The sequence below is a fragment of the Eschscholzia californica genome, unplaced genomic scaffold (assembly GCF_041429995.1).
Source record: "Eschscholzia californica isolate CP2 unplaced genomic scaffold, dmEscCali1.0.p SCAF_3, whole genome shotgun sequence".
NCBI classification, from domain to species: domain Eukaryota; kingdom Viridiplantae; phylum Streptophyta; class Magnoliopsida; order Ranunculales; family Papaveraceae; genus Eschscholzia; species Eschscholzia californica.
The window spans coordinates 23206438-23277390 of NW_028238420.1; the positions used below are offsets into that span (position 1 = coordinate 23206438).

Below are 70953 nucleotides of genomic sequence, written 5' to 3' on the forward strand. Positions count from 1 at the left end.
AACCATTTAGACGCGTAGGCCTCTGCCAAGGGCTACTGATGGGTCATGAAAATGTCTCATCTGAGTCGTTTAATTTAGCCGAGCTAGTTCGTTTCGAGTCTTTATTATAATAAAATGGTTGGTTTTCTTGATTAGGTGTCTTTTCTAGAGTTAGGTGTGAAAACGGATAAAAATGAGAAAAAGATACATGAAGGGTATTTTGGTCATTTGGAGTCGAGCATAGTCTGGTAATTTTGCAAGGTCTGTGCATGAGTGAAAAGTAGAGTCCGATACGAGCTCGTAGGAGAAAACGGAAGTCAATTCGGAGTCCGGAAGAGTGAGATATGCATAGTCAAAGTTGGAATCAAACAATGTAGACTGGTGGGACACTTTCGGGTAATTTTCTGGCTGGTGGGATTAAAATGAATGACGTGGCAAAATCTAAAGGAAGGTGTATCTTAGTACGGTATACCCGCTGAACATTGAAGTTCCATCCCAATTCACAAACGGACAGAAAGACACGTGGTCCTTCTTTCCCACTTTTAAGTCCCCGAATTTACCCGTTAGCCCCTCCTTTTTGTGCCACTCAAATTTCAGCCTATAACTAATTGACAAGTGACCATCTTTTCACCACAACTCCCGCAAAATATTCCAGATTTGCCCCCCAATTATACTAGTTGATTCCTTAGCCAATGCTTATCAATTTCTTGAGTAGAAAGCAACCCTAACTTCCTATTTTAACCCTCTTCCTCCCATTTTTTCCCAATTAACTCCTAAAACTCTAGCCATCAACCCATCTATAAATAAATCTCTACCTCTCTCATTTCTTGAGAAGTGGCTTAGAAATTAGAGAAGGAAGCCTTTTGAGAGGTAGAAATGAGTAAGTGGGCCGGCCATAGAAAGCCCATGGTGGGCTGTTCTGGCCGGCAACACTTAAGGGATTATCAAAATACCCCAAAAGGGTATTTTGGTAATTCTCTTTTCTGTGACCCAAAAATAGAAAACCTAATCTAAATGGGATTCTAATTAAGGTTGGTCTATATATTGGGTCAGTTGAGAACAGAAAAGGTGTGGATTTTTCTCTAGAAGAAAAATATACAGCTCTCTCTCTCTCTCGATATACAACTAGTGGAGAGAGAGAGGACTATAGAGAAAAAGTTCCCGTTCTATCAATCTAGTCAAGAAGAAGAGTTCTTCTCAACCTTCTAGTAAGTCCTAGCAGTCTGAAAGGAAGGGAGATCAAGTCTATTCACTCGGTGTCTCAAGTAGAGGAGCTACAATTGGAGCTCTCGATCTTCACATGCGATTGGAATGGTTCGAGGGAAAAACGCGTTAAGGTATTTATCCCTCTTCTAGTTCATTGATTAGTTTATGCATATGATCCTGGGAAATCTAGTGTTAACATATGATGTTTGAGATTCCGCTTAGAACACTAGATAGTGTATAGGATACACAAAACCCTTCATAGTCGGCTTGAGGTGCCGCCTGCATGTGTCCTGGTTTACTGTTCCGGAGCTGTTGAGTGAAGGATTGGCTGGTTAAGCATGTCTCCTGCTTCGGTGGTCCTTCTAGCCCGCTCTTCGGGATTCGACTTTGTCTGCCTTGAAGTAATTGGTCTTCGAAGTGGTATGGTTACAGACAACTCCGTGATTTTTTCTTGCAATAATTGATTCTCGGCTCTGACTAGGATGTTCTCCTCCTCCAAGACTCTGAATCGTTGTTTGTTCTCTTGCATCTGAGCTGTTAGCGTTGTAAGTAGGGATGCTAAGTCGAGTTGAGTATTGGTCATCTCTTGTCCCATCGAGGTAAGCTCAATAATTAGTTGCCATGCCCCTCCTTCTAGCGCCAAATTGTGAGGGTAAGAAATCGCGAGTCAATACGTAAATAGGACAGGGCCGTTGACCGAAAATCAAACCTTCATATGTTTAATAATTTTGCGGGCACCGACGACGTCTTTGAGCTTAACCTCTGAAAAAAAGACTAAACACACGTGACCGTAAGATCTTAGGGGACACCAGGACGGTGCTGGCCTAAGGGGTCTCTGACAGTCAAGTTAGTAAGCTTGACAAAGTATGAATAATAAACAAGAGATTGAGCTATCGAATATGATATTTGAGCAAGACGATCGTTGGGAGAAAAAGCGATGTTGGCTTAATTCTCTGACCGTCGAGTGAAATAAAGTGCTTGCACCCCTTATTCGTATGAAGGGAGAAACGATCAGTCGCCTTCCTTGAACAGGTGGTCGTTAGGAGATAGAAAGATCACTTGTCTTGCTTGATCAAGTGGTTGTTTGGAGAGAGAAAGTTCACTCGTCTTCCTTGATCAAGTGGTCATCTGGAGAGAGAAAGTTCACTCGTCTTCCTTGATCAAGTGGTCGTCTGGAGAGAGAAAGTTCACTCGTCAGCTGCTTGATCAAGTGGTCGCCAGGAGGGAGAATGATCACTCGTCTTCCTTGATCAGGTGGTAGTAGTAGTCGTTGGTCGCTTGCTAAAGGTTTGGGTGATCGATGTGGGTGAGAAAATACGCGGTTAGTTGATTGCAGGTGAATTTGGATCTCGGGTGTTGTTATCCGCAGTTGGAAGCCTTAGTCGATGAACGGATGACCTTTATATAGTGTTTCGGGGTCAATTGTCACCTAGTGGTGGGTTGTCGTCTTCAATGTGGTAAGGCACAGAGCTGCCACCATTAATATGGATACTGTAACTGATGATGCACAAAATGTCCGGACGTTGACTAACGTCTGAAAAGTCAAGATCAGACCTGAAGTCTCTTAGATCGACTCGGCTTAAGGCAGCAGGACAGCTAAATACCTGATGGTCCACCACATTTTCCCCTAACTGGGAGGTCGGCCGGAAGAAACCAGCTTTGCACAAAACGCCCTTGACATGGATAGATCAGCCCTGGGTCTCAAAAGGAAAAAAAGGGTCTCCACAGGTTCGGCCCATATCTTACGCCCAGAACTGGGGAGATATCAGCGTTGCGCGACCTAAATACTTAATCCCAAACTTTCTAGAAAGATCTCAGTCGATCGCACATCTTGAAGTGTTTAAGCCCGATTGAACTCCACGTATCTAAAGGAGGAAACTTCTCCTTTATAGTCTATCACTCCGGCAAGATATATACAAAGTATCCTAGAATTTAGGAACTTTCGTTTATCAAAGATCCGGGATAGACTCGAAGAGAAACCCTAGATACGCTAAAGAGGAAATTTCCCTTACGGTTTGACGGCAACCGGCTCACCACCGCCAATAATTACAGTCGGCCTAACTCGCCTATAAAAGGCCCCCCGCATCGTCCTTCACAAGACACGATCTCTTCAACCTGAAAGATCACCCAATACTAAGAGTTCCCATAACTCGCCCCCCGAAAGGATCGATCAATATTCATTCTTTTACTGCAAAGAGCACCCTGACTGTCTTGAGCGTCTGAGCGGTTTTCGAACCCTTTGCAGGTTTTCCCCCCTCGGGAACTGGCGAACAGGAAGCAAGGAGCAAGGAGCAAGGAACTGGAGTAAGGAGCGAGGAGCTGGAGTAAGGACCTGGACCAGAGAAGCAAATCAGAAAACCAGGGCTGAACAGAGGAATCTCTCCTCTCACAACAGAATATACCATCATAACGGAGGCTGTCATGCATCAACTCCCTTTTTCATGCTGATTTAACGGGAGGCCAATTTTCGACATCAGCATTTGGCGCTAGAAGGAGGGCATCTCTCCAGCAAATCTTCAGATTCGGTAACCCGAACCTCATTCAATACCTTTTTTTAGAACTAACCACTTCATACGATCTATCAGAAAGAATGATGTTAGAACTCGAAGCGGTCGCCAACTCAGCGGCGGAGTCGCCTCCTCTGAAAGAGCGGACACCCGGAGCCGAAGCAGTGGCGGAAAAAAGAATCAAGGAGGAAGAAGAAAAAATAGCAGACCTGACGGTGCCCGTGAAGATCGGAAAAAAGGCCAACGAGGTAACATACGTTGGGAGCACCCTGAACGAAAGCGATAGGGCGGTGCTGGCCACCTTTCCAAGGGTACATCGCCACATCTTTGCTTTCGGAACCGATGAGGTACCCGGGATAGATCCCGGGATCATCGCTCACAATCTAAACATTAGAGAACGCAGCAAGCCCGTGAAGAAAAGAAAAGGAACTTTTTGGCAGACAAGCAGGCCGAGATAGCCAAGTAAGTCGAGAAACTCCTGGCATCAGGAGTGATAAGGGAGGCTAGATATCTGGAATGGTTACCAACGTGGTCTTGGTAAAAAAGAAGAACGATACGTGGAGAATGTGTATAGACTTCACCGACCTAAACAAAGCCTGCCCAAAGGACAACTTCCCGCTGCCAACCATAAATCAGCTGGTAGACTCCACGGCTGATCACGAACTGTTAAGCTTCATGGACGCCTTTGCAGGATACCATCAGATCGCTATGCACTGGGCAGATCAAGAGAACACCGCGTTCCTAACGGATCGAGGGTTATAATGTTATCAACAGATGCCCTTCGGTCTCAAAAACGCCGGAGCCACATACCAGCGTTTAGTCAACTAAATATTTGGAGATCAGCTCGGGAAAACGGTCGAATGCTACGTAGACGATATGATCGTGAAAAGCATAGCTCGGAAAGACCTAATACCCAACCTCAAGGTCGCATTCGACAGACTCCAGGCCTACAACATGAAACTAAACCCCGAAAAATGCGCGTTTGGAGTAACGTTGGGAAAATTCCTATGGGGTCATTGTAAGCCACAGAGGAATAGAAGCCAATCCCGCCAAGATCATGACCCTAAAGGACATGGCCAACCCATAGAGTCGGAAGGACGTTCAGCGACTAACGGGAAGGTTGGCATCACTCTCCAGATTTTTCAGCAAAATGGGGGCTAGGGCCCTGCCTTTCTTCAAAACTCTTCGAAAAATACCCGACTTCATTTGGACGGATGGGGCGCAGAATGCGTCTCAAGAGCTAAAGACACATCTTATGAAGTTATCGTTGTTGGTCAGCCCAAGCCCGGGAGACGAACTCATTGTTTATCTTGCAACCTCCGGAGAGGCGATCTCAGCAGTAGTGACCAAAACGGTAGAAGGAGTGATGCACCCTGTGTACTTCGTGAGCAAAGTGCTAAGTGGGGGAGAGCTAAATTACCCAACCAAAGAAAAGTTGGCTTATGCACTTATTCTGGCCGCTAAAAAGTTGCGTCCCTATTTCCAGGCTCATACCATGGTTGTACAAACAGATCAACCACTCAGAAACGTAATGCAGAAAATAGACCTCTCCGGGCGTTTAACAAAATGGGCAGTAGAGTTGAGTGAATTCGACATCAGGTACGAACCCGAACCGCGATAAAAGGCCAAGCATTGGCAGACTTTGTAACAGAATGTTCCATCGCGGCAACTAGTATTGGACCAGAACAGATCTGGACTCTCTTCGTAGACGGAGCTTTGAGCGAGGCCACAAAAGGAGCAGGAGCAGTGCTGATCGGCCCTGTGGAGGAAAAGACCTTTCAGACTACCTTATTTAGGTTCACGGTAACGAATAATGAAGACGAGTACGAAGCTCTACTGGCGGGGGGGTCAAGCTAGCTCTAAAAGCCAGGGCAGTCGGCATTCGAGTGTACAGCGATTCCCAGCTGGTAGTCAACCACATCAACGACGACTATGAAGCAAAAGGAACCGACATGATTAAGTATTTAAAAAAGGTAAGAGAACTGATCCGGCACTTTGGGAAGTTCACCATCACCAGGATACCCCAAGAAGAGAATACTCTGGCCGACGCGCTATAAAAAATGGTCAACGGTCAAACCACGATCCCCGGGGTAATATTTCACACACTGGAGGAGAGAAGCATTGACGAAGCACGGGAAGTTATGGCAATCAGAATAACCCAAGGGGATACATGGATGAAGCCATACGTCGAATATCTACTGACCCATAAACTACCTGAAAACGCCAGCGAAGCCAGAAAAATACGCAGGAACGCCGCAAGGTATACCCTGCTAGGAGGACTGTTATACCGAAAATCCTTGATTCACCCTCTGCGGCGCTGCCTAGCAAAAGACGAACAGGAATATGTCATGAAGGAGATGCACGGAGGAGCAGCTGGAAACCACGCAGTCCCAAGAACTTTGAATAGACAGCTTACCTTGACCGGGTTTTATTGGCCAGGGATGTTAGAAGATTGCATAAATCATACCAGGCATTGCACGCCATGCCAGGTGTACGCTAACGATTATCGCTTGCACCCCACAGAGCTGACACCTATCGTGAGCCCTTGCCCTTTCGCGCAATGGGGAATCGACTTGGTGGGACCATTCCCGACTGGCACAGGAGGAAAAAAAGATGTTGCTAGTCATGGTAGATTACTTCACCAAATGGGTGGAGGCAGTGGCACTAACCAAGACTCGCACACAAGAGATTGTTAGTATATTGTGGACGAACATAATAACCAGGTTTGGAGTCCGAAGGATCCTGGTCATGGACAACGGACCTCAATTCAACAACGACACCATTTTCCAACCAGGGGAGTCTGATGCATCTACATTAAGCTAGAGCACCAGTGCTGAATCAGCCAGAGCTGGAGCAAACAGAGCTCGAATCCGCAGACAAGCCAACCAGCGGGTTGAGCTTTACCTTGTTGAAGTTGGACCAACGAAGCAATGATTAAATATGGGTTTAAAGAGGATTATCGAAGACTTGAAGAGTCATTTCCGTTTTTATGCATCTACATTAAGTTTAGTCTTTTATTTCTACATTCATGCATTCAAACTAGGCTATTTCCAATGTATCTAGTTCCTATGCATGTAGATTAGCTTTTATGACTCCTATTAATGTATTCTCCTCTATATAATAAGGCTTATTATTAATGGAAAAATAAGAAAACAAAATTGAGAAATTGTAGAGTCTTTTGTGACTTTAGATCTGTTTAGATCATTCCCTTTATCCTCTGGTTTTGGAAGAGCCATTGGTGGTGGATTTCGAGCATCTTTATCATCTGGTGGTGGAAACTTTATCCAGGTATGGTGCTAGCTCATCCGGTTTCTTTATCACTTTGTGGTGGCAACTTTATCAAAGTGTGGTGATCCGGATCTTCCTAGTTACTTGTTACGATCTTACCTTCACTCATTACTCACGCTTCCGGCGAAACGCATCAGTAATAAAATCACCACAGATCAACTGATGTGGCACGAAAATGTCACATTTGGAGAGCCTAACTTAGACTTATTAGTCCTTTTCGAGTGTTATCAATAATATTTTATGTTTTTTTCATGTTAGGTACTTATTTTGGAGTTAAGCGTGTGATTCGGAATAAAAGGAGCGAATTATCACTATCATTTCATGTGCCTAAAACGAGATAAAATGACTTTCAAGCAAATCAAATTACAAGTGGAGGCAATGTCGAGTCCGACGTTGAAAACGGAAGTCAATTCCGAGTTCGGACGGGGAAGTTATGAAAGAAAGAGGTCCGAGGGTATTTTAGTCCTTTGGGACAATTTGAAGATGTCGAGACAAGGATAGAAACACCTCTTGGTTTCTAAACCAAGCCCAACGCCCACACAAGCCCAAAGAAGAATGACAAGGAGGAATTATATGAGCACCCTCTCTTTATGGATAGAGTCAACAAAGTGATGCACCCGAAAAGGTTGCACACCCAAGCGGAGGTATCAAGTAGTAATCCGATAAAGCCGGGATCGACCCAAGGATAGGAAGGTAGTTTGGATATCGAAAGGGTCTCGTTCGCCGGTTTAGATATCACCAACTAACTTGGACTAGAAAGGAAAAGAATATAGATAAACGGGGGGATTTTGAATTGAATGAGAAACAAAACAAGAAAACTAAACTAAACAATATAAGTAAAACAGGCGAGAGAGATTCGAGAGAAGTGTCGGAGGACCAAGAGTCGGGAGGCAACAAGAGTCGGGAGACAAATAAGTGAGAGAGGTGTCGAACCGAGAATCCGATAATGATAAACCTACGACTACGTGTAGTCCGATCTAATGTTTCAAGGCATAATCGATGTTCGACTCCTAAAGTAGATGTCTCTAAGTACTACGTATATCCGGAGATCATACTTAGTCAAACAAACGTCATAATCGGTTGATCCCGAGTCAACGAAAGTGTTGTCTAGTCGCCTGACTATGTGAAGTGCATGACAAGACACATGGAATTATGACTTAGACTACGATCGATATCGTATACGTCGTTTCATCTATTAATTATGCGAAGTGCTTGACGAGACACATGAAAATACGATCAAAACGACAATCGAAATAAATGAACATCAATTTATAATCAAAACATCAAATCATATTAAACATAATCACGAATTCATCACATTTCATCTCATATAATCGACACACTAAAGTTAGCTAAATATGGTGATTGAATAAGAAATGGAAAGAAAATGATAAGAGAATCCCCCTTTTTCGATGTGGCTCGAGGCTAAGATTGTCGGAAAATATGAGTTTTTAGTTGCAGTCGATCTCCCCTTAGCAATTTTTTGGGTTCCTCATAGCGACCACCATCATCTTCTCCATTTAGAACACAACCTCCATTAAAGTTAACCCTAGCTTTCTCTCTCTAGAAATTTGTAACTCAAAATCAAATCAAACCATGTGGGAAGCTAGCCAAGATGATGGGGGAGTAAAAGCCCTAAGGTTTCCGGCCAAGAAAGTGGCCGGAACACACTAGAAAATCCGGCCAAAAATAAATCCGGCCAAGAAAGCTCATTCCCGGACCTTGTGCATCCGGCCCTTGCATGTGCACTGCCCCTGAATGCGTCCCGAGCCTGCAGCCGCATCCATGAAGCATGAAGTCCAAGCTACTCCGGCAAAAAACTAGCAGCGGTTGCTGCTGTCCCTAGCAGATCTGCTGCTGTCCCGAGTGTCCCCAGGTGCAGCCGCGACTTGCTGCTTCTGGTTGCTTCCCGAGCAGTTCCCGAGCAACTGCTAGTGCTGCAGCCCGAGCTGCTGCTCGGCCGGCCAAAGCTAGGTCGGCCTAGTGTGCTGGTCGGACTATGCTTTGGCCGGATCATCCTTCTTCTCTCTTGTCTTTCTCTTCAAACCCTCTCTTTCAAGCTCTCTCTCTAGCAACCAAGAACACAACCCTAGCCACCCTTTCTCTCTCTTCTTTCTTGCCTCCTTTCCCAGGCTAGAAGATGATGATTAGTATCCTAAACTACTAAAACCCTAGGTCAAGACTTAGTCAATTCATTTAGACTTTGTTGACTTGGATCCATAAAGAGGGTGCCTCCAAGATTCTTCCTTGTTTTGTTCTTCTTCTTTTCTTTTGTGGGCTTTGGGCTTGAACTTGGTTTTGATCTAGAAATCAAGCGGTGCCTTCAAGAAAAGACCTTGGCTTCTATCTTTCACAACTTCCTCTTCCGAACTCGGAATTGACTTCCGTTTTCACCGTCAGACTTGTCATTGCCTCCACTTGTTCATTTGATTTGCTTGAAATCTTTTCCTATCTTTTTCGGCACATGAAGGATAATGATAATTCGTTCTCTTTATTACAAATTACGTGTTTAACTCCAAAAATGATACCTAACAAGAAAAACACATAAAATATTATTGATAACACTCGAAAATGACTAATTAGTCTAAGTTAGGCTCTCCAAATGTGACATTTTCATGTCACATCACAAAGTCTAAATGAATTGACTAAGTCAAGGGACTCCAGAGTTTTAGTAGTTTAGGCTACTATTCATCATCTTCTATCTTGGAAAAGAGGTTTTGGGTGGAGAGAGATTAAGGAGGCTAGGGTTTGTGAGTGTTATTGAGTTTGAGAGTTTGAGCTAGAGAGAGAGCAAGAGGAAGGAGTAGCCGGCCTTAGCTTGGCCGGCCAAGCTAGGCCGGCCAAGCTAGGCCGGCACTACAAGAGCTCGGGTAAGGCAGCCATGGCACGGGTTCTTCACGAACCAGCAGCTCCAGGCACGGAACAACAGCAGCTCCGGTCGCTCATCAGCTCGGAACGCCATCTTCTAGCAGCTGCTCGGGTGTTCTTCAGCTCTGGACGTGCAAGGGGTAGCGGCTCACGGCTCGGGACAGTGGCCTTTTCGCCGGGACAACACATTTTTGACCGGATTTCTTCATATCTTGGTCGGACTTTTAAAGAGCTTTCCGATCACTATCTTGGTCCAGAACCTTAGGGCTTTTGTTGCCCTCATCCTTGGCTAGCTTCTCATGTGGTTTGATTTGATTTTGGGTTAGAAATTGCTAGAGAGAGAAAGCTAGGGTTTAGCTTTAATGGAGGTTTGTGATAAATGGAGAAGATGATGGCGGTCGCTATGGGGAACCCATAATTTGCTAAGGGGAGATTGGCTGCACTTTAAAGACTTATATTTTCCGACGATCTTAGCCTCGAACCACATCGAAAAAGGGGGATTCTCTCCTCATTTTCTTTCCATTTCTTATTCATTCACCATGTTTAGCTAACTTTAGTGTGTCGATTATATGAGATGAAATATGATGAATTCGTTATTATATTTAATATGATTTGATGTTCTGATTATAAATTAATGTTCATTTATTTCGATTCTCGTTTTGATCGTATTTTCATGCGTCTTGTCAAGCACTTCGCATAGTTAATAGACGAAACGAAGTATTCGATATCGATTGTAGTCTAAGTCATAATTTCATGTGTCTTGTGATGCACTTCACATAGTTAGGCGACTAGACAACACTTTCGTTGACTCGGGATTAACCGATTATGACGTTTGTTTGACTAGGTATGATCTCTGGATATACGTAGTGCTTATGGACATCACCTTAGGAGTCGAATATCGATTATACTTTGGAACATTAGATCGAACCATACATAGTTGTAGATTTATCATTATGGATTCCCGGACTTCGACACATTACTCTTGTATTCGGATACTCTTGAAGCATGATTTGACTGTGATGAATGACTTATTATTTGTTTACATGTGAGTTTAATTGACTTCGTCTAGTTATATAAACTAGAAGCCTTGATCTTAATCGTCTATTGACACAAAGTTTGATAATGCGTACTTAGTTTGATAATGCTTACTTAGTTTGATAATGCGTACTTAGTTTGATAATCGATACTTACTAACTTTTGATCGATTATACTTAGTTTGACGTATTATATTTATTAGTGTCATACTTGTTCATTTGCAATTCATTAGATAGTGTGTATAAGTTTGATAGTCGATGCTTAGTGACGTTTGATCGATTATGCTTAGTTAGACACATGATGCTTAGGATTGTCAATATGGGTGAAGTTAAGTACATTTTCATGCGAGTAGATACTTAGTGTTTGTTACTTTCAATCTTGTGGATCGAAGTATCCCTCTCGATCGATGATTGCCCGAATCCAGTCTTGCCGTCTCCCGACTCTTGTTCCTCCGACTTTTCTCTCGAATCTCTTTCGCCCGTTTACTTATATTATTTAGTAGCTTAACTTGTTATCTTTCTTCGTTTCTTATTCGATCAAACCCCCATTTATCCTTGTTCTTTTTCGTTTTGGTCTAAGTTAGCTTTTAATATCTAGATCGAGGGATAAGACCCTTCGATATCCAAACTACCTTCTTATCCTTAGATCGATCCCGGCTTTGCCGGATTATTACTTGATACCTCCACTTGGGTATGCAACCTTTTTGGGTGCATCAAGTTTTTGGCGCCGCTGTCGGGGATAGGTTTAGTAGTTAGGATATCGTTTGTTGTTTTATTCATTAGTTTAGTGTTATTTTCTTCTTAGACGTCTTCATTTTATTTTGTACTTTCTTAATTTCATTTTTTTTAGGTACCGTTTTATAGAAAAGAGCCAAAAGTGACATAAAGGCGAAGGAAAACGAAGGAATCGAGAAGCTTAAGAAGAAAGGCGAACGAAACGAGAGGAGCACTCGATAGTATCGCATTCTATATCTTCTTTTTTACTTGTGTGATTGTTTAGTTCTTTAAGTGTTAGTTCCCATTTTGTGATTGTGTGTTAGTATCCTTGTACATTGTGAGATCATGGTAAATTGGTCATTTGATGAGAATGACCTTATGCTAACCCTTTCCAACACTAGTCGACCATCTACAAGTCATCAAGACTACTCAAATTTATAAAGGAATGTTCCGACTAGTGATAGGAATTGGCGAGTTGAGCCTGACCGACCTAGGATGACCATGTGATGCAGGCGCATACGGGTCAAGGCCGCAAACCCACGCGCCCTTGCCCTAGTCGGCCACGTTAGTGGTCCTAGTTAGTTTAGGATTAGGAAATTACCTTATGTTGGTATTTCTATTATTTAGGAGTTTCTATGTTTTAAGTATCTTTAATATTTAGGAATCCTAGTTTGAGTCTATCTAGGAAAGTCTATTATCCTATAAAAGGAGGTCTAGTCTATTGTGGTCCTAGTTAGTTTAGGATTAGGAAATTACCTTATGTTGGTATTTCTATTATTTAGGAGTTTCTATGTTTTAAGTATCTTTAATATTTAGGAATCCTAGTTTGAGTCTATCTAGGAAAGTCTATTATCCTATAAAAGGAGGTCTAGTCTATTTTGATATTCATATTGAAGAGAAAACCCCCTTGAAGTTTAATAAAGTTTAGTTTATTTACAGTTATTTATCGTTCTTCGTTTACTTTATTTACCGTCTTTATATTTCCGCTGCGACTACATCAAGTGGTATTCAGAGCCATATATTTTTATTTTTTTAATCATTTACAATGGTTAACACGACTATTCCTCTTGAATGTTGGAAAAATTTTCCACGTTTATGTTGGGATCCCATTCGAGATACAACTCAATATTACATTGATCGTAAAGATGAAAGAAAAATTCATCAAGTTTTTAAAATCCCTCTATTCGACGGTCAATTCCATATAAATTTCTGGATTCACCACATGGAAGATTAGTTCCGAAATCAAGCAGTTCATGATAACGATAAGGTTTTTTTGGATGAGCAACATATGTCCGAAAGAATCTATGAACAATTCAATGTACTGCAATGGAGACTTATTGATCATGGAACATCGATCATTGATGATTAGGATACATTGGTAAGTATTTTCAGGTATGATTTTCTTCCTTTGGATGAATACCTATCTTATATAGAAGCTCAAACCCAATCGAACAAATTATTATCCGAAATTCCTTCAACTACCATGATCGATACTGTTGAAGAAGATTTTCTTGATAAAATAAATACTAGTTTTTCAATGACAGAGAAATACAAGTTCAGTGAGATGAATAAAGAGGAAGAAATTCAATCGAATAACACAAGCTCGGACAAATTATTTGCTCCGTATTTAATTCCGTGAGAAGAATTGGTTGTTTCAAATCATAAAAATTTCCGCATCAATTATGTTCCACACCACCTCCGTACTCTTATTATGCACCACCACCGTATTCACCACCTCTAATACCATCCTATTCAACACCACCGCCACCACAACCGACTTCTGTCGAAACGGTTCAATCACTACTACCCGATTTACCTAAGATTCAACATATGTGTGACGACCTCAGAACAATAATACGTCAACCATCTTCATCGCCTATTTTACCATTCCATCAGGAACAAGAAATAGAAAAAGAAGATTATGAGGAAGTTGAAGAAGATGTTCAAGAAGCAGTTGTGATTAATGATTCGATTGATACGGCTACGATGACTAATGATATGAATCGATCAGCTAGTGTCTTTAGTAAAGAAGATGAAGCTGGTGAGATGAAAGAAGAAGACGTCATTATCAAAAACAACCACCACAACAACAATCCCATTATTCCAAGAGAGAGAAAACATAACCCACTTCCTCTATCAAATCTCCATCTGCCAAACTCCCTTGAAACTGAGGAAGATAAAGATGAATCTTCCCCAGCAATAGAAGAAGATAATTTTGATTTTATTTGGGATCCAGGAGCTTTGACAGTTTCGACTCCCATGATCAAACAAACCTTCATTCATTATCACGGGAGAAACCTATTTCGGATTCAAATAATAGTAGTACCCCATGGTCTTCAAATAAACGATCACAACTTGATAATGCTACTATTTCTACGAGGTTTAAAGGCAAAATTTCACAAGATAACAGGTATTGGGAGCTCAACTATATGCAGATAATCAACTAACTTGGCTTGAGACGTTAGCAGATAATGAAGAATTTCGTTATGATCCTTCATCGAGTGATCATAACACAAAGATTGAAGATCATTCCACTTGCGTTGTTGACTTTGAATTAGCTTTTGTATTTCATATTTATCCTAATGAAATCTTCTATAGTAGACAATTTAAATTCAATCAAATTCATCATGAAAGTAATCTATCAACATCATCGTCGTCTGAAGATTACTGGATGAAGACGAAATGTTTCCTGCTTAAAGATCTGATTACTAACACTGATGCCAATGATAGTTATGTTTTGTTATCTTCTCCATCAACAATTTCTTCATCACAGTATATTACTAAGAAGTCAATTGTAAATTCAGTGGAGAGGGGGGAAAAATCAACTGAAACTATTACAGAGATGCCTACATACAAAGTAATTGGCAGAGAATCATCATCATCTTCAATGGCTTCATCACATGAAAGTCTTTACTTGAGAAACAGGGCATTAATGAAAGGAGGTGGATGGAGCTTCACCTTACCACACGGGAGGCCAAACATGGGAATATTAATTGGTGTCTCTAACGTGTTCGATAAAATGCTCCTTAGAAAAATCAATGGGATACTTGCTACATTAACCGAAAAGAGTAACGTGAAGAAAAAGAAAAGTATCTCACCACCAGTTCACTTTTTAGCTTCCGGTGAACACGAAATCTTGATGTATTGGAAGATGATTTTGGAGGTCCAATTTTTCAAAGAGGATATTTTGGTATGTGCAATCTTCTTCATCCCACTAAAAGATGACGGACGATGTCACAATTTGTTGGATGTTTCTTCATTACTGTGGATTTTACGAATCTCGTCGTGTCAAGGGGTCCGGATTATATTGGGTTCGTTAGTCCATCATTGTCTTCTACGGATTGTCTGCAAATTTCGTTCGAAGTGGGAATTACGGATCGCCATGGCGGAATTCAGAGTATATGGGTGGCTCACATTGTTTCCTTCATCGAAACGGTTCGGGACGAACCTTCTGGGGAAAGGGGAGCTGATGCAGGCGCATACGGGTCAAGGCCGCAAATCCACGCGCCCTTGCCCTAGTCGGCCACCACTACAAAAATCGGGAATACTGCCGACGCCAGGAAACCGTCGGTAAGCCGACATTCTCGTCGGCAGAAGTATTTGCCGACGAGCAGGAAACGGTCGGCAGAAAGGGCGTCGGGAAGTAACCCCGCGACGAACGTCTCGACGGAAACAGTGCGTCGGTAGATATTTTGCCGAGGTTTTTGTTAACTCTATTTCCGTCGGCGGTAAGAAAATTAATTTCCCGGGAATCTCATTTCCCGCGAATTTATTGCCCCATGCCGACGGCTTGGATTTAAAAAAACCGTCGGCAACTATTTGTTTGGCCGACGGTTTAATTTCCGTCGGCAGTATATAACAATTTTTTTTTTAAAATCTGTTTTTTATACCCGTTGCTGCACCCGTTAATTCATAAAGTGCAGCAACATAATGAACAATAACCTGCATAACTATCAAAATTTGTAATACACATCTAAGAACAAGCCATTGTTTTCATAACACATATTGTCTAACAAAAAGAAAACCATGAAAGGTTTGAAAACTTAAAATTGCGAAAGATTTCAAAACACACATTGTCTAACATCAAGAATCAACAACTATCTTATCATTTCTTCTTCTATGAAACACCAAAGACCTGCACAAAGAAGCAATCGAGCAATTAGCAGAGATGCCCATTTCATAAGACTCATAAATCCATCCAATAAAACCAAAAAACTAACTAATCCATCTCTAGATTCATTCCTGCTTGAAATTTCTGGACATTTATTCAGTAGAGCTAAAGACTATGGCTTTCTTATCCATCTCTAGATTCATTCCTGCTTTAAATTTCGTGTCATGTTTAGTTCATCTCTTTAGTTCTGCATTTGAATAAATATTATGATAGAAATACAGTAGAAGTCCCCCGCTGAACTCTGAGACACAAGTACCCTAATATTAGGGTCAACATGAGGTTATGGTTGTTTTGATAGCCTTCATTTGTGTGGAAATAGGCCTGTTCTTTTATTTCGACAGATATCGAAAATCACATAATAAACTGTCACAAAAATCGCGTTATGAAAATCAAATAGTAAACTATGACAAAAAGTGTGGTTCTAAGTATTTCTATGAACTACACGGAATCACTTCCACCAGATTCATGGAAATCACGTTATGAAAATCAAATAGTAAACTATGACAAAAAGTGTGGTTCTAAGCATTTCTATGAACTACACGGAATCACTTGTTCCAGATTCATGGAAATCGCGTTATGAAAATCAAATAGTAAACTGCATAAAGTATTTACCTTAAACAAAAGTAATCCAAGCTAAATTTGAGATGAAGTTTTGCCTACTGCCCCTGTTCCAACTAAAATACAAAGAAACCATCAAAATAAGTTTAAACGACGACATACAAAGCTAACATATGTGAGAAGAATGAGTTAATTTACCTGTGATGACGAACCAACACCCTGTGATCGCATGAGATTCATGAACTCTGTCATTTGTGCTTTTAGACAAATACGGAACATTAGAATTCGTACGGTTTTCGAATACAACGAATAATAATGATAAAAAAGCATAAAGTTCTCAAATTACAATTAAACAACTAAATCATATTTTTTCGAATAAAAAGAAACAACTAATCGAAATAATTCTGAAGTAAATCTTGAAGTTCTCAAATTACAATTAAACAACTAAATCATATTGTTCTCGAATAAAAAGAAATAACTAAACAAAAGAGTCATCATCCTCTTGGTCATCATCGCCGTCTTCCTCACTTTCAGCCTCATTATGTACGTACTCTTCCTCCTCATCCACCTCCTCCTCTTCCTCCTCTTCCTCCTCTTCTTCCTCCTCCTCCTCCTCCTCCTCATCTTTGTCTTCGTTGTCTTCAATTTCTTCATTGTCTTTGTCATCATTCATCGTACCATTGTGCACGCCCTCATTGATTTCATCTTCATTATCACAAACATTTGTATGCTCAAGAATTAACTCACTATCAAGTGGCATGTTATCATTTTTATTGTCATTCAAGTCGTAAGTATCTCTGGGTCTATTTTTTACCACAACATGCCAATTGAGTTCAATCGGATCTTGAACATAAAACACTTGGCTGACTTGAGATGCCAACACATAAGGATCTTCATTTTGGGTTGACAACAAGCGAGAGAAGTTAACAAGTGTAAAACCAAATTGATCCACCTTTAAACCTTTGTTTTTATTGACGTCAACCCAGTCACACTTGAATAATACAAATCGACGATCTCGTGGATATGTAATTTCAAGTATGTCAGTTACACGCCCATAATGTGTTAAGACGGCATCAACTGGATTTGAATCTTTTGCACTTGAGAAAAAGGTTTGACTCGCGTCAAGAGCCACACCACTGTTTTGCGTCGTCTTCCCCATTTCTTTTGCAATAGTGTTGAAATTGTATCCGTTAATTGTATAACCCTTGAATCGTAGAACACGTGGAAGTGGACCAGCAGCAAGGATGTCGAGTTCTTCGGGATATGACTGTTTAGCTCCCTTTAATTTTTGAAGATGATCCTTAAACCACTGAGCGAATTCCTCTACGTGTTTTCTTTGAATTGCAAGGGGACTCAACTTTTTGTATTGGATCGCTACGAATTCTTTGTGAATGCTGCAAATGGAATAAAAATTTTACCATCTTGACCATCTTAGAAATTTACATAAACGGAATATTGTTTCTAAATCAGACTTACTCGATGAATTTGTAAAAAATGCTGAGTTTTTTCCAGTTATCCGGCATAACATTTGCTTGTTTCGTAACTCTTCTTCTTTTTCTACAACCAACATCACCACTCAAACTCTCCTCAAATTTTTTACCAAATACATGTGGCAAGTCTCTTAGCTTTTGCAAGATATCAGTGCCAAACAGAGGGTTTGGAGGTGGTCTTCGTTCAATAGTTCCATCAAATTCCTTTTTCATCTTACGAAACCTATGATTCGAAGGTAGAAACCGCCTATGACCCATATAACATGTCTTCCGCCAATTAGACAAATATCTATGACATGTTTGCTCACGACATGTTGAGCATGCCATTTTACCTTTAGTACTCCAACCTGATAGCATGGCAAGTCCCGGATAATCACTTATGGTCCACAATAAACCCGCATGCATTCTGAATATTTCATTTTGAGAAGCATCATAAGTGTCTACCCTTTCTTCCCACAATTCTTTGAGTTCATCGATCAACGGCCTCAAATACACGTCTATGTCATTTCCAGGACTATGAGGTCTGGGTATAAGCAATGAAAGTATCATATGAGGTTGTTTCATGCACAACCACGGTGGTAAATTGTAAGGAACAAGTACCACCGGCCACGTGCTGTGTGAAATGCTCATTGTTCGGAAGGGATTGAAGCCATCACTTGCCAAACCCAACCTCACATTTCTTGGATCTGCAGCAAAGGTCGGATTCTTAACATCGAAATCTTTCCAAGCTTCAGAATCTGCAGGATGCCTTAACACCCCATCTTTTTCGCGAACTTCATCATGCCATCTCATATCTGTTGTAGTGTTTGATGACATGTACAATCTTTGCAATCTTGGTTTCAAGGGGAAGTGGCGAAGAATCTTTGCAGGTTTCTTTTTATTTTCATCCTTATAGCGAGACTCACCGCACCTAGTACACTTCTCAAGCCCAGAATTTTCTTTGTAGTACAACATACAATCGTTCGGACACGCATCGATTTTAACATAGTTCAATCCCAAATCTTTTAGCAACTTTTTGCACTGGGCTACGTTGAGGAAAAAACGCGACCTGATATTCAGAGTTGGTCCTAGACTGGTAGGATAAGTGCGACAAGCCATATTTTGCCATACACTATTATGCCCATTATGCAACAATCCTATAACTTCCATAAGGGATAAAATATGCATATGATACCAAACTTTATGTAACTCAGTTTGCGTTCGAGGCATATGACACTATGAACATTTCTACTTTTGGTCTCTCTCTCTCTTATTCTTAGATCAGATTTGATTTGCATAACAGATACTCCGTATTATTCTCCACCCACTTTCATAATTTAAGATTTCATCACTCTGTCAACAAGGTGCTCTCCCTCACAAACTGGAATTTCTCATGATGAACCAAAATTCTTCTCTTCCTAAATCATCTAGCACTACAAAATCCTAGAAAACTAAATCATCTAGCAACGTGGGTACATCAATTAAATCACAAAAGGATCACTATCTAACAAAATTAATCTTGGTAGAAAATCAATTGATAAAGGAACATATAACAGACCTCAAATTAATTAACAAAAGATGAAGACATGTATATATATATAGAGAGAGAGGGAGAGAGGGGTAGAGATAGAGTAATATCATAGCTGCTGCTGTCCAAAACTTGATGAAGATGCGGGTGCATATAATAAGAGTGGGTAGAATGTAAAAATTAGCTATTCTAGTATAATGAATTGAATTCAGTTGAATGTAAAAATTCCCAACTTATTAAAAAAGGCCATACCTTGATTAAGAGAAGAAATTGGGGATAACAATGATAAGCTATAAACCCTAAATCATCTAGCACTACAAAACCCTAGAAAATTGTCAAATTGAATAAACCACTAGAAAACCCTAGAATTCAGGAAAATCCTAGTTAACTATTCAAACACAAATCTCTGGAGAGAGAGAGAAAGATCGAGTTAGAGAGAGAGGGAGACATAGTTAGATAGAGAGATAGAGTTACCAAGAGAGGGAGAGAGAACTTACCGGGTTGTGTTTGTTGTTGGTGAATTAGATAGAGAGACAGAGCTAGGGTTTTCGAAATGAATCGAATTCGCAAGGGAGAAAGAGAGAAGATTAGAAACGGAGAGGGAGAAAAAAGAAAGCTAGGTAAGGGCTGTTTGGGTCTAGCGACCAAATAATAAAACCCGTCGGCCATATAAAATTTCGCGGAAATTATTTCTGCCAAATAAATTTCGCTCCAAAACTATAGCGACGAAATAAAGTAAAACGGTCGACGGATACAAATACCACCGACGCCGCAAAAGTATTCCGTCGGTAGTATATTTTCGCAAAAATTCCCCCCCCCCCACTCGAATTTTTTCCGCCAAAATAAATAAATCCGCGCCAACACCATACCGACGGAATGGAAAAAGTCGTCGCCAATTACCACCGCCGACGGATTCTTAACATCGTCGACAATGCGGTCAGAAAATGAAAATCCCGGACATTCACCGGGTGTGGCTTATGCCGACGGTTTTATACGAAACCATCGGCAGATCATGACTACAGCCGACAAAAACGGATGCAACCGTCGGCTATATCTTTTATAACCGACGTTGCACAATAAACTGTCGGGAACAGGCGTCGGCAATAAACTATTTTTTTGTAGTGCACGTTAGTGGTCCTAGTTAGTTTAGGATTAGGAAATTACTTTATGTTGGTATTTCTATTATTTAGGAGTTTCTATGTTTTAAATATCTTTAATATTTAGGAATCCCAGTTTGAGTCTATCTAGGAAAGTCTATTATCCTATAAAAGGAGGTCTAGTCTATTTTGATATTCATATTGTAGAGAAAAACCCCTTGAAGTTTAATAAAGTTTAGTTTATTTACAGTTATTTATCGTTCTTCGTTTACTTTATTTACCGTCTTTATATTTCCGCTGCGACTACATTACCATGGGTGAATATCGACGGATGTATGAAGTCGGTCAGACTCGTCATGAATATGCTTTTAGGGATTATAAGCATGAGGGTAATCAACCCCGTAAGAGTCTTCGAGACTATCGACAAGAATTTGGGATGACAACACCTTCATGTATGGATTTCTCATTTGATGATAACCGTAGTTCTATTAGTATTGATCGACCACGTTGAAGTCTTCGTGACTATCGACAAGCATTTATGAACGGTTCACTTAGTGATGACAATTACTGACTCGATGATTCCACTCAAAGAGTCGAGTCTATGTATATACATGAACATAGTGAAGAAAGGACCTTGAAGACCATTAACCCGGTTTGTGCTATTTGTGCGAGCTTAGACCATTTGACCGAGTATTGTGCCATGATCCGTGTTCCGCGAGAGTCTTCGTCTAGTTATACTCATGTGCCTTATTACGAGGAGATGTCTGAAGACACTCTCCAAGCAATTTTAGAGTACCAAACCAGATTCAATCGAGATATAAAAGAGATCACGGAATGGATTCTCAATATTTTTGATAGAATTGAGTCGGAGCCTATCATCGACGAGGAAGGGGTTTGCGCACCCCAAACTCAAGAGGAGACTATGAATGATGGTGAGAGTAATACACCTGACTCTAGTCTTAAGTTAAATGTCAAAGAAGCTCCTGATAGACCTTTTGAGATGGAATTGACCGATGACCCTAATTGCTCACTCCCTCGACCATTGTCATCTCACCATGATCAGACTACATTAGATGTAATGTTCAGGATGATAGCTCTATGAGTAAGTTTGGGGATCACACGTTATTGAACTTTCCAATTTTTAGCACTTGGTGATTACTTGGATGAGTTATGTAGAATGGAAGGTGTTATGCCTAACTTTGAGGCCCCCGATGCCTTTAAGGATGTCGATAACATAGTAGTTGAAGAGATAGCGGATAGCTTGTTCGATTATTTACCTAAGGAACTTATGGACCTTGACTTGGTCCCCGAGCCTATTGCCTTACCCTTTGAGTCTAGTTCGACCTTCCACGTGATCTCAGACTCGGTTGTTGACCCCTTTTGGGACACTTCGGACGTCTTCCCTAGCATGTCTAGGGACTTAGTGGATGTTTTATCCACTAAGCTTGAGTTTGACTTTTTGCCTTCAACTGACCTCCTCTCCCTTCACTTATATGTAGACCCTTTTGATGACTTTTTAGTCGTCGCCCCTAGCGTTTATGCTAACTTAGTGGATCGTGCATCCACTAAGTTTGGGGATGGTTTCTTTTCGCTTTTCGTCTCACTTGCACGTTATAGGTTGTACATAGTTGTGAGACGATTACCATGTGTATATAGCTTTCTTTGGGTTGACCCCCAAATCTTCCGTCTTTTGCTATATGATCGTTAGCCGATTAAGGTGACCTTTGATGTTTGTGGGTAGCATCTCTGGAAACCCTCCGCGAGACATAACTCGTGTTCTTGTGTGAAAACAAGAGAATCAAAGGCTAATTGCATAGCTCAATGTAATCGTGTATACCCGCGTTAGTGGTAGATTTGTATATGGTCATGTCTTTTATGTGCTTCATTCTCATTATATTTTTGGATATTTAGGAGCATTTCTTATATGTTTTACTTCTAAGGCGTGGTTTGTTCCAAGTTTGGGGATGGCGCGAGCTTGGTATCAACTTGGAACCTCTTTATACGTGAGTCTTGGTAGTATCATCCTTTATCTCCTTCGGTTATGGTAATATCTCTCTCCTCTTCTCTTTAAATTGATGTGCCTCTTTGTCTTTTGGTGAGTGTATGCTTAGAACATTGAGGACAATGTTAGTTTTAAGTTTGGGGATGCGGGATATAACCATAACCAATGCATGACCATGGCTTTCAAAGACAAAAGGGTTCAAATTAGCCAAAATTTAAAAACTTTTGAACATTTTGAGTACATTTGCATGTGATTATAGTGATAGTTTTAAGAATGTTGATGCATATGTGTCGAGTTGATGAGTTTTGTGATTGTTAATGGTCTTTGCATGAAAGTCGAGTCTTTGAGTGTTTGTGTTATACTATGGGAGTAACATCTTAGTGAAGAAGAAACATCTCTAAGAGACCTATAGTAGTCATTAGTGGAGGCTTAACCCATGTGAGAGCTCAAAACCTAAATTGTCCTTCGAGTGTATTCTTCCGCACTAACTCCGAGTAGAATGAAGAGCTACTCAACCTCGTAACTTATAAAAGAGCTCATTTGATCTCGTGTGGTCAACTTTCTTAGCCACTAGGAGTGACATTAGGATAGCGAATTAACCTTGCCCTTGTAGTCCAAGAAACCCAATAAGAGTGTCAACTAGAGGAAGGCGGATACTCCATCATCTTATATCCCGAGAATGAAGACATGAGAAGAAAAGAATGAAGAATGTCAAAGCAAGTATGAAATGGAAAAAGTTGATTGCAAGAATATAGTATTGTGTGAGTTATGTTTGTTTTATGTGATCTTGTGTTATGAATAAAAGAAAAAAAATGAAAAAAAATGAATGAAAAAAAAGACTAAAAGAAAAAAAATGAATGATGAATAAAGGTGTTCATGTTATGTTTGAGCATGCTAGCTCTTTTGTGTGAGTGATGTGATTGTATATATGCGTATTTGTGTGTATGTTCATCGAGCAAGAAACAATTGTGGAAGTGTTTGAGAGGTTCTATCATAAAGAAGTCGACATTCTCGGGAATCTTCCATCGTCATCCATCTCTAGTATCCGCTAAACTTTAGACTAATTAGTCCTTTTCAAGTGTTATCAATAATATTTTATGTGTTTTTCATGTTAGGTACTTATTTTTGAGTTAAGCGTGTGATTCGAAATAAAAGGAGCAAATTACCACTATCATTTCATGTGCCCAAAACGAGAGAAAATGACTTCAAGCTAATCAAATTACAAGTGGAGGCAATGACGAGTCCGACGGTGAAAACGGAAGTCAATTCCGAGTTTGGACGGGAAGTTATGAAAGAAAGAAGTCCGAGGATATTTTAGTCCTTTGTGACAATTTGAAGATATAGAGACAAGGATGGAAGCACCTCTTGGTTTCTAAACCAAGTCCAAAGCCCACACGAGCCCAAAGAAGAATGACAAGGAGGAATTATATGAGCACCTTCTCTTTATTGATTGGAGTCAACAAAGTCTAAATGAATTGACTAAGTCAAGGGACTCTAGGGTTTTAGTAGTTTAGGCTACTATTCATCATCTTCTATCTTGGAAAAGAGGTTTTGGGAGGAGAGAGATTAGGAAGGATAGGGTTTGCGAGTGTTCTTGAGTTAGAGAGTTTGAGCTAGAGAAAGAGCAAGAGCAAGGCCGGCACTACAAGAGCTCGGGTAAGGCAGCCGTGGGAGCTTCCACAGTAGCAGCACGGACCCAACGAAATCAGCAACTCCGAAAGTAGCTCTAGGCACGGGTTCTTCACGAACCAGCAGCTCCAGGCACGGAACGACAGCTGCTCTGGTCGCTCATCAGCTCGGGACGCCATCTTCTAGCAGCTGCTCGGGTGTTCTTCAGCTCGGGACGTGCAAGGGGTAGCTGCTCACGGCTCGGGAGAGTGGCCTTTTCGCCGGGACAACACATTTTGGCCGGATTCCATGGATTTTGACCGGATTTCATCATATCTTGGACGGACTTTTAAAGAGCTTTCCGATCACTATCTTGGTCCGAAACCTTAGGGCTTTTGTTCCCCTCATCCGTGGCTAGCTTCTCATGTGGTTTGATTTGATTTTGGGTTAGAAATTGCTAGAGAGAGAAGGCTAGGGTTTAGCTTTAATGGAGGTTTGTGATAAATGGAGAAGATGATGGTGGTCGCCTATGGGGAACCCAGAATTTGCTAAGGGGAGATCGACTGCACTTTAAAGACTCATATTTTCCGACGATCTTAGCCTCGAACCACATCGAAAAAGGGGGATTCTCTCATCATTTTCTTTCCATTTCATATTCATTCACCATGTTTAGCTAACTTTAGTGTGTCGATTATATAAAATGAAATGTGATGAATTCGTGATTATGTTTAATATGATTTGATGTTCTAATTATAAATTGATGTTCATTTATTTCGATTCTCGTTTTGATCGTATTTTCATGCGTCTTGTCAAGCACTTCGCATAGTTAATAGACGAAACGAAGTATTCGATATCGATTGTAGTCTAAGTCATAATTTCATGTGTCTTGTGATGCACTTCACATAGTTAGGCGACTAGGCAACACTTTCGTTGACTCGGGATTAACCGATAATGACGTTTGTTTGACTAGGTATGATCTCCGGATATACGTAGTGCTTATGGACATCACCTTAGGAGTTGAATATCAATTATACTTTGGAACATTAGATCGAAGCATACATAGTTGTAGATTTATCATTATGGATTCCCGGACTTCGACACATTACTCTTGTATTCGGATACTCTTGAAGCATGATTTGAATGTGATGAATGACTTATTATTTGTTTACATGTGAGTTTAATTGACTTCGTCTAGTTTTATAAACTAGAAGCCTTGATCTTAATCGTCTATTGACACAAAGTTTGATAGTGCGTACTTAGTTTGATAATCGATACTTACTAATCTTTGATCAATTATACTTAGTTTGACGTATTATATTTATTAGTGTCATACTTGTTCATTTGCAATTCATTAGGTAGTGTGTATAAGTTTGATAGTCGATGCTTAGTGACGTTTGATCGGTTATGCTTAGTTAGACACATGATGCTTAGGATTGTCAATGTGGGTGAAGTTAAGTACATTTTCATGCGAGTAGATACTTAGTGTTTGTTACTTTCAACCTTGTGGATCGAAGTATCCCTTTCGATCGATGATTAACCGAATCGAGTCTTGCCGTCTCCCGGCTCTTGTTCCTCCGACTTTTCTCTCGAATCTCTTTCGCCCGTTTACTTATATTATTTAGTAGCTTAACTTGTTATCTTTCTTCGTTTCTTATTCGATCAAGCCCCCATTTATCCTTGTTCTTTTTCGTTTTTGTCTAAGTTAGCTTTTAATATCTAGATCGAGGGATAAGACCCTTCGATATCCAAATTACCTTCCTATCCTTGGATCGATCCCGGCTTTGCTGGATTACTACTTGATACCTCCGCTTGGGTGTGCAACCTTTTCGGGTGCATCATCAACCACGGCATTAAAGAACAGGAAGGTGAAGAATGAAGTCTTCTCAACTCAGACTAAAGTGTTGTCCTAGCTGCTGCCCCATTAAATGCATATACACAGCTAAAAAGAAAACCTTTCCCATCTTTCAAAGTAGCAAGTATTGTTATACATTGAGTAGTCATAGCTATAAGCTTTATGTCAACTAGGCCAGTTGGCCAGGGTCCCACAAAATTAACACTCTCCCAATAGGATCATAATCGTGATTTTGTTGTTGATTTGGGATTGGTTTTTTAGCTTTTTGCTTTTGTTGTTCCTTGGGTCAGGCTCCCTTAAGTTTGTTGTTGATCTTTGCAAAAAAAATAATAATAATCATGATTAGTAATCCATTGCCAAGAAGGCAGTAACTTTCTCTTTATTTTGTCTTTATTAGCAATATTCCCATGTGATTCAACGATACCACACAAAGAAAGATTACTTTTCTTAACAAATTGAATGACTTCTTTAAGTTTAAGGGGATCATTCAGGCCCCGTATGTTCCAACATCCTAAATTATCGGATTTTTGAGCTAGGGGTCCAAAAAGTGGGGGGTAAAAGGAAAAAAAATCCTAAGTTGCCTAAAAATTCGGTGCAGGTCCTAATGTCAGGGAAAATATATATTTTTTTTTATTTTCTTCCTTTCTTGCCCCTCGACTTGACCTAGCTCCTTCTCTCTCCCACGATTTTTGAGGGATCATTAAATACCCGTCCATATCTCACTGGCCAATCACATCATTCCTTCCATTTCGCGCCAACCTTCTTCTTCCTTCTTTCCTTTTCTTTCTCTCTCTAAATTATCCTCCATTTTCTCTGAGTTTTCCGCCCATTTTGCCAAAAATTTTGGCGAAATTTTTGGGATCCCGCTCTTTCTGTATTCACTTTCAAAAGTTTTTAAATTTCATCTTCCAACCTATTTATACCACCGACTGTCTTAATATCTTCCAACCAGAATCTGCTCTTATCTTCCAACATTTTCAGGTAATGCCTCTTAAATGAGCAAATCCTATTTGTCTTCAATGATAGACTTTAAGGAAGCTGAATATTCCATTTGTTCTTTTAAGGAAGATGATAATGCCATTTGTAAATAAACAACTACTCATCTAAATCTATGTTGAAACTTGGACATTCCAAAATGACAGACAAAGTGAAAGGATTTTTTTTCTTTTCTGTACATTATCTTTCCATACCTTCTTTATTTTTCTTTTCCCTACAGTATACAATGGATATTGAAGGAATGCTTTCTGGGGACATTGTTGCACGACGTCCTCTCTGGTGAAACAAACTTCAACTTAGTTGTAACAGTATACAATGCATATTGAAAGTTTTTTTTCTTTTCTGTACATTATCGTTTCATACCTTCTTTATTTTTTCTCTCTATCCAGGTTGGAGCGTGATTTTTTCGGCTATACTTCATCTACTTCTGCTGCAACATCATCTGAAATGATGAACCACAATCAAGTATCTAATAAGTAAGTTTGGAACTAATTTGAACTTTACTGTTTCGGTATTGTTTTACTTAAAATTATAATTTGGTGAGTACACATTTTCATTTACCGGAATTCAAACTCTGGTGAGTACATATTTCCATTTACCAAGAACAAAACTGTTTCCTTACCTAATAATAATTTACCCGTGCCATTTATATGAACCAGAAACAAATGTCTAATAAGTATGTGTGGAATTCATTACATATTGTTGTTTGTTGTGTACTGATAACCATCCCTTATTTTACGGTAAATAAAAAAGTTTTATGGTTCAGTATACATGAATACTTAAAATTTTGATGAGTACATATTTCTGTTTACCGTGAACAAAAATATGGTCAGTAAATATTTTTGTTTACCGAAAACAAAACTGTTTCCTTACCTAAGTTAAATTTTCTCCTGCCAATGATATGTTTTTCTTGTATTGATATTTAGTTTATTGTTCTGATTTATTCGAAAACAAAAATATTGTGAGTAAATAGTTTTGTTTTGTGCAGTCTCCCACGGGATTTTTCAAGAAATTCCTCTCTCACGGTTGAGGATGCATCTACTGCCATTGTCAGGGCTGAACCTCTAAGGTCTGCTAGCTGGCCTGAGGTGTTTACACATTTGGGTCAGGAATTCCCTAGAGGCGCCAACGCCTTTCGAAATGCACTTGGACGATATTCCATAAAGCACGAGTACAATTTTAATTATTTGAAGAATGATCTTGATCGTATTACTTGCGTATGCAAATCCCCAAAATGTTCTTGGACCATTCACGCTGTGGCTCCTCTGAAGTCAAGGTCAATGTTTGTTCTAAAAGCTTACAACCCTGTGCACACATGTCAAGACTTTATAATGTCAGAGAATAAGCCAAGATTATCAATCGAAACTGTTAGCTTATTAATAGTCGATGACATTAGGGAGAATCCGACCAAAAGTACTAAAGACATTGTCACATCTTTCAAGAAAGACTATGGAATTCAACTCAGCTACTACTATTCATATAAGGCTCGAAACAGGAGTATTTCTTTGGCCTATGGGGAGGAAGCTGATTCTTATGCCAAACTCATCTGGTATGTTGATGCTCTATCACGTTCTAACCCTAATAGTGTAATTGATCTTCAAGTTGATAAAGATTCCCACCATTTTGTTCGAATATTTATTGCTCTTGGAGCATGCATCCAAGGTTTCAAGCACTGCCGCCCATTGATATTTGTTGATGGTACTTTTGCGAAAACGAAATACAATGGGTGCATTCTTGCAGCTGTAGCGAAGAATGGCAATGATGGTAAGTATTTTACCAATATTTTTCGTCCGGTACACATTTTTATTTTCTGGCTTTTTTGTTGTTTCCTAACCTAAATATTTAGGCTGAAATATGAATTAATTTCCTGTTCTTCCTACTGCGATATGTACTTTGCAGGTTTTTTTGTTCTCGCCTATGCTGTCGTTGATGTAGAAAATGATCAAAACTGGACCTGGTTTTTTTGTAACTTGGCGAAAATGGTTGATATTAGTGAGTCTTTGACTTTTATGTCGGACAGGCACAATGGTATTATAAATGCAGTTTCGAACATTTTCCCAACCGCGCACCATTCATTCTGCGTTTGGCATCTAAGAAACAATTTGAATGTACGTGTAAAGAATGGTGCGAAGAAGTCGGACTATTTCCAATCCCTCATGTTTAAGGCGGCTAGAACCCTTACTATATCGGATTTTCAGAAGTACACTTCTGAACTCGTAGTCATGGGTGGCAATGCCGTGGATGCATTTCTTCACTCTGTAAATCCGGAACATTGGGCTGATGTTTTCTTTCCAGGAAAAAGGTACGGTTTAATATGTTCTTCGCTCTCGGAATCCTTCAATTCGTGGATAAGGGATGAGAGAGTTCTTCCGATAACCGTAATGCTAGATATGTTGAGGATTACAATTATGAACATGATGAATGCAAGAAGAACTGAGTCGGAAACTTGGGACTCTTTCTTGTGCCCTAAGGTCAAGGAAAAAATGCAGTCTAGATTCAACGTTGCCTGTAGCTGGAAGTGCATACAATCAGGTAAATTTGTGTATGAAGTAATGTCCATGCCGAGTCACTCTGTGGACCTTGGGGCTCTTATATGCACATGTCGTAAGTGGCAAGTCCAAGGTATCCCTTGTGAGCATGCCATATTGTGTATTAAAGTGCATGGAGGTGATTCATCATCCTTTTTTGATCCCGCTGTTACAACGGATGCATACTGTAAGACTTATAGTCATTCCATAAACCCTGTCCCATCTTTCGATCAACCAAAAACGTTTGAGGAAGCCAGCAAGATACTTCCTCCTTTAACCAAGAAACGTCCGGGCAGACCACGTTCTGTAAGAATTGAAATTTCTGGAAACTTTAAAAAGAGACAGCGGATATGCGGTAGGTGTAAAAAGCTCTCTTATCACAACCGTGCTTCGTGCAACGAAGCGATTTAGTGATTGAAATCATTTTTATATCAGCAGCAAAAACTAGGGGCACTCTACAACTTTGAAAAGCATTTACAGTGTTGGAGCTTTTCAAATTTTTGAAGAGAGTCATATTTTAGCCTTGTGCTGCTTTGATTTTTTTGTATCTTTTGTCGAACTTAATGTATTTGTGTTTAAAGTTAATGTATTATATTATATTTTGTTAATGTGTATTGTGCCTGAACATAATGCATTATATGAAACTTTTAGTTTTGTCCAGTACATTTTTTATTTACCAGAAAGTTTAAGTTTTGTCCAGTAAATTTAATTATTTACCGGAAAGTTTAAGTTTTTCCAATGTTCAGAATATATTTTTTCTAAGTTAAGTCGAGTACATATTATATTTACCGAAAATTATTTTATGTTTTGAAAATTATTTTTTTCGCCGGGATTTTTTCTAAGTTTTGACTAGAACATTTTTTTATTTACCGGAAATTATTTTTTTCCCGGGAATTTTTGGGAAAAATTTCTAAGTTTTGTCCAGTACATATGGATTTTCCGAAAAATTTCTAAGTTTTTTTGGGAAAAATTCCTAAGTTTTTGGGAAAAACAATCTTCTGCACAAGCTTGGGCATGTGGTGTTTTGAGTAAAAATATGTACTGAATATATTTTTTCTAAGTCATGTCGAGTACATATTATTATTTACCAAAAATTATTTTATGTATCGAAAATTGTTTTTCTTCCCGCGATTTTTTCTAAGTTTTGTCTAGTACATTTTTTTATTTACTGGAAATTATTTTTTCCCCGGGATTTTTTGGGAAAATTTTTTAAGTTTTGTCGAGTACATATTTTTATTTACCGGAAAGTTTAATTTTTCCCGGATTTTAGAATATTTATTCCTAAGTTATGTCAAGTACATATTTTTCTTTACCGGAAATTCTTTGTTTTCCCGGTATTTTTTATGGAAAATTAACAAGTTTTTTCCAGTGCAAACATATTTTTGACTAACAAAAGTTTCACATAAACACAACCATAAGTTTTTTCCAGTACTTAGTAAAACTTAAAAAATTTCACAATAACAAAACTTTCCAAGTTTTTTCCAGTACTTAGTAAAAGTTAAAAAACACAACCATAATTTTCACTTAAACAACTATTTATGACCCTTCATTTATCATCCTTCTCCATACCTCCTTTGATTCATCCAAAATTTTGAATGTTACTTTTACCCTCTTTCTTATTGCTTTGTCTGCATAAGTTTCCAGCTGCGAGCAGGACCCCGGAAAATTGGACTGGTTGCTTATGTTGAAGATATCCTCCAACTGGAGCATTACGTAGAGGCCACAGTCTGGACTGTTTGATTCAAAAATAAAATCTGAGTTTAAAGAAACTTAATAACTACTAAAGTAAGGAAGCAAATTTTAGACTCACCTATCCCCTTGCTGAGGGCAGTCAACCTCCTTTACATAGGATATCTTTTTCGTCATCCTTTCTTTAGCGTAAGGCCCACTTCGTTTGCGTGTGCACTTCATCTTTATCAATGTTTCTGCCAGCTGCGATGCAAATTTCTTTGCATTATTGTTGCATTGGTTAGCCAGGTTAGTGTCACGCTGCAAAGAGTTGTAGTGCTTCCATTCGTTCTCTTCGAATTCATAGACAAGCAGAGTCCAGTGATGACCCTCAAATGAGTCATCTGTGTACGGAGTATTCAGTGGCGCACACAACGTTGTAGTATGATCTTTGATGTATTGCGCTTCCAGCCGCTGATTTAAATTGGCCTCAATATTTGCCTGACTCCGCTCTTGTTTGATCAAGGTCTGCAAATCGTTATATATTTTAGACTACTATTTACTCAACACCATTTAAAAATTAATTATATGTTTGACAAGGAAACTTACAAAAAGCAATGAAGATAGGAAAATAACTTTTTTGTTCACGTCTCTGGCGTCCTGTGCCAGGTGGTCCTCAAACCAGTCTATGATTTGCGAGTCACATCCCCGATTCATCATAAGTTCATCCAAATCTTTCGCTTTCAGGCAATGTTCTTTGTCCTTGTTCCACACTTCGAGGCTGTACATACAATTCAATCCAGCCACACAATTATTTTCCAGAAAGATATACATTTACTACACAAATTGTTTACCATACATTTTTTTGTTTACCAGACATTTAATTATTTACCAGTTACTGAGTTATTTACCTTGTCCACCCGTATGTCATGAATTCTAGCATTAGTGATTTTTCTTTCTCTTGGACGTAGGGCCATAACCCTCCCTTTTTCCAGTTACTTATTGGTTCTTTCAGTTGTTTCTTCATTGTTATCGACTCTATATCAATCACAGGGAATTTAATGGCAGCTGCTGCTTTGGATGTTTGTTTTCGTGTTCTGGGATTATCCTTTACCCTTTTGATAAGAGATGTTGGTTTAGTAATTGACCCTTTTTGTGTCTTCGATACTACTCGTTTTGGGGGTTGACGTGCGGTGATGTAATTTTTCTACTTGTTCCAACATGATCCAAGTTTTTGGATACTTCTTCCACCGATGCTCTCCCCATTTCTGCAATATCGGAGAAATTCTCTTCAGCTGTTTTACAAACCTCATCTCCCCTCTTCCCCATGTCCGGCTGTGGTGGTGGAGTCCATACAATAATTTGCGTCCCAAAGTTAAGATCAAAACTTGGGAAATCATTGGTATCATCCTTCATACTCTCTGTCAAATAATGTATATTCAGAAAAATAATGTTTTAACAAACTCGAAAACTTTAATTATTTCACCACATAATTTGCCAACATTACCTCTCTTGTAAGGCATCTCTTTTTCAATAGTATCATCCACCCACCCTGGCTCCTCACTTGACAAATTGATTCGAACCTCATCCTCATCATCCATCTCAGCATTGCCTTCATCATTCAGCTTGCCTTTCTTTTCTTCCTCTCCCTCATCGCCTTCATCATTTAGCATACTTATTATACTTTCTCAGAATAAAAAATAAAACCGAAAAAGAATAATATTTACTGAGAATATAAAATAAAATAGAAACTATTTCATTACCATCTTCATTGCGATCGCTATCATCTTCGTCACTGTCTTTAAGTTGATACTTATTACTCTGATCATTTTTCTTTTCCTCCCTTTCATCTTTCTCCTCTTTCTCCTTTTCCTCTTTGCCACTTCCATCCTCGCTTCCATCTTTCTCCTTTTCATCTTCGTCACTGTCATCATCTTATTCCTCATCATCATCTTTCTCATCATCTTCCTCATCATCTTTTTCTATACCCCCATCCTCACTTTCTTCTCCTTCATCATCTTCTTCTCCCTCTTCATCATCTTTTTCTACACCCTTTTCCCCCTCATCTTTCTCGTCTTTCTCTTTCTCCTCTTTCTCCTGTTTCTTCTGTTTCTCTTCTTTCTCTTTCTCCCCATCTTTTGGATCTTCCATCGTACTATTTCCCTTACGCCTCTGTGCGTGTAGCTCCTCCACATTATCCGCAACCTTGATCATGCCATCTTTTCCTCTAACCTGTTCTTCTACAGGAACTAAAAAGGTTTGAAGGAATGCTGAATATGCTTTGTAAGAATCATCCTTATCCTCGCACGCTTCTCGCAGTTTTTCTTTAAGTTCAGCATTTTCTTTTTGTAGCTGTTCAATCTTGAGAAGCAATTCATCTACCACTTCTGTGTTCTTTGGGGCTGACAGCAACTCTTTTTCTTGATCATTTGGTGGGTACACAAATGATTCACTAACCTGATTTAATGTACAATAAACGAAATTATTTACCAGGAACTAAACATTTACTAGGTAATATTTTTATTTACCAAGAACAAAACAATTTAAAGGTTCATTTTTTATTTACCAGAAAAAAACAGTTTCCCATTAACACTGATCAAATGTATACCTGTTCTGCAGTAAGATTTGCAAGCTTCTGGTCAAATGTATCATCTATATTTGTCTAAGACCACCTCACGATCCTAGGCACCTCATCCCTAAACCTCTCTTCTCGATCAAAACATAGAGTATGCTCGCAAAACCACAGCCATAAAAAACATAGAGTATGAGACACATGAAGTTAAGTTTGAATTTAAATGATAAAAAGCATACTCACAGGAAGTAATACAAGGCACCCTGAAGCTTTCAGTGGGTCGTTGGGGTACTTATTGATTCAATCGATTAGGTATGAGTGCACTGCTGTTGGCCAACACAAAGTTTGAATTGATTCCATTGATTGCAAGTTGAATAGAATACGCACTGGAACCGCGTAACCTGATAGCGGAGCAAATAAAACATTTGCAGAAATAGACATGATGATCAGCCTGATCACATCCATGTCATCTACCTCTCCGTTGACAGCAATTCTCAGGGCATTGGATATTTGTATGCATGATACCGATCCAGGGATTTCACCAAAGTACTTCATACAGAAATCTATTTCTGGCTGCTTTAGTGATCTATTTTTAGGGAAGATTTCTCTCACCTCTCTTGACAATGGCATACCTAGAATTAGGGCCACATCTTCAGGTTTCACTTGCATTTCTTTCCCCGCCAATGTAAACCTTTCTGTCGAACTAGAATAGAGGCAGAGAATTTCAAAGATAGTCTTGTTGGGTTTGTTTATGTTATCCCAATCTATTTTGTCCTCAACAAAAGCCATCACCAAATTTTTGAATGGAGTAGCGGTTAACAACTCTTTCTGTCTAGTCGACATCTTTGGATAAGTGGTCTTCAATTGTCTCCATGTATTTCGAAGGGCATACTTATAAGCCTTCGGCACCAGTGCTGCAAGGTTGGGTGGTCTATTTTTCCGTTCACCTGTTGAGCTTCCAACTTCAGTTTTTGATTTCTTTCCTTTCTTTTTTTGCTGCTTTCTTCTCTTTCTGGTGCAGCTTTTCTCTTGCCTTTTGCATTGTCTTTTACTTCAATGCTCTCAGTAGTTTCGACCTGTAAAAAATTTACCAACCAGGAAAGACTGTTGTGTCACACATTACAACAAACACTTCAAATGCATGGTCATCTTTACCAGGAACCAAAAAACATTTTCAAGGAACAAAACATTTGACAGTATACAAAATGATTTACCAGGAATAAAACAATTTACTGTACAAAACATTATTCCCATGAACAAATCCCTATCACTTGGAACAAAATAATTTCAGTACAATAAAATATTTTCAAGGAACAAAACATTTTGCAGTAAACAAAATTATTTACCAGGAAAAAAACAATTTACTGTGCAAAATATTATTACCATTAACACTAGACAAATCCAAATCACAGTAAAACAAAATACTTTCAAGAATAAAAAACATTTACCAGAAATTTATTTATTTACCAGGAATATTTTCAAGAGCAAATTGTTTTTTACCAGGATAAAGAACATTTACCAGAATAAAAAACATTTACCAGAAACATTTTCAAGAACAAATTATTTTTTTTTCAGTTACATACCTTCTTCTTTCTTGGACTAGTTCTTCTAGCCATAATTTCTGCTATAGGTCTTTCCTTTTCTGATATAGCTCTGGTGGAAGTTGGTTCATTGATAGTCACACCCTTTGATTTCTTGTTTGTATTGTTACTTTTCACCATATCTGCGTCAAAAAATGAAAGATCATTCACAAATTTTAGGGTTTCTAAAAACTTCTATCAAACAAACAATAAGAGATTATTTCTATAAACTTTTAGGGTTTCTAAAAACTTGCGTCAAAAAAGAAAGATCAATCACCATATCTGCGTCAGATTTTTTAGGTTTTCACAAATTTTAGGGTTTCAAAAAACTTTTATCAAACAAACTTTTATCAAACAAGTTTAGGGGGATGAGATAGAAGTAAAACCTACTTGAATCCCTTCACAAACTTGTAGATTTTTTCTTCAAACAGACTTGAATCCCTTCCTTTTCTTCAAAAAAACTTGAATCCCTTCTTCAACTTAGGATTTTGGCTTTTTCTTCAGAACTGTTCTTCAGAAGTAAAAGTTGAAGGAGGAAGATGCAGGAGGAAGATGAAGGATGAAGGATTTTGGAGGTTGGAATTTCTTGAGAACTAGCAAAGTTACCTGGGAATAGGCGTGGGATGGACTCGGCGTGGGAAGAAGTTAATGTGGAAGTGACGTTTCCTGCAAACGGTCACTTCCGTCCCTCCAATCAGTCAGAAATCGCGCCAAAAATTTCGCCAAATACAGGTTAATTTTCAATGGAACGGGGCGTAAATTCGATGAACTCGGAGGCTGTTTCCGTCATTTTAAGTCCTTGTCTGACAAATTGGACCTCTCGTTTATTTATGGGCAACCGTGGACGTCCAGCCCATTTTGGGCCTCGTTTTGGACGTCCAGCCCAATCCCTCAAAATTATCCATGCTTACCATTTATTGTTTGTTTCCTACTCTTAAATGGCCTATTATTACTGATGGAACTTAAGAGATTACAAGAATCATTACCTGCATTTGGTCCCATTTGATTAGATGCACTAAGATCATCCACAACTCTCCTTCCAACAGTTTTTTGAATGATAGTATGTCCAACAGCTTCATTATCTTTCTCCAAAGTCACTATAGTATCTTCCCTAGGCTGCACATTATTGATAACATCAGTAAAAACCTCATCTACTTGTCTCATCGCAGTGAAAACACCAGCAACTGTAGTATCATTTGCATAGCTATGACTAGCATTTGTACTATTCCTATAAGTTTTAACAGCTGCTATGGTTGTACTATCATTCTGACTACTCTGCCCCACCTCAGCCCTGTGCTGAGCTGCACCTTTTTGGAATACTAGTGTAGACATTAGATGTCTGAGATTCCGCTTCAAACACTAGAAGACACCACAACTCAACAGTTCCTCCACTCGCCGCTCTACTACAGGCTATTTCACCATGCTTGGTTGTAGTCCTCTACTCTGGAAATCAAAGAAACAACCAACGGTGGCAAAATCGTCTGCAGAGGCAGAATATCGTGCTCTAGCCAATCTCACATGCGAACTTCAATGGTTAAAATCACTTCTCCGTGATTTAAGAATTGATCACTACGCACCTATGATCTACTGTGATAATCGTGCCGCTCTCCACATTGTCGAGAACTCAGTCTTTCACGAACGCACCAAGCACATTGAGAATCGGGTGGCATTTTGTTCGTGCAAAGATTAAAGCTAACATTATCGCCCCTTGATTCACACCAATAACGGAGCAACTTGCAGCCATCTTTACTAAACCACTTGGAGCTGACACATTCAAAAAGATGATTGGCAAGTTGGGCATAATCTCCATCACTGCTCCAACTTGAGGGGGAGTATTAAGGGTCACACCAGACCGGATCTCAACGACCCAGGTGGATGACCCGCGCTGACCCGACAGTGGGCACGATCTGGCTCTCGGTCAAGTCTCTCTCCTAGATAAACTAGGCTTACAATTTCATGTATATCTTGTACCACTTAGTTATGATTTCATATATATTCTATACCTCTTGTAAACCTAATTGTACCCATAGATTATAATGAATAAAATAGACAAGAGAATTAATTCTCTTAAGCTCTCTCTCGGTTCCTCTATACCTCTGGGTTCTTCTCTGAGTTATTGCCTCTTCACATATAGGGGCCACTTCTAGAATCTAGTTTCGTGCCTCCAAAAAATCAGGACCCGCCTTGAAACCAAATAGCCTAAGATCTTATCCTACCAGATAGCCTATGATCTTATCATTTTATAGTTTTATTCATTCTACATGAAAACTCAGAAATATCATTTATACTTACTGGACTATAATATAATTTGACATCACCCACACATTTTCTGACATAATCCACATCCATATTATACATTCCTATAAATCTTTTTGTACTTTGAACTTTAAATCTAAATTTCAAAATATACGAAAATGCAAAAGAAGCCCGTCGAATTTTGGGTTAATTGTAGCCCTTAAGATAGTCATCAAGCACCGACCGCACTGGCCCATCTTTCAAGCGGACCCTTTTCTTCCTTTAATCTTTTGTTATGGCTCTTGATCTCATTGTGGTGAGAAGGGAGGTGATGCACGCCACTGCACGACAAGGATCCGGGAATATGGTTCTATTTTTCTGGTTCTTCAAGTTGTAGCGTAGAATTTGACCGTGCTCTCTAGTAATTCAAGACTGGTTCCTGGAATATCTTTCATCCTTGATCCGTTCTTGTACATCTTGAAAATTGGAATGGAATTCACTCCCTCTGACTTTGCTAGTTGAGGGCTTTCTTCAACCTCCACCTATAAATTAATTGAATCAAGTATTGAAATTTTTATTATTAAACGAAGTAGAGACCAATTTTGGATAAAAATTTGAACAACGCTGATAGAGAATTCGCCTGGGTCACTCACTTCTCGAACAAGACAAGCGGCATTTTTCGTCTTTTCAGGCCTCTCATGGTACGGGAGAAGACCAAAATACCTCTTGTCTTATTCGCCAGTAAGCGGGTGCACAATGGAATGGGCACCCGCTTACTTATAAGTGTGCAGCCGGCTCCTAATCATTTTTCAATTTGAATGGGCAGTAGGGTCAGATAACATGTACTCCGTATGACTTTGTTGCCTTTCGCACAGAAAGTCAATGTATCCAACCGCCAAAAACCCCAAATTGGTAGAGAATAAGTTCACCAGGATAGGCCCATAAAGCATCTCCAAAGGCGTTTGCTAATTTGATCTCCCATAACTTCTGATCACCACCCATCACTATCTCTCTCTCTCTCTCAGAAAGAAAATTGGTGGTCGTGATTGGAGGTGGTGAGTGATGATTGGAAGTGGTAGCGGTGGTTGTAAGGGTGGGTGGTGGTCGAAAGTGAGGGTGGAAATGAAGATAGGAGGTAAAATACAAACAAGTTTATTTTTAAGCTCAAACAAATTTGTCCCTAACTCAATTTTAATTGACCAAAGTATATACTCTTCAGGATGCCCCAAAAGCCGTGGGCTTAAATAGCTGCGGTGTATCAGGCCATATTAACTTACTAATTTGTAATGACAGTTTTACACCCAAATCCCAAATATAGCCTCAATTAGTAAAGACAAAACAAACCTTAAGAAATTGCAGTGATGAGTACTTCTTGCAAAGTTGCTCCATAACGACCAATGTTCGGTGATCACTAAATTTGTTGCAGAAGAGCACCATAGATATCCCTATTAGGAAGTAGAGTCAGAAACAGAGTAATTAATCATTTTGATGAAAAATGTCTTGCTACTCATTAGTGGCCTTGGACCTGGACTTGGGTTTGACATGGTCACAGAGTATATACGCTTGTGGCTGTGAGTGTTTGGGTGTACAATTAGAGTTCAACAAACCTGGCGATGTCACAAAGTGCCTAAAATCATCGTAGCTCGATATAACAATGACATTAGAATTGGATTTCAAAGGCTTGGAATCTTCTCTGTGTTCTCCCCGTTGTAATTTCTTTATTTGGGACTGGACTTCTAATAAGGCCCGAGCCACTTCTTCATCACCTGGCATCTCTTTCAGTAGTATCTCATAATCTTGTGCCGAAGCTTCCCAACGTTCCAACTAAAACAAAACACATTAGTCATGAAATTTGTGATTCAATCCACCGACACCATAAGTGATAAGTCTAAGTTAGTAAAATCACCTTCGCATTAGAATCGGCCCTTCTCAACCTTGCCTTGCTATAAGAAGGGCGTACATCAAGAGCTTTATTACAATCTTCAACAGCTTTCTCAAATTGACCAAGTTTGGCTCGGCATGCAGCTCTGTTGCACAACAAGACTGAATTGTAAAGGTCTTGCTCAAGTCCTTCACTATATGCTGAACAAGCATCTATGAATTTTGATGCTTTGAAGAGCTCATTTCCGTTTGATCTAGCCGATGCGACCCTTCTAGTCTTCCTCACCATCATGTTCACATCTTTATTGTTTGAATCGAGCTGAGCTGCATGTTGAGCTGCTGTCACCGCATCCGTGAACCTGCTCAATGTTAACACTCGTTGGTGCTCTGAATTAATCAAAGGACACCTTGCGTCCACCACCTACTGGTGTAGTGGTTGGACACCCACTGCGGAATTCTAATGTCCCAAGTTCGATTATCAGTGGAAGTAGAAATCCATGGTTTATTGAATAAAGTAAATGTAGAAATAAATGGACTTTCGAGCCCAATAGGATGGCTTTAAGGGTCTTTTACATTGCCTTTGGGGCCCATGACGTCTTTAGTAATGGCAGTTATAGAGCTTTTCAATTCATGATATGTTTCCATTTACAATTCATGATATATCCACGCTTTGTAATGAATGTAACGACTCTTGGAGTCCATGTCGTTGAAAAAAAAAATTACAGAATAGCTTGTGGATTTTATTCATGGAAAAAGATAAGCCTACTATTCTACACCAATTTGTAGGTCGGCCAAAGTTTTCGCCCAGGTAATGCAGAATTATATAAGCGCCAAAAGAACGAAATCAAAGGCTTTAGGTATCTGTATAAGTACTTCACCCCGACTTCACTTGAATTGAGCCAATGCTCCATCTACAGGCCCTAAGTCCAATGTCTTCGACCCAAGTCTAGTAGTACCTATAGTCGTATTGGTGGCTCCTACCAAACACTTTCCTTAAATTAGGTAGTTCCTGAATTTAATCAGAAGCAAAATTACTTACCTTCCAACGGAAAGATCAACATGTGCTCGTATTAGTAAGATGTACGCGTTGTTGAAGGGTCCGAAGAACTTCGTACAATCTTCAACGAGGAATTTGGGTGCCTTGGACAATGTCATATCTGCGTCATCATGTCTGTGAAGCTTCAAAAATGCCTCCGCTTGCAACGCGAATATCTTTTACCAAATAATCCAAAAAAAAACAAAACTTATAACTATGAAATTGATTAATTTGTAGACCAAAATAAATAGTAAGGAGATGGAGTAACTAGTCCATGGTTGTCAGTATTATAACGAAAAAGTAACTATTATATCAATACAACACATCAATAGGGGTCAACAATTGAATGTGCAGAGTTTTTTACTTTTTTATTTGTCCCACATTAGTGGAAGTTAAGGAAAGGAAAATAGAGGTTTTGTTTCTTTTTGGAGGGCCTCGCCCCGGCACATCCTGTAACTACGTGTCGGATTCTGGCCAGATATTATTTGGCCACCGAATTGCCTCTGAAACGGTCTCGTTTAGTTGAGTCATGTCACGGTGAAACCACGTAAATAGGTTATGCTGCTATTGCACTGACTCATTTTAAAGATAACTAAAGTAGTTATGAAGATATTAAGTTTTGCGACCAAATTCGTTCAATGACTAGACCTGTGAAGCTGAATCTGCACCGGAAGAGATGGCCGAATTGGTTTCTTTAATGATGGATTTCCAGTCTCTAAGCTTTTGGGCCTCGGTGCATTTGCTTAAGCATATTTGTACTGCCTTAGCTTTAGCAATTTCACTAGGATCAGCTTCAGCTCCTGATTGTTTATAATGATATAATGCTTTCTCTATTTCTCCTAATCTGCAAAGCAACCCCAAAACAAAAACTCGAACTCTCTTAATTAAAATATCTGAAATTTTTTACCATTTATAAGAGTAAAAAGATTAACCCACACATTGAATAAAAATGGTGAGACAAAACAAATTTCTGGTATCGAATAAAAATGGTGAGACAAAACAAATTTTAACATCTAAGATATTTGCTTATTTTTACCTGTGACAAAGCGCAGCTAAACGATGATGAGCTCTTCGATAACAAGGATCGATTTTAATAGCTTCTCTACATTCAAAAACAGCTTCAAGGAGACGGCCTAACCCCGTCAAAGCCGCACTTTTGTTGCTACGGTAAGATGCCATATCTGGGTCTAACCCAATCGCTTGATCGTAAAAAGCCAATGCCTCCGCAAACTTTCCTTGTTTATATTCCTCATTTCCCATTATCTTCAATTGCTCAGGATCCATTCTTGTTGATAAAGCTCTACATAGAGATACAGCTTGTTCCTTTGGTTTTTCGTTTGCTTTTGCCGGCACCTTAACCTTATCGTTACTTTTACTATTACCATAACTATCACCATTATTATAACCTTTACAGTCACTGTCACAATAATTATCACCTTTAGCGTTACTACCACCATAAGCGTTACCGAAAGCGTTGCCGTTTTGATTTAAACCTTTTTCACTTGCTGTCATAGGGAGGTAATCAAGAATACTTGTGTTTGAGTTGCGAGAAATCGAATTTCCATTTCCAGGTTGCCTTAAGTTACCCAAGTTACCGAACAACATTACGTTACTAGACGAAGCTCGAACCAAATTATTACTTCCCTTAGGTTGCTGATGATCATTCATACCATCAAGCTGACTAGATATTCCTATTGACTCCTTTGGTACTCTCCGTCCTTGATCTAGTCCTTGAACTTGCCCAACTTTAAAACTTGTCACAATTTCGTTCGAATGTTTTCTCCCTTGGTTTTGATATATGAAAGGTGAAGGTGTACTAAAACTTGTCATAGGTTTTTCATTTAATTTTGATTCATAATCAGGTAAATTTGTATCATCAAGAAATGCCGTTTCATCAGAACCACGCCTTCTTTTAGAACTCATGGTAGGAACTGTAAGAACATTGTCACTATGCATTGTCGGAATTGAGCTAGTAGAGGCAGATCTTCTAGGCCAGAAAGAATGGCGACGAAATAATCCGCTATAAATCATCGAAACACAACCCGATTTTTTATCGGGTGAGAAATCGGCCATTATAAAAGATGATCAAAATAACACAAAATATAGGGGAAAACTGACCAATGTTTTTGACAATCTAGAGCCTAAAAATGTGTACATTAGTATGTTGATTTTGTTCTTGAAATTTGAATAAGAAAATAATAATTGAAGATTGTACTTGAAGATAAAAACGACTAACTTAAGAAAAATTAATGAGATTCAAACTCTTTCCCGACTTACAACATGTTTTAATTCACCAGAATAATCCAATAAAACATTAAGAACAAAATTGAAAGAACCCTTCAGAATTCGTAGAATAGTCAATATGAATATAAATTGGTCATGATTTCTCCCCGACCCAAAGAAATCAAGAAATCTTTTCGAATCATGTCGTTTAGAATCTCAACTTTTTTCCATTTTATTTTGAGAGAAAGGGAGTGAAATTCTTTCATACCAAATGAAAAAGATATTCTCTATTACAAGGAAGCCAAAATTCCTCAAAAAAATTTGGACTTTAGGTATTTCATCCTTTAAATCTTTATTTTTCATGAATATTGGAGGGATACAATTGTCATTTGCTAAGTTTAGTTTTACAAAGGGCAATATAGACAATTGATAGTCCAAAGGTTTCCATGAGTTGCGGATTATTTGAGCTTATTAACCATATAAATTGAAGAAGTCCATTGACCATCCACCATTTTAGTGGTTTCATTTAACTACCCATAAATTCTGGAGCAGGACCGCTGACAATTTCGGGGCCAGTGCTAAATTTCAGTCAGACTCTTTTGTATAAATTGGAATTAAAAAAAATTTAAACGAGAAGTAATAAACACAAATTTAAAATAATTACATGTGAAATGTTATAATAAGTCATTGATAAACCAAATGAATGGTGTTGCTCCATCATCGTCCTAACCAAATAAATATTCCCTATTTTGTATTGGATTTTACAAAAATTAAGGCTTCGCTTTTTTTTCACATAATTTAAAATGAAAGTTTGTAGAGATAGATTGATATAGAAAAATTGTTAAGAAAAAAAATTATGTAGAGATTTGGAAGTGGGAGAAGTCTAGATAGTGAGTGAGAGAGTTGGATGTAAAAAAAAAAACTTACAAAAAAATTGCTTTTGATGAGAGTTGAACCCATGACCTTCTATGCACAAACCAACCAAATTACCAACTAAGCTAGTATCTATCCACTTTAAATCTTACGCATCTTTTATAAATAGGCTAGCTAGACAGTATCTAGGACTAAATGGGCCCTTGTGGTTGGGGGGCCCAGTGCGAGCGCCCTGCCCGCACTAGCCCATCCACGGCCATGTTTTGGAGCATTTCTTTTAAGGCATGTTCGGTGTGCGATGTGCTTGCTTGAATGAAAATATGGTAGAAAAAGCGGATCAAGAGTTTGCTGAATTTATTATTGTTATTTTTTCTTTGTTGAAATTGCTGAATTTATTTAGCTTTTTGAAATAGGTGGCCAACTAATTATTAGGGAAAATCAAATTCTTGCTCATTCCTTGTTACTTAGAGCATCTCCAAAGGGACACTCAATCTCTGATACTTAGAGTGCCACATATGATTTTTAGGAGTTTTTGTTAAAAAACTATCTCCAATGGAACACTTTGTTAGACACTCTAACATGAGGTGGACATATTTATTATAGAATGTCTAGAGAGAGAAACTCTAAAATGAGAGTGTCTACTTGAGACTCTCTAAGTGTTAATTTAAAATTTCAACCAATAGAAAAACTTTGCTTTTCAACTACTTTTTATCTGTTGGATTAAAGAGGGACATGTGTATTAAGTATAGAGACTTTAGATATCTCCATTGGAGACCAACAAAAATTAGAGTGTCTCTATATTAAAATTTAGGAAAGAGAATCTCTATTGACACTTGACAATTAGGATTTATAGAGTGTTTGTTAGAGTGTCCCATTGGAGATGCTCTTAGGGACACTCAATCTCTAACAATTAGAGTGCCACATATGACTTTTTGGAGTTTTTTTTAAAAAAACCATCTCCAATGGAACACTTTGTTAGACACTCAAATATGAGGTAGACACATTTATTATAGAGTGTCTAGAGAGAGAAACTCTAAAATGAGAGGGTCTACTTGAGACTCGTGTTACTTTAAAATTTCAACTAATTGAAAACCGTATTTTTCAACTACTTTTTATCTATTGGATTGAAGAGGGACATGTGTCTCTATATTGACATTTAGGAAAGATAATCTCTTTTGACCCTTGACACTTAGGATTTTTAGAGTGTTTGTTAAGTATCCCACTGGAGACGCTCTTAGAACTCCCCAGACGCCAGAGCATTAAATTCGCATACATCTTTCGAACTAGTAAATAGTAGGGATGTTCAACAAAAAAAAAGTAAATAGTAAGGATAATAACTATTTAGGTTAAAAAAATGAAAAATAGTTGAAAAGGTTTAAAACATTTGGAAATTATCAAAAAGGTAAAAAAAAATCCCGAAGTTGTCCCGAAACAGTCAATTCTCCTCTCTACCCTCAACAAACTAAAAAATGACGCCCCATATCCAACCTATATAAAGCCTTTTCACAAATAAAAAAAATCAAAACTCTCTCTTTTCCTCGCGAATAGCAGAGACTCTGACTTCACGACTCTTCATCTTCTTCGAGTTTTAGGGTTTCAAAACCATTTGATTTCACTAAAATCTACTTGATCAACACTAAAGTAAGTATAAATTCACTAAATCTTTCCATTTCTGAAGATTTTTTTCGAACTTTCTGGGTTTATGTATGGGGTTTACAGTCAAATTTTACAGAAGCATATGGGTTAAAATAAGTGTTAAACATATTTTCTTTGTTGTTCGTGGTTGTTTAATGGATTCTGATAACATGATTTTTCTCTTACTTGTTATGGTGTTAAAAGAAGCATGCAAACCCTAGTTGCAGTTGTAGATCTGCAACTGGGGTTTTTACGAACCCAATATTTTTTATACTGGTTTTGTAAATAGGGTATGCAAACCCTAGTTGCAGTAGTAGATCTGCAACTGGGGTTTACGAACCCAATATTGTTGATACTAGGTTTGTAAATAGGGTATGCAAACCCTAGTTGCAGTAGTAGATTTGCAACTGGGGTTTACAAACCCAATATTTTTTATACTGGTTTTGTAAGTAGGGTATGCAAACCCTAGTTGCAGTTGTAGATATGCAACTAGGGTTTACAAACCTAATATTTTTTATACTGGTTTTGTAAGTAGGGTATGCAAACCCCAGTTACACTAGTAGATATGCAAATATGCTATGCAAACACTATTTGCATTAGCTCATATGTAAATTCTAGTTCTGCAAATAGTATTTTTATTAATAGTTTCTCTTTATATGCAGAAATGGCTAAAAAAGGTGAAGAAAAAAGCAAATAGTAAAAAAAGACAGCAACAAAGTGTCGAAGAAAAACTATGATACAACATGTTATAGAAGCACTATGAAGAATGGTGCACTTTTCTTGCAAAAAATATATGAGAAATTAAGTTTAAACCAAGTGAAAGCTTTATCGGAATCACCTTTCGGGGACTATTCAAAGCTTTTTACAATGATGGAATAGAGAAAACAAATTACGAAAGACCAATCTCTATCAAATATGAATTGGTCAGTAGATATTCTGTAGAGAGAGGAAAATTTGTTTTTGGAGATGTTGAAATGGAATTTAAAATAGATGATATGGTTATCCTATTGGGTTTGCCAAAGGAAGGTATTGCTGTTTCTCCCTTTGAAAGGATAAAAGAAGAAGAATTTGTTAGAACTTATTTTGGAGAAAAAGCTCATAAGGTTTCTACATCGTTTATAGAAACTATTGTTGAAAAGTTCATTGAAGAAAAAAATGACCATGCATATGATCTTGTTAAATTGATGATAATGCATTTAGCTTCATCATTCCTTTTCGCAACACAGGCTGGAACAACAATTCAAATGTCGTTCACAAATTTAGTCAGGTCAATTGAAAACATCAATTCTATTTCATGGCCTACAATGATCCACAAATACATGATGAAACCAATTGAAGAAAATGTTGATAAACCATCAAAGGCATCAGGATGTCTTCTTCTGCTTCCGGTAAAATCAATTATTTATATGATTTATTAACTTTATGTAATTTGATTACTTAGTCTGAACTGTATAACAACTATTCTGCTTTTAACTTTATGCTGTTTTGGTTTTGTGAGCATACAGACCTCTATAGAAGAAGAATCCAACAAAAGAAGGACAAATGTCCTCGAATTCTGAGATGAAGTCTGGATCACATGAAGCTTGATTTTTGTTCAAACATTGGAAGAAATATCAGGGAACCAGGTATGTTATAATATTCTCATAAATTTTGATTTGCATACTGTAATCATTTAAAAAAATATTTATGCAACCATGTGTTTGCAAACAGGTGTTTGCGTACCAAACTGATGCAAACATGTGTTTGCAAACAACTGTTTGCATAACACAGTGATACAAACAACATACTGTAAGTTGCATATGAGGTTTTCATATGTTTAATGCATACTGAAATTTACAAACATACTGTTTAATTTCAGGTTTCAGATAATTTTATGTTTACACTCTCTGAAAATGAAGAACAGATGATTGCTGGTGGAATATTAATTATTTCAAACAATGCTGATGATTCGTATTCGAAGCATCTTGAAGAAAAAGTAAAGAAACTTGAAGCTGAATGTGAAGAACAGAAAAAAAAACTCTAAAGTTTAAAGATGAAGAAATAGATAAGTTGAAAGAAGAACTGCACTGCATAAGAGAAACAAATTTGATTCTTATCAAAGAGAATGAGCAATTGAAAGCTGCAAAACAAACAAAGTGCAGTGAAGAGGTTGATGAGAACATGTCAAAGATGAAGTCAGCTACAAAGTAAAAAAGTACTGAAAAAAAAGTAACTTCAAAGTCAAAAGGTACCATCAACATGAAGGGTTTTAATGATGGAGATCAAGTAAGCTTAGGAACACAAAATCAGGAGGTTGGTACAAAGACTAACCAGAAAAGGAAAGAAAAGGATGAAACTTCGGACTTTGATACATCTGAGAAAAAAGAATCCAAGTCGAAAAAGTTAAAAGTAGAATGCAACATATCAAGGGGTTCTGCAATTGAGAAGGTAGATCAAGTAACTAAAGATACTTCAAAAACTCTAACTGTTGTGAGAGATAATGATGCATTTGCTAAGTGGGATACTTCGGAAATTTGGAATCTCATCAACAAAGAAGAAATGAATATAGTTAAAGAATTCTATGCATTGGCAAACAAAAGGTAATGACAAATTTACTTCAAAATTTATTTTTCTTTCTGTGAAAACTGCCTAACTATTTTATGCAAACATTAAGTTGCAACAAATGCCATGCAAACAGTTAGTTGCATACACTAGTCTGCAAACAATGAGTTGCAATAAGTAAATGTAAACAGTGGGTTGCAAACTATTTTTGAACTAATTACAACTAATTACATTGTATATGTTTTGTAGTTCAATTGTGCGGAACAGGAATTCAAACATAATCATCCTTGGAGAATACATTGAAGCACTATTTATGAATCAGTTTGTTGACAGCCAAGTATAGATTGGTATATATTACATAAACTGAAATTTAACAAATTCACGGCTGTTTTCAGTTCAACTATATGGGTAAGTTATTTAAATCATTACTAATTTGTATTTATTTTAGTTTAGTTGTCTAATTAGATGAAACCCATTATATTTGTAGACATTGCTGAATTTTAAAGCTTCCAAAGGCACAATTGAAGAGTTAGTAACCAAGAGGCTGAAAGAAGCTTATAAAAAGAGTAGTGCTTGGTTTTTATTTCCATTCAACACAAGTTCAGCAGATGGAAGTAACGAAGGGTTCCATTGGCACCTTGTTGCCTTCGACAGAATCAATCAAAAATGGTTTCATTATGATTCTATGAAAAACACACCAATGACAACTGCACGATGTTCAAAGGATGCAAAGTTATTCATTAATGCTTTGGTGACCAAAATTAATGAAACAGAATTGTCAGAAAAACCTCTAAAAAATTTCAAAGATCACAAAAGTAAAATGCCCAAAACAGCAAAATTCGTAAGTATAACCTACATATTAATTTTTATTTCATTATGTTTGCCATAAAAATTATGAATGTTAATTAATTTATCATGTAATGTAGGGTTGATTATGGAATGTATGCGCTTCTATATGCCGAAAGATTCAAAAGAGGTGAATATCCAGAGTCTAATGTAGAATGGCCTAAAGATATGGATCAGATGGCATCGAGAAAGAGAGTTGAAATTGCAGCTTAAATCTTGAGTGATTCTGCAAACAAACCTTGGGTTTCAGGAGCAATTAGTGAAGATTAAAAATCCGCATTATTGATTAACATTTGAATAATGATATGATAAAATTTGAATTTCTTAATTTTGTTTGAATGATGATGGGAGTGGATATGAACATCAGGTTTTAATATAAATAGGTATTATGTTAATTTGTCATTGTTTAAATGATTCAGGGAAAAAAGTGCATCCTGAGTTTGCAGACATGATTTGCAACCCAGTGTTTGCATAACAAAAATGCAAACGATGTTTACATAATAACTACAAACAGTATATTTTCCATTTGGTTAAAAGCCAAAGTAGCATAATTGATTAAAAGTCAATGAATTGGTTTATTGAAAAACAATCTTGATGGGCCATCATATTAAAATGTCAATGCAAATGAATGTTTTTCAAAAGCCAATGTAACACTTAGGATGTAAAGTGGATTGACCCAAGAAATGGCTTATTTTTAAGACACTAAGTCCATTATTTTTGTTTGTGCCATGCCTGTGTCTGTTAGTTTAGGCTGAGACCAAGGCCAATCCCAGCTTAGTGTGCATGAAGTTAAGTTATTCATCTATGAATCTTATACAATGTGAACAATAAAAAATATATTAAATGTATAATGAATGGTTTTCAGAAAATCGGGGGATTCGCTCCCGAGCCCCCATAATTTATCTATTGGTTAATGACTGCTTGCAATAAACAAACAAAATGCAAACAACAGTTTCAATAAATTTATTTGGAGAAAACTCTTTGAAAGCACTGGCTTCTACGGACATATCGATGCAAACACATGGTTGCATTTCACACAGATGCAAACACATGTTTGCACACCATACAGATGCAACCAATTGTTTGCATATCAAATTGTTCCCATTAGGTCTGCAACACAGTAACCTAAAATGTATACCTAGAACAGTTGCCTGCAACACAATACATTTGCATACATTTAACCAAAACAAACATATCATATTAAAATGCCAAATAATCCTTTTATCAAGTAACATTAAAATGTCAAATAATCCTTTCGATAGAGTAACAATAAAGAAATGAATGTCAAAATTAATCTTAATTCAATATTGCTGCACATGTTCTTTTGTTGTGATGCGATAACTTGCCACAACGTCCACATTTTCTCTTCTTCTTAAACTTGGCTGCTCCAGCACTCTCATTTCTCACACTCCTTGGCCTATCAGGTGGTCTCTTATATGATGGTGGATTGATTATCGTCTCATTTACTGCAAACTCCTTAGGTTCATCATTGTTTGGAATGGGGAAAATAGCGTGTTCATAAGTTTTCTTGAAGCTCTCGGTCATAAAATATTGTTCAACAAATTTATCCATTGGTCGTCCATCATACTTGATAGCTATAATAGCATGCTCACATGGGATGCATTCAACTTGCCATTTCAAACACGAACAGTATAACAAACTCAAATCAACTAACTGGCTTGGTGTTGAAAAGATTTCATATACAAATTTCGATGATTTTACAACCTTCCATGCAGAACCGAACTTACGCCTTTGTCTTATGATTTTATCTATCTCCGGACACAACAAACTAGTCCATTTTTTAGCTAGTTCAAGTCTTGTTTGGATCATTTCCATCATTCGTATACGAATGGTTTCTAACATTAGAACTCTCGACATTGCCCCTTTCCTCCCTTATCCATGAATTATAACTCTCGCATAAGGATGAACAAACCTCACCATACCTTTTACCGACAAAATAAGAGTTTGCTAATTTTTGAAATGGACAATTCTTAAAGAAATCCGTCAAACGTCTACCACCTACTAACTCCATCTCTTTAAAATAAATGATAAATTCATCCTTAGTCAACGCACGAGTAGCCCGATACAACAAAGACTCAATGTAATATGCTCTTTGAGCACCATAACCAATTGCATTAACTAATTTGTTTATAATATGCCACACACAATAACTATGCTGTGCATCTGGAAAAAGATTACTAACTCCTTTGATAATACTCGGGTGACGATCAGACAGGAAAATATATGTACGACTTCTATCAACAACACGTGCCAAATTCTTTCTTTAAAAACCAATTCCAATTTGAATTGTTTTCAACACTAACAACAGCTAAAACAATTGTAAAAAATCCTGTAAAGAAAACGTAGTTAAATAAATCAACTAGAAGACTGGTTAAACAAAACTATATAAGTTCATTAACTTAAGAAACCATACCAAACATGTTTGCATGACATATATTTACAGAGGTTGAATATGCAAACATATTTGCATGACATATATTTGCAAATATGGTTGCAGAACACACATGCAAACAACTGTTTGCATAACAAACATGCAAACAGGTGTTGGCATACCACACATTGCTTACGATCAGGTGTCTGTATACAGAAACCTAAAAGAGTACCTACAACAATTTCAAGCAAACTATCTATGCATACATTTAACCAGAAAAAATTTAACTATTTATAACACAATACTATATAAATCTATTAACTTAGAAATCATACCTTCGTTACCATTCTTTGCACAAGTTGTTAGCAAAGTCCCCTTATATTTGGATTTAAGATGCGTCCCGTCAATCCAAATAACAGGCATGCAGTACTTAAAGCCATGAATACAAGCCTCGTATGCTATAAAAACCCTTTCAAACTGATAAGTGTCCATATCAAGTTGTAGCTGCACATAACTACCAGGAGTCCACTTCATGATGGATTTCGTATACCAATCAAGTTTAGCATATCCAGATTCCTCATCACCAAATGCAAAACTAAGTGCTTTTTTCTTTGCATTGTAAACAATATGGTACGGGATTTTAATACCATAATCTGATTGAAAAGTAGTAATAATAGCTTTGTTTTTCTTTTTTTGATCAACCTTTACGTCACTTTCTATCAAATTAGATACAACACTAGAATGAACTGCTGGCTTGTTTATATCAGTAAAACCCCCACCATAAGTGTGCTCAGGAACATATTTCTTCAAATAAAATAACGATGATATACCAAACCTTGAACAACCATGAACCTTCCACCCACAATCCTCAACCGGACATACAGCTACTACCCGATGAGCATGGTTCCTCTTCATTCTATACCCAAAACAAAATTTGATGGAATACCTATTCAATGCAAACCTAAATTGATCAGCACCTCCTTCAAACTTCTAACCAACTTCGGTAAACACAAATCCCCAAGATTCAGACCGGAGAGGATGTTAGAACCACTTCGATGAAGAACCAGTGAGTAAAACAAGATGACACACTAGATGACTCAACTAAATCCATTTCCCAAACATGAAAACAAATCTATTAACAATGATGCAAATACAAAAGCAATGTTCTACCCAATTGTGCAAACACCATTTGCGAAAAAAATTCTTCAGAAAATAAATGTGCTCATTAATCAGAACCATGTATGAAAATAATCAAAACACAAAACAAACAGCAATCTATAATAACATCAAATAAACAATTCAGATTTAGGTTTGAAGAATCATCAAAAATCTGTTAACAATGCTGCAAATACAAAAGTAATGTTCTACTCAATTGTGAAAACACCATTTGCAGCTCTACCCCAATTGTGCAAACACAATTTGCAGAACAAATTCATTAGAAATAGATATTTACTCGATCATCAGAACCAACAAACCATGTATGAAAAGAATCAAAACAATAAACATAAAGCAATCTATAATACTCCCTCTGTCTCAAATTAAGAGACCCAGTTTCCCTTTCGATTTGTCTCAAAATAAAATACTCATTTCCCTTTTTATCATATAAAATTCGTTAAATGTCCATATCACTATATTACACATTTGTGTTCAAATATTTTTGAGTTATTTCTCAAATAGCCCCCAACTTTTGACCGGCTTCCTGCCTAGCCCCCTACTTTATCAAATATACCCAGAAGGCCCCATTTTTTAGATTCCGTTATAACACCGTAAACTAGTCACCACCTCTCTCTCATCCAACTCATTGCCTCTCTCTGCCACCTCATCATCTTCACCGGCGAAGGTCGCCGGCCAGCCAATTCTCCGGCCGACGACCTTTAAACATTAAAAAAAAAATTATTCATCATTCCTCTCTCTTTAAAATTTTTTTTATTTAAATATGTCCTCTCTCTCTCTCTAAAAACTCCGCCGAAGGGAAAGCCCTTCGTCGGAGGTGGGTCTGCTCGTTGAACAGACCTTCTTCACGAACAGATCTGTTCGTGAATAGATTCTCTGGCGAAGGGCTTTCCTTTCGCCGGAGTTTTGAGAGAGAGAGAGCACAGATTTAAATTTTTTTTTTAGAGAGAGAGAGAGGAATGATGAATTATTTTTTTTTAATGTTTAAAGGTTGCCGACCGGAAAATTGGTCGGGCGGCAACCTTCGCCAGTGAAGATGATGAGGTGGCAGAGAGAGGCGATGAGTTGGATGAGAGAGAGGTGATGACTAGTTAACGGTGTTATAACGGAATCTAAAAAAGGGGGTCATCTGGGTATTTGGTGGTTGTAATGATTGAATAGCTCGAAAAAATCTAAGATCTAAGACGTTGAAATCCGGACTATTTGGTGGTTGGCAACCCAATTGAATATCAAGTCCAATGTTTGAGACGGCTTGGAAACTCAACATCATTTGGGCTAATGTGAGGTTTTGCATCATCTTGCTGGTTTTTTCGATCGAGAAAGATCGTATAACATCTTTATTTACAGATGTTATTGGCTTCGTCTCTAAAGTACCAGCAACACGATTTAGATTGTTTTTCTTTGCCGGCACCTTACATACCAATGCAAAAATTCAAATTTTTCCTGAAAATAGTTCATTACCTTCGAAATCAGTTTTTGGTCTACCGACTGCAGCAATAAACATAACCTTACTAATAAACCGTTTACTTTGACAAGTACGATGCGGTTCTTCTTCTTCGGGGAGGAGGTAGTATTTTTAGTTTCTTTAGTCATGTAAAACCATTTCTTATCAATATGGATATAGTTGTACATATTGCGAAAAACTGGATTGGTAGTAAGACTATTTGGATCAAGCATCGACAAACAAAACCGAAGTCTTGTTTTCTTAATTTCATTTGTCAAAGACGGTTTTATAGCATTTGAGTGTGGTACAAGCATACCTTCTTTTATTCGTCTATGAAGTGTATCTTTCGAAACATGCAAATCATTTGACATGGAACGAATATTTGTGCGCCGTTGTGGACGAAGCTCTTTAATTTTAGCGGGATCAATTTGAATTCTTTTTCGACCAACACGCCCACAAAATCTGTGAGATACATCAACAATTTCTCCTTTAGCGATGCATTCTTGTGGACGATGCATTCTTGAGCACGATTTCAAAACACTACATCTATCTGGAGCTCATATATAATCAAATAAAAATCACGAGTGTTTAAGACAAATACAAATATGGCATAATCGATTAAGTATGAAAGATGCTTGACATTTCTGATGAAAAAAGTTATAATTAACATTGTTGATGTCAAAAGATGACTCTCCGTTAATCAGCAAGAAATCTAGATTTGATGCATGACAGCGTCTGTTATGAATGGATATTCCGTCTGGTTGATAGATACTCCTTCTTCCTGCTCCCACTCCTCGCTCCTTGCACCTTAAAATTCTAGGGGGAAAACCTGCAAAGGGTTCGGAAACCACTCCGACGCTCAAGACACTCAGATTGCTCTTTGCACTAAAAAGATTGAGTATTGAGTGAATCTTTTTACAATGTATTGATCTTACTCAACGTGCCTTGAAAAAGGCGATGTGATTCCTTTTTATAGGCTGAATTAGACCGATGTAATAGACGGTGTAGATGAGGCGGTTGTGATCCATTGTTTGGGAAGTTTCCTCTATTTCTAGTTACGGTTTCTCTTTTGGTTTATCTCGTATCTACGATAAATAGAAGTTCCTATGTTCAAGGATACTTCGTAGATATTCTGCCAAGGTGATAGATCTTCTAGGAGATGTTTCCTCTTTTGAGACTCTTGAACTCCAAGCTTGCTTAAACACTTAGGATCTTCAATCGACTGAGATATTTAGAAAGATTCGGGATTAAGTCGGTAAGCGTGCGGGGCGCTTCTGCCTTCCATGTTTAGGGCGTAAGGCATCGACCTTGCTTACGTGGACTTCCCTTTACTCCTTTGGAGAATCTCAGGGATGACCTAATTGTGTTCTAGGCGAAGTAGGGATGGAGGTCCTTAGTTGATCTTTGCTGACCTCCCAGTTCTGGGCGTTGGTGGCAGATCATTGCGGGTTCAACAGTCCTATTGCCTTAAGTTGGGTTGACCCGTTGGACATCTGGTCTATTCTTGACTTATTGACGCTAGTCAACGACTCAATATTTAGGGCTCTAGTGCCAAATTCTTCTTCTCGGTCATTGATTTTCGATCAAATTGTGGAATACCGTTCTACGACTGGAGAAATGGGGGACGAGGAAGCAATCGCAAAAACAAAAACGCTAGCACCATGTATTAAGCAATCGAACATAATTGAGAACTTTGAATTATCTTTTGTTAAGTTTACTATTCGATAAATTTGTTATCCGCACAATGCAGCTCAATGGTTGCTTGGTTGAGGATCAGATGTGGTAGAACTTTAGAAGTTTGCTGTAAGAGTGTTTGGACTAACTTGTGCAGCATCTCCATGCGAAAGGAATCGGAGTGCCTTTGACCATGTAAGTGATGAATAAATAAGCTCAGGATTTAAAATCTCCAAAAGCTAAAATCATTAGTTTTATAAGAATGTTTATCTCGTGATTTAACAGTTACATACAAAGAAACGAAACAAACTAGATCATCAAAAATTGAATGATCTTGTATTTATCCAATACAATAACAAGTTGAAAGCTCATTTTCGGGATCGAACCAGCCCTGGCGGAAGAGATATAGATTTAACCATATTGAAAAATGCTGATGTGGATGAGTGGATTGGTTCATTTAATGCAGCGGATGAGTTCGTAGTTGAAACCGATCTAACATATGGGCTAGTTGAAGAGGCCGAGGGAAATGAAGGAGATCATGTTGGTCCGAGCACTGGATTGAGATCTTATAAGAAGGGAAGAGCAGCAAACCAACGTCAAAGAAAACCGACGGAACCATAACGTCAACTTGTTGATGAAGACTCTGAACCCGAGTCGGCTGAAGATGAACCTATAAAAGAGCAAGAAGGAGACAAGTCAGATAACAGTTGTGGTCCTCAGTCACTATATGATGAAGATATTGACTTTTAGATCTTCACTAGACTTAAGTTTTGATGGTTGATAAACTTGACATTGCATTGCTTGCTTGTGTTTTTGTTGGTTAATTGCTTGTTTGAATGCTTTTGACTACTTTTGAATGTTTTTATTGCTTTGGTGTTAAGTTTTGTACCTATAATTTTGGCGTTTGAGTGTTTACTTAGTTATTTTATAGGTACTGAGGCCGCCTAAGCTTGCCAAGGCGAGGCGATGGGTGTGTCGCCCCGCCTCACACCCAAAACAACATAGTGTTCTAGGATACTTCGTAGATATCCTGCCAGGGTGATAGATCTTCTAGGTGATGTTTTCTCCTTTGAGACTCTTGAAGTCCAAGCTTGCTTAAACACTTGGAATCTTCAACCGACTGAGATCTTTAGGAATTAAGTCGGTAAGCGTGCGACGCGCTTCTGCCTTCCTAGTTTAGGGCATAAGGCATCGGTCTTGCTTACGTGGACCCCTCTTTACTCATTTGGAAAATCTCGGGGGCTGACCTGATTTTTTTTAGGCGTAGCAGGGTTAGAGATCCTTAACTGAACATTTTGTGCATCATCAAACATGACCTCGTTTTACAAAAAAAAATACTCATAAAATATTTTCTTATCTCGTTTACTGGATTTACCCTTAGAGTACTTATAACATGATGCCGTTTTAGTTGCCAAATAAACAAAGAAATACAAAATCATAGTTCCTCTTATTAATTTAGTTAAAAAATTGCACAAAATTTATTCTGGAATAGGAATACTATAGAATCATTTTATCGACATTCTATAATATTACACCGACCTTACTTTACTAAAGGTGAGTGCTTATGATTCTTTTTCTCGCTTAGAGCGTCTCCAAAGGGAGCTCCATCCCTCCAAGTTGCACCGCATCATGATCTCCTTACAAGTAATCCACTTAGCAAAAATCCAGAACGAAGTAAGAAGGTGTATAATTTTGAAGCACTTATAAGATGAATCTAAGTCGTATGATTTTTGCTCTTCGATATTTTTAAGCAAAAACTACACACAATAAAATACTCTCATTCCATAAAAAAAAATTAACACTAAGAGGGTGTTTGATTTTTGCACTTATTAAAGGAATTTCATTTATTAAGTGTGGGACGATAATTTTAGGTTGTTTGTTTTTTCACTTAAAAAGTGAAAATCACTTCGAAGTGGTTGAAAGTAAGTGTTGCACTTACTTCATAAGTGCTAAAAAAGACATATTTATCCCGCATCTAATATAGCATATACCATCATAATCTTAACTAAAAACAAAACCTTGAATAATTGATAAGTATAAAACTTCTCATGATAAAACACGAAACTTTTTGTGACGCGCTCTAGCTGTCGTAAAAAGAAATTGTCGTCGTAAATAGCTATTGCTGATGGCGAGTATCCGTCAGAAACTAGTTGGAAGAAAATGCATGGGAAAAACGTTTTTTCCGACTACACATATCCGTCAGAAAACTTCTTTTGACGGATTTCCAAAAATATTCCGTCGAAAATAGGCCGCAGAAAATGTCAATTATTGGCATAATGAGTGACAACACAAATAATTTTGTTGTATGTAAATTCGACAAGGAAATCATTGTCAGAATGCCAAAAAGTTGGATAAAAGTAACAAACAAATTATGGTGTCAAGGGAATTGTCGATAAGTAATGCATTGTCTGAAAGAAGGTGTTCAAAAGTGACACTGAGAGTGACAACCAAATGGATGCATAAGTTTAGTGAACAAGAGATTCATTGTCAGATGTGTAAGGGATAAAAGAGTGTCAGTAATTGACGTAAGAAATGGCAACCAAAAACAATTCCAGTTTGTATAGTCGATGGTTATGTAATAGGCATAAATAGAGGGAAACTCTGCGGTTTGCAATATTAAACCTGGGTTGAGAACGAAACTTGGTTAATTAGGTCATTGGGTTGAGTCCAAGAGAGTCAAAAATCTCGACAAAGACATTTGGGTATAAGAGTGTGATAGTAGAGACTATCATAAACGAATGTAATATGTACGATAGTAAGGTATTGTGGGTAAATGAGGACCGTCACAGAAGTGTGTTGTTACTAGTGTTAAAACACCCGGGCTTCACAAGATGTCGGAGTAGGGTTGTTGCAGAACTAAACGATGGCTCGATTAGACCTGGAAAGATAGATGTGCAAGGCAAAAGCCAGTCGATTTGGCCCAAACACTGGTTAGTCGGAGCAAAGGAAATCGACGAAGGTTCTTGAAGAGAGAGAGAGAGATCCTTAGATCGATAGAATGGGAAAAAGGACACACTAAAGGTTTGTGGGTCGTCTAGGGGCCAATTATGGTATGTTCCTACTGATGATCCAAAAAATGGTCATCAGTTGACTAAGGTGAATGAGTCAAGAGAAGACCAAAAGCCCAGTGGATCAACCCGCGTCAAGTCAACAACGAGTTCGAATCAAAGGAGGTCTGCCACTCAAGCCCAAAACTATGGGGTCATTACGATTGTCCTAGGCACCTTAAGCCCTACCCTGACTCAAATACGACCATGTATGTCCCGGGATTCGCAAGAGGAACTCTTACATATCCAAGATACGAGATAACTCCAAAGGGGAACCCTAAATCTTGTAACGAATAAGTAGTCCTAATCCAACACGGTGGATCTGAACCGCCTCATCATCACCATCTATCAACAGTTGGCATCAACTCGGCTTAAACAAGGTACAAACTCCAAGATTCATTTAATACTCAATTTTTTAACTTTGAGGGCAATCTGACTTTCTTGAGCATCGTAGAGGTTTCCGAGCTCCTTGGAGGTTTTCCCCCAGGTTTTCAACGAAGCAGATTGAGTAATCATGACGGGATCAAACGTTACCGATTCACTATTCTGATTGATACCGAAGTGACAAAATCATCAACAGTCGGAAACCAGAACCCTTAATTCGATTCCCTCCAGAATCATCTCTCATTTTTTCTTTCAAAAGCCTATTTCAAAAGGAAAAGATGTCGTCTCTGAAAGCAAATTTGTGATAAGACACTTAGAATTCTGAAATTTAATATCAACTTATACATATTCATGAGACTTATGAGCATTTAGTGTTTGCATTTGTATGTTTCACATATTATTTGCAGGTTATATGTATCCATTATCGAAGCCCATAGTATTCATCGGTATCTAGGATTGATACGAGGGAGATGAAATATTTCTTGATAGAAGATCGATATAAATCAGTTCGCAGTTTTATCATCTTTGGGCATTGTCGATATGGAAACAGTAGCATCATGTACTCCGATACAAAAGGAGTGGCTTATCTCAGCCATCGGAGTTGGAGTCTCTGGTATGTGGTGTTGGCACACATTCTCATTCTCTAAAAACATATTAGAATCTCCTTTGAGCTTCTTCTTTTTCTGCTTATACTCTTTTAGGTTGACTGCTCCACTGAGGTCTAGCATCATAATTGGAGGAGTTCATTAAGATTAAGAAACTAAGTGGAAGCATTATCTTCTAGTAGAAACCCTACTAGAATTCGGACTTGAAAACTGTAGTTTTACTTCGTAACAGAAACGTGCAGATTTGAGCACCTTAGGAACCGAATTGGCCTAGGGCTTTTTCTGACAAAGTTGTTCAGAATACGATTTCCAATCAACTCTGGAAGTTTCAGAGCATTCGGAGTTATACCCAGAGAGTTATAGACGAAATACTACAACAGTACAGGTTAAGCATAAATCAGAGAGGCTGTGGATAGGCTGCGGATTAGTTATATTTCTTATTTATTCAATCCAGAACTCTCAGGCATGATCTAATATTATCTTTTTGATTGCTTTATATTTATAAAACATGGTAAACATCCTTTTTCCACTGCATAGTAGAATAATTTTATTTTTACCTTATTTTACCAACAGTCTCAACAAGACACAACAATCGAAGCTGAGCATCTCGCAACTGAAGAGTTGGCCGCTTAAGTCGAACGCCTCAAGGCCGAGAAAGAGAGAGGTGCTGAAAACAGACGGAAGTTGCAAGAAAACCTCGTGAGAGCACAAAGGAGGCAACATCTGTGAAAAGGATTCAAGATTCTAGGCAACAGATGAAAAAAAATAAAAAACCTGTCGCAAAACTCTTTTCGACCCTAGCTAGCGCACTCGCACCTCGATTCGAGCAAAGTATGTCAGAAACTACTGAATTGCTAAGCTCGCAGAGCAGAAGAGTGCTGGACCAAAGTGGGAGACAGCGAGAAGAAACCACTCCAACGACGGGAATCGATGCAGAAGAGGCTGAACCATTCCTTACAATGTCTGGGAGTAGTACGAGCCATCTTTTAAGTGACTTGGTTATCCATCAATTATCTGAGCTTACCAGAATGCAAGAAGAGAAAAACGCGACAAAAAAGGCAGAAACAATTGCGCCTTCATTAAGTGGTGATATTCTTGAAGCTCAGAGAGGCCTGGTAGCTCAAGTTCCCTTGCTTCGAAAGCTAAGACGGATCGGGCGACTCCGACTATGTTCGTACGAAACTATACCTCATTGATGAGCTTGAACACCACCGATAAATCTATTTGCTATTTCGTCTTCCTAATAAACATAAAAGGACCCGCTCAATCCTGACACAGAGTTCTCGAGCCCGGATCCTTCCTTTGACGACCTCATGTCAGCCTTTTAAGGCAACCACGTAATGGATAAGACTGATAAAGACCTGTGCAACATCGTTCAAAGAAAGGGAGAGTCACTACACAGCTACTGACGAAGGTTTCAGAATAAGATGGTCCAAATACCCCATCAGGATTCCAAAGTTATTCCCATAGCGTTGAAAAGAGGGTTGCGACAAGACAACATACTTACGAAAATAATGAAAGATGAGCCACCTACTCTGAAGGGATTTATCAAAAGGGTCCAGTCAGTGGTAAAGGTTGAAGAAAACTACAGAAGGATAAAAGAAATTGCTAAGATCCTCCCCGCAAAAGATCCACCTTGGAGGAAGGAATGGGAGGATGGTCGACGACCCCGAGAGCAAGATCGTTATACAGAGTAAAGTCGGACTAAAATTTTTACACCCCTCTAAACATAAAGAGGGGGGAAATCCTGCAGATACTAATGCAGGATGAAAAGGTTCAGTTGCTAAAACCGAATCCTGACAGAAGGGATTCAGACCGAAAGATACGGATGCATGGTGCGCCTTTCATAAAGATCCTGACCACAAAACTGAAGAATGTACACACCTCAAAAACTTCGTAAAGGAGATGGTAAGAAGAGGATAGGTCGACAAATATATCAAAAAGGAGCATCGGGCCTTGTCACCCAAACGTACAACCAAGAGCTCTTCCAAGAAAGGAAGAGCAGGGTCAGGCTTGACACCAAAACAAACTTCACCGCAACAAAGAGGTTTGGAAGAGAAAAATAGTTTAAAGAAGATTCAGAGCCCATAACTGTGGGAACAATCCACACTATAGCTGGGGGACCAACGTCAGTTGGAAGTACAAAAAGCGCTCGCCAGAGATATGCGAATGAGGCTAAAGGTCTGCTTTTTGTATACTGAAAGCCGCAAAAGGAGACGCCTCAAATCATCTTCATAAATGATGACATGCATGGGGTAATCATAGCCACGATAGCGAAAGCCGAATCATGGTCGACATGGATGATATAAAATATGGTCATTAGTTGACTGAGTAAGTCAAGAAAAAACCGCATTCCCGTGGGTCAAACCCTGTCACGTCAACAAGGGAAGTCGAATACGAAGGAGGCCTGCCAAACTCAAGCTCAGAACTGTGAGGTCAACATGATTGTCCTAAGCGCCTAAGCCCTGTCCTCACGCAAATACAACCAGGTCTGCCCTGGGATTCGCGAAAAGGCCAGGGGATCCACCTAAGCAAGGTGGATCCCTTTAAGCCCTAAATATAGGAAAGTAGAAGCGTCCCAAATACTTACCGACTTAATCCCGAATCTAATAAAAATTATCAGTCGATGGAGATCTTAAGTATTTTCCTAACATGACTTTCAAGAGTCTCAAAAGGAGGAAACACCTCCTAGACTTGAAATGATATTGATATATGAGGATCCTTAAATGGAGGAACTCCTAAATACTTAAGAGATAAGGTAAAGTCAAAAGGAAACCCTAGATCTCCATATACGCAATAGTAGTTTCAATACAACACGTCGGATCTCAACTACCTCATCGTCACCGTTTATCGATAGTCGGTCAAAAGCACCCTATAAAAGGGCATCAAATCACCTCGAAGAAGGTACTTCACGATAAACTCTATGTTTCAATCAATACTCAATCTTTTATCTACACGGGCAATTGGACTATCTTGAGCGTTAGAGAGGTTTTTGAGCTCCTTGCAAGTTTTCCCCCGGGTTTTCAAGAGTGGGAACAAGATTGATTGTGGAAGAAATCAACAGAGCACAATCAATCGAACAGACTAGATACAACATCACAGGACATAGGCTCTGGTCGGCACAACTAGAACGCATAGCAACACGGGACATAGGCTCTGGTCTTCACGGGATAACTTCATAGCTCGGTCGGAGCAAGGAATCTACCATGGGAAAGAGGGAGTGGGACTTTAAAGCTCAACTCAGGTCGACACAAAATATTCACGGGACAAAGGGGAACAGTCGGGGGGTTGAAGCATTCCCACCGGATCTTCACGATTTCTTTCTTAGTCGGAATTCTATCATTCTTGTCGGAAAAACTTAGGGTTTCTATTGGGAATGTTTTTGCTTTGATTCCCTTGTGCTTTTCTAGCAAATTTAGGCAAGTTTTAGAGAGAAAAAGCTTGGGTGAAGCTTCCATGGTGGATTGTTTGAGAGGAAGAAGATGAGATTTTTGCTATTGGGTATCCTCGTTTCTGTTTGGAGGGCACTTATTTTAGCAGTACTAAAGGGAAAGCTACGTTATGCTTAGGAGAGATCGGTTGCACATTGACACTTACATTTCCTGACGATCCCAGCTTTGCGCCTCATCGGAAAAGGGGGATTTCCACCTTAACTCGTGTCTTCTTTATCCTTTTCCCGTTTATTACTTGTCTCACCATGTCTATCTAACTCTTGTATGCGGATACTTTTGAAGCATGATTTGATGTGATGAATGACTTAGTGTTTGTCTAAATGCTAATTTAATTAACTTCGTCTAGTTTTATTAATTAGAAGCCTTGGTTTTAATCATTTATTGACACATAATTTTGTAGTGCCTACTTAGTTTGATAGCCGAGTCTTAGTAACTTTTGATTGGTTATACTTATTTTGAAGCATTATACTTAGGAATGTCATACTTGTTCATTTTCAACTCATTTGGTAGTGTGTGCTTAGTTTGATAGTCGATGCCTAGTAACTTTTGATCAGTTATGCTTATTTTGACACGTTATGCTTAGGATAATCAATGTGTGTGGGTGAAGTTAACTAACCTTTCATGCTAATAGATGATTAATATTTATCGATATTGATCTTGTGGATGACAGTATCCTTCTCACTCGACCGCTACCTGACTCTTCCTACAACTTGTTTCCCGAATGGCTCTCATCTCTTACTTAGATAGTTTAGTCTAATTTTTATTTGTTTATTTATTTCTTATAAATCCAACGAGGGTGTAGCCCGTGCCAGTAAGGCACATACAGTATTTTCAAATGATATGCAAAGATGTGATTTTTTTCTTTCGAATTGACATAACAAATTGACAACAAAAATAGGCAAAAAAGAAGTAGTGTTCTATTAAATGGTTACACTCAATGCAACAATTAGTAATAACCCATCTCTTAATATTTTCTACATATGGGATTTAAAGTTAAAAGTGCGACTTCAGTAATAAGTGTAAAATCAATTTAAGTAAAAAAAAATCATAATCAATTCATTAATCTCCTTCTCATTGCGGGGACACTGAACCTTCTGGGTACCAGCATGCATATTATCGAGCTTGGTTCCTCATCTATTCCTCGATGTTCACAACTTCCCAAAAGTTGATCTTGATTAACTCTACCTAGCGTCCAGACGGGTCAACACAAACTTAGGTTGATCCTTCTACGAAAACACAAACAATATATCTCTAGTATTCATCTCATACTGCAAAAAAACAAAAAGAAGTTCAGACAATTGCTAGGAACCGTATTTCATATTTGAAATCCAGAGGAAGACCTGAGTTGACTCGAACCTGATTTCAAAATTATTATTCTTTATCTGACAGTTTGAATAAAAGCTCACAAAACCGATTGCATCAAATAATAGAAAAGTGAGTTCATACATCAAACATATCAAACATGTGTTCTATGGTGCTTCTTAACCACTTATTGTCCATTTAAGTAGCGAAGTTATCGAGATAGCCGACTCATCTTGAGCTTGGTTTTCTTTTTACTGCAATGTTAAGCTAGAACGATTGACATTTAAGGTCAATGGAATGCTATTACGCTTTACATTCATCATTCACGTTCATCTTGTGACAATTGTTTTACTTTCTGAAAAAGAAAATCTACATATAATGGATGGAAATATTTGGACTATTTTATACTACGACGCTGCCAATTGGCGGAAGACAATTCAATGTCTGCTTCGCCTCGAAATTCATAAGCTTGGATTAGATAAACGACTCTCATTACCGAATAACGGTGTTGAATATAAACAGGAGATTCTCTTTAGTTTGCCTTAACAGGAACACAGGATCAGGACTCTGTTAATAAAGAATATGAAGTTCTTTAACTCTCTTATTTTAGAATGGTGTTATGCAGGACACTATAAACAGAAAAAGACGAATAACTCCAAAGAGGCAAGACTGAACTCTTCAGTCATTGCAAAACTCTACAGACAAAGGTCTCATGTCAAAAGTGACGGAGCAAGGATATGAAAAACAGGGAGTAACTCTTACTCATATATGTTATACTTCTCTATTTTGATAATTAGTTCATTACTTTCAGTAAAAATCAAACTAAGGGGGGGGGGTATACATGCATATATATGTTGTTGCATTGAAAACATCGACAAATAGGAACGAACCTATGCATATGAACACATAGACGAAATGCTTGGAAGAAAAACTTGAACTGTTTATAAACCATGAGCATGAATAGTCAACCGACTGCTAACATAAACTAAACATGCTACATGTTATATTGTTAGTAGAATGCCTGCTGAAAAGCTTAAAAGAGTACTTATACTCAAAACATGGAAGACACAATTCTATGACGTCACATAAACGCTCTATGTTTGAAACAGACTTGGAATATATTAGATTTACTCTGAAACAAATTGAGTATCTATATATAACTCTAAAACGACTGAGTATCTATCTATCATACAAACCATGCTGTTATTACATAAACTTAAAAGTATATGTGAATATTTTCCATGTTAACTCTGCATGATAGGAAACAAGTAAATACGTCAATGACACAAATAGGATGACACACCTAATACATGATTTTGTGTTGTCATTATTCAAGTCTATACAATGATCTTCTTGCTGTTAGCTAATGATAAACTAACAACTCTTGAAAGTCTAGATGACTGCTTTGAAACTGCTTATGGCAGATTCGAAGGATGAAATAGTTCAACTTGGCAAACTCGAAGAAGAAACTGAAAGTCTCGATTGGAGGACACATCTTACCTCAATCAAAGAATGTTGAATACTTAAAGAAAGTCCCACCGTAAGGACCCAAAAAAAGCAGTTAAGGTACACATACCTATCAAACTCACTTTGTGAATTTAACAACATATTCTCATTGCAGATTAAGCCCTACTCGGTGGGCACAAACGACTTTGCTTTGACAAGGTCGCGGATTAAGCCCTACTCCGTTAGGCACAGATCCCGCTTTGCTTTAATAACGCCACATACAAAACGTAGCCCTGGTAGCGAAAGCAACAACCAGGGGACCTAAACGTAGCCCTGATAGCGAAAGCCACGACCAGGGGACCTAAAGCCAGCCTTGGTAGGTGAAAGCAGCGACCAAGGGCCCTAATTTAAAAACAGCCCTGCTAGCGACAACCACGACCAAGGACTGGACAACCTCTGTAGCTACGACAACGACTGAGGGCCCTAAGGAGCAGTCCTAGTTAAACTGAACTTTGCTCGAGTAAAACTGACCCTTCACCAAGGTCCCAAGGAGAAGTCCTAGTTACACTGATCGACTCAAGCCGGCAAAGGAGGTAGCTCCGGTAGCTACGGTTGCGACCCGAGGCCTCACAAGGAGAAGTCCTAGTTAAACTTAACTCTTTACTCGAGTGAAACGTGGTCCCTCAGGATCCCCAAGGAGAAGTCCTAGTTAAAACTACCGCCCCGATGAAGGTGACCGGGGGTATAAGGAGAAGTCTTTGCGAAACTATTCATGCTTTAAATGAGGAAGACAACCCTGATAGCTAAAGCGACGACCAGGGACACGGGAGGAGTCCCGGCAAAAACTAGTCGAGCTCAAGCTGACGAAACCAGCTCTGGTAGCGAAAGCCACGACTAGAGGTCTAAGGAGAAGTCCTAGTTAAACTAGTCGAGCTCAAGCCGACGAAACCAGCTCTGGTAGCGAAAACCACGACGAGAGGTCTAAGGAGAAGTCCTAGTTAAACTAGTCGAGCTCAAGCCGACGAAACCAGCTCTGATAGCGAAAGCCACGACCATAGGTCTAAAGAAATGTCCAAATGAAACTAGGATAGCTCAAGCCGACGAAACCAGCTCTGATAGCGAAAGCCACGACCAGAGGTCTAAGGAGAAGTCCTAGTTAAACTAGTTGTGCTCAAGCCAACGAAACCAACTCTGATAGCGAAAGCTACGACCAGAGGGCTAAGGAGAAGTCCCAGTTAAACTAGTTAAGCCCTAGCTGACGAAACCAGCTCTGGTAGCCAAAGCTACGACCGGAGGTTTAATCCATCTTTAGCTTGTTCCCATCTAGTCAAATCTCTCTGATCAAGTTACCACTCTTATGTGTAACCCGTTGTAAGATCCGGTCTATGTTAGCCGCGAATCACCGAAGTGATCCGACGATCGTAAGCGGCTTCCAGCAAAGCATTACGAACCCTAATTAGAACGGACTGGATGATCTTCAGGATGAGTTCATCGTTATCTTAGCTGACAAATTGATCGCATTGCCATCTTGGTCGAAGGACACTCCTTCAGAAGGACATCTCTTTCAAACCGAACGGATATATCCTTCAAATGGCGCCTTGCAGGGCTGGTTTCTTCTAGTCGACCTCCTAGTTAGGGGAACATTCGGTGGACCATCTAGAGCTCAGCGGTCCTGCTGCCTTAAGTCGGCCTGACTTTGTTGACTTCATCTGATCTTGACTCTACAGAAGTTAGTCAACGTCTGGACATTTTATGCATCATTACGAGTCCCGCCACTCCTTAGTCGAAAGTAATGAGATTGAGGAGTAGAAGTAACTTGTGTGTTTTACACATTGAAGACCTCGAAGTCAAGGATTTTACGTGGACCAGAGCTGTTTCGTGAAGTTCGGTCTTTTTTTTTTGGTTTTTCAGAGCTGATTTGTACCGAGCTGATATGGACTGTTGAAGGAAAAACCTCTTTTCTCTAAGGGTTCTCGCTAGAGCTGACTCAAGTTTTGTATTGGAGGACACGTGGTTCGTTCTCTCGAGACACGTTTCGACTTATGCTCAAGTAGTTAATTTCCCTCTCATGCGTGATTCTGTGACGTCATAAATCTGATCTTCTGATCACGCGCTTTCAGCGATTGACCTTTAGATAACTGCGCACGGCAGTCCCGTCATCATGCGTGGATACGTGGCATCTCCTCAGTGGGGGAGTTGACGTGTTTCCTCGAAACCCGCCGGCATCCCCTCGAATCTCACCCGTCTTCAGTTGTGCGTATCTTTTAAACGTCATTCCTTTGGGCGTTCCAGAGATGTGTTTGGTCTTTGCCTTAATGACCTTTTATCTGTTTTCAAGAAGTCCACAGGCTATTTATTTCCAGTATAAATAGCCTACTTTGGTTCTTTTAACTCTTCCTCACCAAAAGTTGATCTAAAGTATCCTTCCTTTCACACTACTTTCCAACTTTTTTTTTTTTCCGACAATGGAGATAGTTAAGGGTAGACTTCTCCATAATGGTTGTGGTAACCCCATGTCCCATATTGGTAGATTCCACAAGGAAGTAGGGTTACCAGTGCTGCCTTCAGCTGGGGTGCTCAAGGCAAGGTGATGATGACAAGAGGGTTATTTTTTCCTCGGTTGTCTTCTTGTCTTGGCAACTCTTCTGGAAAGGGGTACTTGGTAACTTCTCAGCTTTTCTCCAACCGAATTGCATGACCGCTCTTCTAGCCGTTCACGTTCTTGGGTTTTTCCTTGCCCTCGACTTCCTTTTTGAGGGTTTTATATCCATTTTTTTTTGCAATGTCTTCTGTAATAGACCCGAATGCATGTTGTAGCTTTGGTGTCCTTTTCTGCAATTTCTTCTATAATAGGTCCTTTTTAAGAATTAATAAAAAGTTGCCTTTTGGCTTTTATGCTTTTGTGCTTCTTTTTTCTATTTTCCCGCGTTATTTCTATCGATCCTCCACTTCTTATGCGTGGCCATTTATTACTCTTCGGTGGTCACGCCCGTTCACGATGATCCTCCTATCGTATAAATACGCTTGAGGGTAATGTTGATTCCTTTATACCTGTTATGGCTCTTTTAATGGTTAGAGGAACTCTTCCTGGTGGTGACGTGAGGGTCGTTTCTACATGGTTCTAAGTGACAACGACTCTTCTATCGAACATTTTCATATGGAGGTGGTTGTTGAGGGCTTCGTCGATGTTCTTCGTCCTTTAGAGTTGTGGAATGAGGATCATCTTTCTATCTTACTTGTGGCTAGGCCCCTCTTCCCTCTGGTCTGCTCCTTGACTGGTACCACAAGCACCTCTGAACCGGCTCTTTTTTCGGCCGTGGGATTCCAGGTTCGACGTCGCAGGGGTGGTCGTCTTCTTCCCGTCATCATCAGAGCTTCGGTGGACGTTGGTGGTCCTCCCACTCCTCCGTCTGATCAGTAGTTGTTCGAGAATGGCATCCCCCTGTTATCATTATTATTTATATATATATATATATATATATACACAAAACAAGCAGTCAATGTAATTAATCCTACGCTTACTAATGTGTTTTCCCTAAACTTACTACGCATGCTCCGAATGATCGCCCCTGCAAAAAGTATAGCTTAGATTTATTCTAGTATGACCTAGGTTTTTTAATTCCTTCTGCAAAATAGAACCCAAATTAGCGTAACTGTATAGCTTTAGAATGATTTTCAGGCCCGGATTTTGCCCCTAATCATGGCTGCTGCTCCCATGGCTGTTTTTCGTAGGCTTTAGCACAACTAGTTTGTCTAGGACTTCTCCTTGAACCCTGGTCGTGGCTTTCGCTACCAGGGCTGGTTTCGTTGGCTTGGTCGCAACTAGTTTAACTAGGACATCTCCTTGGACCCCTGGTCGTGGCTTTCGCTACCAGGGTTGGTTTTGTTCGCTTGAGCGCAACTAGTTTAACTAAGACTTCTCCTTGGACTCCTGGTCGTTGCTTTTGCTACGAGGGCTGGTTTCGTTGGCTTAAGCGCAACTAGTTTTTGCTAAGACTCCTCCCTATCCATGATCGTTGTTTTTCGCTACCAGGGTTGTTTTATCTGCCGAAGCACGACGAGGTTCGCAACGACTTCTCCTTATACCAGCGGTCACCTTTGCCTGGGTTGTAGGTTAACTAGGACTTCTCCTCAGGATCCTTAGTGGGGACCGCGTTTCACTCGAGTGAAGTGAGTTTAATTAGGACTTCTCCTTGTAAGGTTTCTGGTCGTTGTCGTAGCTACAAAAGCTGCCTAATTTGCCGGCTTGAGCACGGCCAGTTTAACTAGGACTCCTCCTTGGGACCTTGGTGAAGGGTCAGTTTTACTCGAGTGAAGTTTCAGTTTAACTAGGACTGCTTCTTGAGGCTTCTGGTCGTTGCCTTAGCTACCAGAACTACCTGGTTTACCGAAGCAAAGTGAGTTTGACTAGGACTCCTCCTTTTATAGTGTCGCTTTTTTTTTTGCTAAAATATTTTGTTTATTCATAAAATATGTGGCTTGTAGCGCTACTTCTCCCGCCTAACGGCTTTATTCGCTAATTAATTGAAAAGAATCCCGAAGTGATGGTAATCTACGTGGTTCTTGCTTTTCAGTTCTGCATGTCTTCCGTGGGATCTCCGTAGAACACTTTATCTCCTCCGACGGTGGCCGGGTTAGTTGTCTCCTCTTCACAGTCTTGGACGGAGATTAGGTAACATTATCTAGCTATTTCTTGGTTCCCTCTAACCGTTTCTATGAGATTCGTTCCCGGGATTGGGAATTTCATCATGAGGTGGTTCATAGAGATTATCGCCCCTGACTGTCTTAGGAAGTTCCTGCCCAGTATGATGTTGTAGGCGTGCATCTTTTCGACTATGGAGAAATTTAACATTAACGCCTTCTTCGTTTCTCCTTTTCTTATCACTACGGGTAGCGATGCTGTCCCGTCGGTTTCGACTTGATTGTCGTCGAACCCTGTCAAGCAAGACTTAGATGATCTGAGATGGTGAAAACTTACCCCAAGTTTTTGGAAGCATGTTCGACTCATGACTTCAGTCGAGCTTCCTGTGTCGACAAGGATGTGCCCTACCCTCCAATTGGCTACTATTGCCGTTATCACTAGTGGGTCCGCGTGTGGGGTTATTACCCCCACTAGGTCATCGTCGGTGAAGACAATGGGTGGCGTCTCCACACTGGGTTTGATAAACAGAACTGGTGGGTTTTTTGCCTCGTTGACATACCTGCATTGTTCTCCTTTGGTAGCTCCAGCGAGATTCGGTCCTCCTGAGATAGTATTGATGTTTCCCATGACCCCCACTGGATCTTCTAGACCTTTAGTTGCTTTCTTGACGGTCGGGTTCTGTTCGTCAGAATCTAGCCCAGATCGGATTCTTGCTCTGTTTGATGATCTTTTATTCTTGTACTCGTAGGGTCGTTGCCCCTTCTGGATGTATTTGTCCAGCTCACCCTTCCTCACCATTTCTTCGATGAGGTTCTTGAGATACCGACAATTATCAGTTTTGTGACCGTAGCCTCAGTGGAAGGTGATGATGCATAAAATGTCCTGACGTTGACT

At 38.8% G+C, this 70953-nt stretch overlaps 6 protein-coding genes across 8 annotated transcripts; 1 reads left to right on the forward strand and 5 right to left on the reverse strand.

Annotated features, from left to right (window-relative positions):
* Positions 1-15716: 15716 nt before the first annotated feature.
* LOC147549094 (uncharacterized) lies at positions 15717-18916 on the reverse strand. Its single transcript, XM_086668224.1, has 4 exons — positions 17805-18916; positions 17007-17722; positions 16527-16585; positions 15717-15734 (listed from the first exon to the last, which is right to left on the reverse strand). The coding sequence occupies exons 1-4, from the start codon at positions 18914-18916 to the stop codon at positions 15717-15719; spliced, it is 1905 nt and encodes a 634-aa protein (XP_086524350.1).
* An 8180-nt stretch (positions 18917-27096) lies between these two features.
* On the forward strand, positions 27097-30016 carry LOC147549095 (protein FAR1-RELATED SEQUENCE 4-like). Of its 3 annotated transcripts, none has more exons than XM_086672315.1 (5): positions 27097-27159; positions 27270-27356; positions 27869-28051; positions 28277-28644; positions 28780-30016. In XM_086672315.1, exons 1-5 carry the CDS (start codon positions 27107-27109, stop codon positions 29817-29819), a joined length of 1731 nt encoding a protein of 576 aa, XP_086528441.1. In that variant the 5' UTR covers positions 27097-27106; the 3' UTR covers positions 29820-30016. The 3 variants fall into 3 exon arrangements, with proteins under 3 accessions (XP_086528441.1, XP_086528442.1, XP_086528440.1); XM_086672316.1 differs by having other exon boundaries at positions 28376-28644; XM_086672314.1 differs by having other exon boundaries at positions 27869-28644.
* Positions 30017-32243: 2227 nt separating this feature from the next.
* LOC147549096 (uncharacterized) lies at positions 32244-33290 on the reverse strand. The gene is made up of 4 exons (XM_086668225.1): positions 33233-33290; positions 32840-33010; positions 32584-32733; positions 32244-32497 (listed from the first exon to the last, which is right to left on the reverse strand). The coding sequence occupies exons 1-4, from the start codon at positions 33288-33290 to the stop codon at positions 32244-32246; spliced, it is 633 nt and encodes a 210-aa protein (XP_086524351.1).
* A 4196-nt stretch (positions 33291-37486) lies between these two features.
* On the reverse strand, positions 37487-42997 carry LOC147549097 (inactive TPR repeat-containing thioredoxin TTL3-like). Its single transcript, XM_086670303.1, has 7 exons — positions 41417-42997; positions 41029-41224; positions 40384-40556; positions 39370-39703; positions 39071-39287; positions 38808-38908; positions 37487-38005 (listed from the first exon to the last, which is right to left on the reverse strand). The coding sequence occupies exons 1-7, from the start codon at positions 42451-42453 to the stop codon at positions 37850-37852; spliced, it is 2214 nt and encodes a 737-aa protein (XP_086526429.1). The 5' UTR covers positions 42454-42997; the 3' UTR covers positions 37487-37849.
* Positions 42998-49794: 6797 nt separating this feature from the next.
* On the reverse strand, positions 49795-50376 carry LOC147549098 (uncharacterized). The gene has a single exon (XM_086668226.1). It carries the CDS (start codon positions 50374-50376, stop codon positions 49795-49797), a length of 582 nt encoding a protein of 193 aa, XP_086524352.1.
* A 380-nt stretch (positions 50377-50756) lies between these two features.
* LOC147549099 (uncharacterized) lies at positions 50757-51805 on the reverse strand. The gene is made up of 3 exons (XM_086668227.1): positions 51226-51805; positions 51087-51122; positions 50757-50848 (listed from the first exon to the last, which is right to left on the reverse strand). Exons 1-3 carry the CDS (start codon positions 51803-51805, stop codon positions 50757-50759), a joined length of 708 nt encoding a protein of 235 aa, XP_086524353.1.
* Between the last annotated feature and the right edge of the window lie 19148 nt (positions 51806-70953).

Excerpts from the sequence above, each read along its gene's own strand:
- LOC147549094 (XM_086668224.1), bottom strand. The coding sequence starts at position 18,916 with ATGGCTTGTCGCACTTATCCTACCAGTCTAGGACCAACTCTGAATATC. Across the intron at positions 17,723-17,804 it reads ATTTTTTACAAATTCATCGA|CATTCACAAAGAATTCGTAG; the intron begins GTAAGTCTGATT and ends TTCCATTTGCAG. Across the intron at positions 16,586-17,006 it reads CAATGAGGGCGTGCACAATG|CACAAATGACAGAGTTCATG; the intron begins GTACGATGAATG and ends TTTGTCTAAAAG.
- LOC147549095 (XM_086672314.1), top strand. The coding sequence starts at position 27,107 with ATGGATATTGAAGGAATGCTTTCTGGGGACATTGTTGCACGACGTCCT. Across the intron at positions 27,160-27,269 it reads GTTGCACGACGTCCTCTCTG|GTTGGAGCGTGATTTTTTCG; the intron begins GTGAAACAAACT and ends CTCTCTATCCAG. Across the intron at positions 27,357-27,868 it reads CACAATCAAGTATCTAATAA|TCTCCCACGGGATTTTTCAA; the intron begins GTAAGTTTGGAA and ends TGTTTTGTGCAG.
- LOC147549096 (XM_086668225.1), bottom strand. The coding sequence starts at position 33,290 with ATGATCAAGGTTGCGGATAATGTGGAGGAGCTACACGCACAGAGGCGT. Across the intron at positions 33,011-33,232 it reads ACAGAGGCGTAAGGGAAATA|ATGATGACAGTGACGAAGAT; the intron begins GTACGATGGAAG and ends ATGAGGAATAAG. Across the intron at positions 32,498-32,583 it reads AGAGATGCCTTACAAGAGAG|AGAGTATGAAGGATGATACC; the intron begins GTAATGTTGGCA and ends ATTATTTGACAG.
- LOC147549097 (XM_086670303.1), bottom strand. The coding sequence starts at position 42,453 with ATGGCCGATTTCTCACCCGATAAAAAATCGGGTTGTGTTTCGATGATT. Across the intron at positions 40,557-41,028 it reads GTGCAGATTCAGCTTCACAG|ATATTCGCGTTGCAAGCGGA; the intron begins GTCTAGTCATTG and ends ATTTGGTAAAAG. Across the intron at positions 38,006-38,807 it reads CATCACTGCAATTTCTTAAG|GTGGAGGTTGAAGAAAGCCC; the intron begins GTTTGTTTTGTC and ends ATTAATTTATAG.
- LOC147549098 (XM_086668226.1), bottom strand. The coding sequence starts at position 50,376 with ATGTCGAGAGTTCTAATGTTAGAAACCATTCGTATACGAATGATGGAA.
- LOC147549099 (XM_086668227.1), bottom strand. The coding sequence starts at position 51,805 with ATGAAGAGGAACCATGCTCATCGGGTAGTAGCTGTATGTCCGGTTGAG. Across the intron at positions 51,123-51,225 it reads TGCAAAGAATGGTAACGAAG|GTACTCTTTTAGGTTTCTGT; the intron begins GTATGATTTCTA and ends AAATTGTTGTAG. Across the intron at positions 50,849-51,086 it reads CTGTATACAGACACCTGATC|GATTTTTTACAATTGTTTTA; the intron begins GTAAGCAATGTG and ends TTTTCTTTACAG.